Here is a 72,089-nt window from a genome sequence, read left to right on the forward strand (position 1 = left end):
AATAGCCAACATTACTACACTGTGACCGTAACCCTGTCCCTAACCCTCTAAACCAAACCCTAAACCTAGCCCACACCTGAGCCTGAACCCTACCTAGCCCAAAACCTTATCCTAACCCTAACCATGAACAGAGCCCCAATTCTCTAACCCTAATACCAGAACTAATCTCGATGACGTCATCACTCCCAGCTGGTCCCCTGGCCAAATCATTATCACCTGGGATCAATTAAGCCTGCCCACGTGGCCCCTCCCCCTTGGTGACGTCATCACATCCGGTTTAATGGCCTAACCAGGCTTCTTTCAAAATCGCCAACTCATTGTCCAGGAATAATAAATGTAACCAGTATCCAATTCGGTTCTATGTTCTTTGAACACGATTTCCTTGTCAGGAAACAATGTGTTACAGATATTAAGGCCCTTTATTCACGTATTTCTAGTGTTTGAAGCACTTTCTTAGATATTAACCTAGGTTATCATTGTGAATTTCCCGAGTTGGAGTCTCTCTCTTCCAGTGTCTCAAGCTTTTTCATTGTGAATTCTAATTTGGTAAAACAACCTATTTTACAAATATACCAGCACTTTCAACATTATTACCACTTGACAGTCTATCCTACCTTTCACAGCGCTTTGGATACAAATTCTCAGTATTTCAAAATTCAGTAGAGATGTTCGGGTTCTAAAACATATTCCAGGAGTTCTAGAGACACTCTGCCATTCCCCTGGTCTGTTGTTTTGAGCAATGAGACTTTTCAATTTAACACAGGTGTCATACCGGCTTTTTAAAGGCACAGTAAAACATTACTTGGAACCCTAGCCTGACTAACATTTTTATTTCATAGTGTTCTCAATACTTTCATACTGTTCGATAGCTCTAGGAAAATGAGTTTTTCAGTGTTTCACCAAAACCTTTTCCCGAAAACGCCAACTCCTTTTGACGGGAAAAATAAATGTAAACAGTGTCACACTCGCTTCTCAGCTGTTTGAACAAGATTTCCCAGTGACAAAATTGCTGTTCAGATATTCAGTCTATTGGAATATGTATTCCTATTGTGTGAAGCACATTTCTAAATATTTCCCTAGTCTGGAGTCGTAAGTTCTGAGTGCTACACACCAAATTGTCCAGTGATTGAAGCTCATTCATTGTGAATAGCCAACATTACTACACTGTGACCTTAACCCTGTCCCTAACCCTCTAAACCAAACCCTAAACCTAGCCCACACCTGAGCCTGAACCCTACCTAGCCCAAAACCTTATCCTAACCCTAACCATGAACAGAGCCCCAATTCTCTAACCCTAATACCAGAACTAATCTCGATGACCTCATCACTCCCAGCTGGTCCCCTGGCCAAATCATTATCACCTGGGATCAATTAAGCCTGCCCACGTGGCCCCTCCCCCTTGGTGACGTCATCACATCCGGTTTAATGGCCTAACCAGGCTTCTTTCAAAATCTCCAACTCATTGTCCAGGAATAATAAATGTAACCAGTATCCAACTCGGTTCTATGTTCTTTGAACACGATTTCCTTGTCAGGAAACAATGTGTTACAGATATTAAGGCCCTTTATTCACGTATTCCTAGTGTTTGAAGCACTTTCTTAGATATTAACCTAGGTTATCATTGTGAATTTCCTGAGTTGGAGTCTCTCTCTTCCAGTGTCTCAAGCTTTTTCATTGTGAATTCTAATTTGGTAAAACAACCTATTTTACAAATATACCAGCACTTTCAACATTATTACCACTTGACAGTCTATCCTACCTTTCACAGCGCTTTGGATACAAATTGTCAGTATTTCAAAATTCAGTAGAGATGTTCGGGTTCTAAAACGTATTCCAGGAGTTCTAGAGACACTCTGCCATTCCCCTGGTCTGTTGTTTTGAGCAATGAGACTTTTCAATTTAACACGGGTGTCATACCGGCTTTTTAAAGGCACAGTAAAAGATTACTTGGAACCCTAGCCTGACTAACATTTTTATTTCATAGTGTTCTCAATACTTTCATACTGTTCGATAGCTCTAGGAAAATGAGTTTTTCAGTGTTTCACCAAAACCTTTTCCCGAAAACGCCAACTCCTTTTGACGGGAAAAATAAATGTAAACAGTGTCACACTCGCATCTCAGCTGTTTGAACAAGATTTCCCAGTGACAAAATTGTGCTGTTCAGATATTCAGTCTATTGGAATATGTATTCCTATTGTGTGAAGCACATTTCTAAATATTTCCCTAGTCTGGAGTCGTAAGTTCTGAGTGCTAGACACCAAATTGTCCAGTGATTGAAGCTCATTCATTGTGAATAGCCAACATTACTACACTGTGACCTTAACCCTGTCCCTAACCCTCTAAACCAAACCCTAAACCTAGCCCACATCTGAGCCTGAACCCTACCTAGCCCAAAACCTTATCCTAACCCTAACCATGAACAGAGCCCCAATTCTCTAACCCTAATACCAGAACTAATCTCGATGACGTCATCACTCCCAGCTGGTCCCCTGGCCAAATCATTATCACCTGGGATCAAATAAGCCTGCCCACGTGGCCCCTCCCCCTTGGTGACGTCATCACATCTGGTTTAATGGCCTAACCAGGCCTCTTTCAAAATCGCCAACTCATTGTCCCGGAATAATAAATGTAACCAGTATCCAACTCGGTTCTATGTCCTTTGAACACGATTTCCTTGTCAGGAAACAATGTGTTACAGATATTTAGGCCCATTATTCACGTATTCCTAGTGTTTGAAGCACTTTCTTAGATATTAACCTAGGTTATCATTGTGAATTGCCCGAGTTGGAGTCTCTCTCTTCCAGTGTCTCAAGCTTTTTCATTGTGAATTCTAATTTGGTAAAACAACCTATTTTACAAATATACCAGCACTTTCAACATTATTACCACTTGACAGTCTATCCTACCTTTCACAGCGCTTTGGAGACAAATTCTCAGTATTTCAAAATTCAGTAGAGATGTTCGGGTTCTAAAACATATTCCAGGAGTTCTAGAGACACTCTGCCATTCCCCTGGTCTGTTGTTTTGAGCAATGAGACTTTTCAATTTAACACGGGTGTCATACCGGCTTTTTAAAGGCACAGTAAAAGATTACTTGGAACCCTAGCCTGACTAACATTTTTATTTCATAGTGTTCTCAATACTTTCATACTGTTCCATAGCTCTAGGAAAATGAGTTTTTCAGTGTTTCACCAAAACCTTTTCCCGAAAACGCCAACTCCTTTTGACGGGAAAAATAAATGTAAACAGTGTCACACTCGCATCTCAGCTGTTTGAACAAGATTTCCCAGTGACAAAATTGTGCTGTTCAGATATTCAGTCTAGTGGAATATGTATTCCTATTGTGTGAAGCACATTTCTAAATATTTCCCTAGTCTGGAGTCGTAAGTTCTGAGTGCTACACACCAAATTGTCCAGTGATTGAAGCTCATTCATTGTGAATAGCCAACATTACTACACTGTGACCGTAACCCTGTCCCTAACCCTCTAAACCAAACCCTAAACCTAGCCCACACCTGAGCCTGAACCCTACCTAGCCCAAAACCTTATCCTAACCCTAACCATGAACAGAGCCCCAATTCTCTAACCCTAATACCAGAACTAATCTCGATGATGTCATCACTCCCAGCTGGTCCCCTGGCCAAATCATTATCATCTGGGATCAACTAATCCTGCCCACGTGGCCCCTCCCCCTTGGTGACGTCATCACATCCTGTTTAATGGCCTAACCAGGCCTCTTTCAAAATCGCCAACTCATTGTCCCGGAATAATAAATGTAACCAGTATCCAACTCGGTTCTATGTCCTTTGAACACGATTTCCTTGTCAGGAAACAATGTGTTACAGATATTATGGCCCATTATTCACGTATTCCTAGTGTTTGAAGCACTTTCTTAGATATTAACCTAGGTTATCATTGTGAATTGCCCGAGTTGGAGTCTCTCTCTTCCAGTATCTCAAGCTTTTTCATTGTGAATTCTAATTTGGTAAAACAACCTTTTTTACAAATATACCAGCACTTTCAACATTATTACCACTTGACAGTCTATCCTACCTTTCACAGCACTTTGGATACAAATTCTCAGTATTTCAAAATTCAGTAGAGATGTTCGGGTTCTAAAACGTATTCCAGGAGTTCTAGAGACACTCTGCCATTCCCCTGGTCTGTTGTTTTGAGCAATGAGACTTTTCATTTTAACACAGGTGTCATACCGGCTTTTTAAAGGCACAGTAAAAGATTACTTGGAACCCTAGCCTGACTAACATTTTTATTTCATAGTGTTCTCAATACTATAATACTGTTCGATAGCTCTAGGAAAATGAGTTTTTCAGTGTTTCACCAAAACCTTTTCCCGAAAACGCCAACTCCTTTTGACGGGAAAAATAAATGTAAACAGTGTCACACTCGCTTCTCAGCTGTATGAACAAGATTTCCCAGTGACAAAATTGTGCTGTTCAGATATTCAGTCTATTGGAATATGTATTCCTATTGTGTGAAGCACATTTCTAAATATTTCCCTAGTCTGGAGTCGTAAGTTCTGAGTGCTACACACCAAATTGTCCAGTGATTGAAGCTCATTCATTGTGAATAGCCAACATTACTACACTGTGACCTTAACCCTGTCCCTAACCCTCTAAACCAAACCCTAAACCTAGCCCACACCTGAGCCTGAACCCTACCTAGCCATAAAACCTTATCCTAACCCTAACCATGAACAGAGCCCCAATTCTCTAACCCTAATACCAGAACTAATCTCGATGACGTCATCACTCCCAGCTGGTCCCCTGGCCAAAACATTATCACCTGGGATCAATTAAGCCTGCCCACGTGGCCCCTCCCCCTTGGTGACGTCATCACATCCGGTTTAATGGCCTAACCAGGCCTCTTTCAAAATCGCCAACTCATTGTCCCGGAATAATAAATGTAACCAGTATCCAACTCGGTTCTATGTCCTTTGAACACGATTTCCTTGTCAGAAAACAATGTGTTACAGATATTTAGGCCCATTATTCACGTATTCCTAGTGTTTGAAGCACTTTCTTAGATATTAACCTAGGTTATCATTGTGAATTTCCCGAGTTGGAGTCTCTCTCTTCCAGTGTCTCAAGCTTTTTCATTGTGAATTCTAATTTGGTAAAACAACCTTTTTTACAAATATACCAGCACTTTCAACATTATTACCACTTGACAGTCTATCCTACCTTTCACAGCGCTTTGGAGACAAATTCTCAGTATTTCAAAATTCAGTAGAGATGTTCGGGTTCTAAAACATATTCCAGGAGTTCTAGAGACACTCTGCCATTCCCCTGGTCTGTTGTTTTGAGCAATGAGACTTTTCATTTTAACACGGGTGTCATACCGGCTTTTTAAAGGCACAGTAAAACATTACTTGGAACCCTAGCCTGACTAACATTTTTATTTCATAGTGTTCTCAATACTTTCATACTGTTCAAAAGCTCTAGGAAAATGAGTTTTTCAGTGTTTCACCAAAACCTTTTCCCGAAAACGCCAACTCCTTTTGACGGGAAAAATAAATGTAAACAGTGTCACATTCGCTTCTCAGCTGTTTGAACAAGATTTCCCAGTGACAAAATTGTGCTGTTCAGATATTCAGTCTATTGGAATATGTATTCCTATTGTGGGAAGCACATTTCTAAATATTTCCCTAGTCTGGAGTCGTAAGTTCTGAGTGCTACACACCAAATTGTCCAGTGATTGAAGCTCATTCATTGTGAATAGCCAACATTACTACACTGTGACCGTAACCCTGTCCCTAACCCTCTAAACCAAACCCTAAACCTAGCCAACACCTGAGCCTGAACCCTACCTAGCCCAAAACCTTATCCTAACCCTAACCATGAACAGAGCCCCAATTCTCTAACCCTAATACCAGAACTAATCTCGATGATGTCATCACTCCCAGCTGGTCCCCTGGCCAAATCATTATCATCTGAGATCAACTAATCCTGCCCACGTGGCCCCTCCCCCTTGGTGACGTCATCACATCCTGTTTAATGGCCTAACCAGGCCTCTTTCAAAATCGCCAACTCATTGTCCAGGAATAATAAATGTAACCAGTATCCAACTCGGTTCTATGTTCTTTGAACACGATTTCCTTGTCAGGAAACAATGTGTTACAGATATTAAGGCCCTTTATTCACGTATTCCTAGTGTTTGAAGCACTTTCTTAGATATTAACCTAGGTTATCATTGTGAATTTCCCGAGTTGGAGTCTCTCTCTTCCAATGTCTCAAGCTTTTTCATTGTGAATTCTAATTTGGTAAAACAACCTATTTTACAAATATACCAGCACTTTCAACATTATTACCACTTGACAGTCTATCCTACCTTTCACAGGGCTTTGGATACAAATTCTCAGTATTTCAAAATTCAGTAGAGATGTTCGCGTTCTAAAACATATTCCAGGAATTCTAGAGACACTCTACCATTCCCCTGGTCTGTTGTTTTGAGCAATGAGACTTTTCAATTTAACACGGGTGTCATACCGGCTTTTTAAAGGCACAGTAAAACATTACTTGGAACCCTAGCCTGACTAACATTTTTATTTCATAGTGTTCTCAATACTTTCATACTGTTCGATAGCTCTAGGAAAATGAGTTTTTCAGTGTTTCACCAAAACCTTTTCCCGAAAACGCCAACTCCTTTTGACGGGAAAAATAAATGTAAACAGTGTCACACTCGCATCTCAGCTGTTTGAACAAGATTTCCCAGTGACAAAATTGTGCTGTTCAGATATTCAGTCTATTGGAATATGTATTCCTATTGTGGGAAGCACATTTCTAAATATTTCCCTAGTCTGGAGTCGTAAGTTCTGAGTGCTACACACCAAATTGTCCAGTGATTGAAGCTCATTCATTGTGAATAGCCAACATTACTACACTGTGACCGTAACCCTGTCCCTAACCCTCTAAACCAAACCCTAAACCTAGCCAACACCTGAGCCTGAACCCTACCTAGCCCAAAACCTTATCCTAACCCTAACCATGAACAGAGCCCCAATTCTCTAACCCTAATACCAGAACTAATCTCGATGATGTCATCACTCCCAGCTGGTCCCCTGGCCAAATCATTATCATCTGGGATCAACTAAGCCTGCCCACGTGGCCCCTCCCCCTTGGTGACGTCAACACATCCTGTTTAATGGCCTAACCAGGCCTCTTTCAAAATCGCCAACTCATTGTCCCGGAATAATAAATGTAACCAGTATCCAACTCGGTTCTATGTCCTTTGAACACGATTTCCTTGTCAGGAAACAATGTGTTACAGATATTATGGCCCATTATTCACGTATTCCCAGTGTTTGAAGCACTTTCTTAGATATTAACCTAGGTTATCATTGTGAATTGCCCGAGTTGGAGTCTCTCTCTTCCAGTATCTCAAGCTTTTTCATTGTGAATTCTAATTCGGTAAAACAACCTTTTTTACAAATATACCAGCACTTTCAACATTATTACCACTTGACAGTCTATCCTACCTTTCACAGCACTTTGGATACAAATTGTCAGTATTTCAAAATTCAGTAGAGATGTTCGGGTTCTAAAACGTATTCCAGGAGTTCTAGAGACACTCTGCCATTCCCCTGGTCTGTTGTTTTGAGCAATGAGACTTTTCATTTTAACACAGGTGTCATACCGGCTTTTTAAAGGCACAGTAAAAGATTACTTGGAACCCTAGCCTGACTAACATTTTTATTTCATAGTGTTCTCAATACTATCATACTGTTCGATAGCTCTAGGAAAATGAGTTTTTCAGTGTTTCACCAAAACCTTTTCCCGAAAACGCCAACTACTTTTGACGGGAAAAATAAATGTAAACAGTGTCACACTCGCTTCTCAGCTGTTTGAGCAAGATTTCCCAGTGACAAAATTGTGCAGTTCAGATATTCAGTCTATTGGAATATGTATTCCTATTGTGTGAAGCACATTTCTAAATATTTCCCTAGTCTGGAGTCATAAGTTCTGAGTGCTACACACCAAATTGTCCAGTGATTGAAGCTCATTCATTGTGAATAGCCAACATTACTACACTGTGACCGTAACCCTGTCCCTAACCCTCTAAACCAAACCCTAAACCTAGCCCACACCTGAGCCTGAACCCTACCTAGCCCAAAACCTTATCCTAACCCTAACCATGAACAGAGCCCCAATTCTCTAACCCTAATACCAGAACTAATCTCGATGATGTCATCACTCCCAGCTGGTCCCCTGGCCAAATCATTATCACCTGGGATCAATTAAGCCTGCCCACGTGGCCCCTCCCCCTTGGTGACGTCATCACATCCGGTTTAATGGCCTAACCAGGCTTCTTTCAAAATCGCCAACTCATTGTCCAGGAATAATAAATGTAACCAGTATCCAATTCGGTTCTATGTTCTTTGAACACGATTTCCTTGTCAGGAAACAATGTGTTACAGATATTAAGGCCCTTTATTCACGTATTCCTAGTGTTTGAAGCACTTTCTTAGATATTAACCTAGGTTATCATTGTGAATTTCCCGAGTTGGAGTCTCTCTCTTCCAGTGTCTCAAGCTTTTTCATTGTGAATTCTAATTTGGTAAAACAACCTATTTTACAAATATACCAGCACTTTCAACATTATTACCACTTGACAGTCTATCCTACCTTTCACAGCGCTTTGGATACAAATTCTCAGTATTTCAAAATTCAGTAGAGATGTTCGGGTTCTAAAACATATTCCAGGAGTTCTAGAGACACTCTGCCATTCCCCTGGTCTGTTGTTTTGAGCAATGAGACTTTTCAATTCAACACGGGTGTCATACCGGCTTTTTAAAGGCACAGTAAAACATTACTTGGAACCCTAGCCTGACTAACATTTTTATTTCATAGTGTTCTCAACACTTTCATACTGTTCGATAGCTCTAGGAAAATGAGTTTTTCAGTGTTTCACCAAAACCTTTTCCCGAAAACGCCAACTCCTTTTGACGGGAAAAATAAATGTAAACAGTGTCACACTCGCTTCTCAGCTGTTTGAACAAGATTTCCCAGTGACAAAATTGTGCTGTTCAGATATTCAGTCTATTGGAATATGTATTCCTATTGTGGGAAGCACATTTCTAAATATTTCCCTAGTCTGGAGTCGTAAGTTCTGAGTGCTACACACCAAATTGTCCAGTGATTGAAGCTCATTCATTGTGAATAGCCAACATTACTACACTGTGACCGTAACCCTGTCCCTAACCCTCTAAACCAAACCCTAAACCTAGCCAACACCTGAGCCTGAACCCTACCTAGCCCAAAACCTTATCCTAACCCTAACCATGAACAGAGCCCCAATTCTCTAACCCTAATACCAGAACTAATCTCGATGATGTCATCACTCCCAGCTGGTCCCCTGGCCAAATCATTATCATCTGGGATCAACTAAGCCTGCCCACGTGGCCCCTCCCCCTTGGTGACGTCAACACATCCTGTTTAATGGCCTAACCAGGCCTCTTTCAAAATCGCCAACTCATTGTCCCTGAATAATAAATGTAACCAGTATCCAACTCGGTTCTATGTCCTTTGAACACGATTTCCTTGTCAGGAAACAATGTGTTACAGATATTATGGCCCATTATTCACGTATTCCCAGTGTTTGAAGCACTTTCTTAGATATTAACCTAGGTTATCATTGTGAATTGCCCGAGTTGGAGTCTCTCTCTTCCAGTATCTCAAGCTTTTTCATTGTGAATTCTAATTCGGTAAAACAACCTTTTTTACAAATATACCAGCACTTTCAACATTATTACCACTTGACAGTCTATCCTACCTTTCACAGCACTTTGGATACAAATTGTCAGTATTTCAAAATTCAGTACAGATGTTCGGGTTCTAAAACGTATTCCAGGAGTTCTAGAGACACTCTGCCATTCCCCTGGTCTGTTGTTTTGAGCAATGAGACTTTTCATTTTAACACAGGTGTCATACCGGCTTTTTAAAGGCACAGTAAAAGATTACTTGGAACCCTAGCCTGACTAACATTTTTATTTCATAGTGTTCTCAATACTATCATACTGTTCGATAGCTCTAGGAAAATGAGTTTTTCAGTGTTTCACCAAAACCTTTTCCCGAAAACGCCAACTACTTTTGACGGGAAAAATAAATGTAAACAGTGTCACACTCGCTTCTCAGCTGTTTGAGCAAGATTTCCCAGTGACAAAATTGTGCAGTTCAGATATTCAGTCTATTGGAATATGTATTCCTATTGTGTGAAGCACATTTCTAAATATTTCCCTAGTCTGGAGTCGTAAGTTCTGAGTGCTACACACCAAATTGTCCAGTGATTGAAGCTCATTCATTGTGAATAGCCAACATTACTACACTGTGACCGTAACCCTGTCCCTAACCCTCTAAACCAAACCCTAAACCTAGCCCACACCTGAGCCTGAACCCTACCTAGCCCAAAACCTTATCCTAACCCTAACCATGAACAGAGCCCCAATTCTCTAACCCTAATACCAGAACTAATCTCGATGATGTCATCACTCCCAGCTGGTCCCCTGGCCAAATCATTATCACCTGGGATCAATTAAGCCTGCCCACGTGGCCCCTCCCCCTTGGTGACGTCATCACATCCGGTTTAATGGCCTAACCAGGCTTCTTTCAAAATCGCCAACTCATTGTCCAGGAATAATAAATGTAACCAGTATCCAATTCGGTTCTATGTTCTTTGAACACGATTTCCTTGTCAGGAAACAATGTGTTACAGATATTAAGGCCCTTTATTCACGTATTCCTAGTGTTTGAAGCACTTTCTTAGATATTAACCTAGGTTATCATTGTGAATTTCCCGAGTTGGAGTCTCTCTCTTCCAGTGTCTCAAGCTTTTTCATTGTGAATTCTAATTTGGTAAAACAACCTATTTTACAAATATACCAGCACTTTCAACATTATTACCACTTGACAGTCTATCCTACCTTTCACAGCGCTTTGGATACAAATTCTCAGTATTTCAAAATTCAGTAGAGATGTTCGGGTTCTAAAACATATTCCAGGAGTTCTAGAGACACTCTGCCATTCCCCTGGTCTGTTGTTTTGAGCAATGAGACTTTTCAATTCAACACGGGTGTCATACCGGCTTTTTAAAGGCACAGTAAAACATTACTTGGAACCCTAGCCTGACTAACATTTTTATTTCATAGTGTTCTCAACACTTTCATACTGTTCGATAGCTCTAGGAAAATGAGTTTTTCAGTGTTTCACCAAAACCTTTTCCCGAAAACGCCAACTCCTTTTGACGGGAAAAATAAATGTAAACAGTGTCACACTCGCTTCTCAGCTGTTTGAACAAGATTTCCCAGTGACAAAATTGTGCTGTTCAGATATTCAGTCTATTGGAATATGTATTCCTATTGTGGGAAGCACATTTCTAAATATTTCCCTAGTCTGGAGTCGTAAGTTCTGAGTGCTACACACCAAATTGTCCAGTGATTGAAGCTCATTCATTGTGAATAGCCAACATTACTACACTGTGACCGTAACCCTGTCCCTAACCCTCTAAACCAAACCCTAAACCTAGCCCACACCTGAGCCTGAACCCTACCTAGCCCAAAACCTTATCCTAACCCTAACCATGAACAGAGCCCCAATTCTCTAACCCTAATACCAGAACTAATCTCGATGACGTCATCACTCCCAGCTGGTCCCCTGGCCAAATCATTATCACCTGGGATCAATTAAGCCTGCCCACGTGGCCTCTCCCCCTTGGTGACGTCATCACATCCGGTTTAATGGCCTAACCAGGCCTCTTTCAAAATCGCCAACTCATTGTCCCGGAATAATAAATGTAACCAGTATCCAACTCGGTTCTATGTCCTTTGAACACGATTTCCTTGTCAGGAAACAATGTGTTACAGATATTAAGGCCCATTATTCACGTATTCCTAGTGTTTGAAGCACTTTCTTAGATATTAACCTAGGTTATCATTGTGAATTGCCCGAGTTGGAGTCTCTCTCTTCCAGTGTCTCAAGCTTTTTCATTGTGAATTCTAATTTGGTAAAACAACCTTTTTTACAAATATACCAGCACTTTCAACATTATTACCACTTGACAGTCTATCCTACCTTTCACAGCGCTTTGGATACAAATTCTCAGTATTTCAAAATTCAGTAGAGATGTTCGGGTTCTAAAACATATTCCAGGAGTTCTAGAGACACTCTGCCATTCCCCTGGTCTGTTGTTTTGAGCAATGAGACTTTTCAATTTAACACGGGTGTCATACCGGCTTTTTAAAGGCACAGTAAAACATTACTTGGAACCCTAGCCTGACTAACATTTTTATTTCATAGTGTTCTCAATACTTTCATACTGTTCGATAGCTCTAGGAAAATGAGTTTTTCAGTGTTTCACCAAAACCTTTTCCCGAAAACGCCAACTCCTTTTGACGGGAAAAATAAATGTAAACAGTGTCACACTCGCTTCTCAGCTGTTTGAACAAGATTTTCCAGTGACAAAATTGTGCTGTTCAGATATTCAGTCTATTGGAATATGTATTCCTATTGTGTGAAGCACATTTCTAAATATTTCCCTAGTCTGGAGTCGTAAGTTCTGAGTGCTACACACCAAATTGTCCAGTGATTGAAGCTCATTCATTGTGAATAGCCAACATTACTACACTGTGACCGTAACCCTTTCCCTAACCCTCTAAACCAAACCCTAAACCTAGCCAACACCTGAGCCTGAACCCTACCTAGCCCAAAACCTTATCCTAACCCTAACCATGAACAGAGCCCCAATTCTCTAACCCTAATACCAGAACTAATCTCGATGACGTCATCACTCCCAGCTGGTCCCCTGGCCAAATCATTATCACCTGGGATCAACTAAGCCTGCCCATGTGGCCTCTCCCCCTTGGTGACGTCATCACATCCGGTTTAGTGGCCTAACCAGGCCTCTTTCAAAATCGCCAACTCATTGTCCCGGAATAATAAATGTAACCAGTATCCAACTCGGTTCTATGTCCTTTGAACACGATTTCCTTGTCAGGAAACAATGTGTTACAGATATTAAGGCCCTTTATTCACGTATTCCTAGTGTTTGAAGCACTTTCTTAGATATTAACCTAGGTTATCATTGTGAATTTCCCGAGTTGGAGTCTCTCTCTTCCAGTGTCTCAAGCTTTTTCATTGTGAATTCTAATTTGGCAAAACAACCTATTTTACAAATATACCAGCACTTTCAACATAATTACCACTTGACAGTCTATCCTACCTTTCACAGCGCTTTGGATACAAATTCTCAGTATTTCAAAATTCAGTAGAGATGTTCGGGTTCTAAAACATATTCCAGGAGTTCTAGAGACACTCTGCCATTCCCCTGGTCTGTTGTTTTGAGAAATGAGACTTTTCTATTTAACACGGGTGTCATACCGGCTTTTTAAAGGCACAGTAAAACATTACTTGGAACCCTAGCCTGACTAACATTTTTATTTCATATTGTTCTCAATACTTTCATACTGTTCGATAGCTCTAGGAAAATGAGTTTTTCAGTGTTTCACCAAAACCTTTTCCCGAAAACGCCAACTCCTTTTGACGGGAAAAATAAATGTAAACAGTGTCACACTCGCTTCTCAGCTGTTTGAACAAGATTTCCCAGTGACAAAATTGTGCTGTTCAGATATTCAGTCTATTGGAATATGTATTCCTATTGTGTGAAGCACATTTCTAAATATTTCCCTAGTCTGGAGTCGTAAGTTCTGAGTGCTACACACCAAATTGTCCAGTGATTGAAGCTCATTCATTGTGAATAGCCAACATTACTACACTGTGACCGTAACCCTGTCCCTAACCCTCTAAACCAAACCCTAAACCTAGCCCACACCTGAGCCTGAACCCTACCTAGCCCAAAACCTTATCCTAACCCTAACCATGAACAGAGCCCCAATTCTCTAACCCTAATACCAAAACTAATCTCGATGACGTCATCACTCCCAGCTGGTCCCCTGGCCAAATCATTACCATCTGGGATCAACTAAGCCTGCCCACGTGGCCCCTCCCCCTTGGTGACTTCATCACATCCTGTTTAATGGCCTAACCAGGCCTCTTTCAAAATCGCCAACTCATTGTCCCGGAATAATAAATGTAACCAGTATCCAACTTGGTTCTACGTCCTTTGAACACGATTTCCTTGTCAGGAAACAATGTGTTACAGATATTATGGCCCATTATTCACGTATTCCTAGTGTTTGAAGCACTTTCTTAGATATTAACCTAGGTTATCATTGTGAATTTCCCGAGTTGGAGTCTCTCTCTTCCAGTGTCTCAAGCTTTTTCATTGTGAATTCTAATTTGGTAAAACAACCTTTTTTACAAATATACCAGCACTTTCAACATTATTACCACTTGACAGTCTATCCTACCTTTCACAGCGCTTTGGATACAAATTGTCAATATTTCAAAATTCAGTAGAGATGTTCGGGTTCTAAAACGTATTCCAGAAGTTCTAGAGACACTCTGCCATTCCCCTGGTCTGTTGTTTTGAGCAATGAGACTTTTCATTTTAACACATGTGTCATACCGGCTTTTTAAAGGCACAGTAAAAGATTACTTGGAACCCTAGCCTGACTAACATTTTTATTTCATAGTGTTCTCAATACTTTCATACTGTTCGATAGCTCTAGGAAAATGAGTTTTTCAGTGTTTCACCAAAACCTTTTCCCGAAAACGCCAACTCCTTTTGACGGGAAAAATAAATGTAAACAGTGTCACACTCGCTTCTCAGCTGTTTGAAAAAGATTTCCCAGTGACAAAATTGTGCTGTTCAGATATTCAGTCTATTGGAATATGTATTCCTATTGTGGGAAGCACATTTCTAAATATTTCCCTAGTCTGGAGTCGTAAGTTCTGAGTGCTACACACCAAATTGTCCAGTGATTGAAGCTCATTCATTGTGAATAGCCAACATTACTACACTGTGACCGTAACCCTGTCCCTAACCCTCTAAACCAAACCCTAAACCTAGCCCACACCTGAGCCTGAACCCTACCTAGCCCAAAACCTTATCCTAACCCTAACCATGAACAGAGCCCCAATTCTCTAACCCTAATACCAGAACTAATCTCGATGACGTCATCACTCCCAACTGGTCCCCTGGCCAAATCATTATCACCTGGGATCAATTAAGCCTGCCCACGTGGCCCCTCCCCCTTGGTGACGTCATCACATCCGGTTTAATGGCCTAACCAGACTTCTTTCAAAATCTCCAACTCATTGTCCAGGAATAATAAATGTAACCAGTATCCAATTGGGTTCTATGTTCTTTGAACACGATTTCCTTGTCAGGAAACAATGTGTTACAGATATTAAGGCCCTTTATTCACGTATTCCTAGTGTTTGAAGCACTTTTTTAGATATTAACCTAGGTTATCATTGTGAATTTCCCGAGTTGGAGTCTCTCTCTTCCAGTGTCTCAAGCTTTTCCATTGTGAATTCTAATTTGGCAAAACAACCTATTTTACAAATATACCAGCACTTTCAACATTATTACCACTTGACAGTCTATCCTACCTTTCACAGCGCTTTGGATACAAATTCTCAGTATTTCAAAATTCAGTAGAGATGTTCGGGTTCTAAAACATATTCCAGGAGTTCTAGAGACACTCTGCCATTCCCCTGGTCTGTTGTTTTGAGAAATGAGACTTTTCAATTTAACACGGGTGTCATACCGGCTTTTTAAAGGCACAGTAAAACATTACTTGGAACCCTAGCCTGACTAACATTTTTATTTCATAGTGTTCTCAATACTTTCATACTGTTCGATAGCTCTAGGAAAATGAGTTTTTCAGTGTTTCACCAAAACCTTTTCCCGAAAACGCCAACTCCTTTTGACGGGAAAAATAAATGTAAACAGTGTCACACTCGCTTCTCAGCTGTTTGAACAAGATTTCCCAGTGACAAAATTGTGCTGTTCAGATATTCAGTCTAGTGGAATATGTATTCCTATTGTGTGAAGCACATTTCTAAACATTTCCCTAGTATGGAGTCGTAAGTTCTGAGTGCTACAAACCAAATTGTCCAGTGATTGAAGCTCATTCATTGTGAATAGCCAACATTACTACACTGTGACCGTAACCCTGTCCCTAACCCTCTAACCCTCTAACCCAAACCCTAAACCTAGCCCACACCTGAGCCTGAACCCTACCTAGCCCAAAACCTTATCCTAACCCTAACCATGAACATAGCCCCAATTCTCTAACCCTAATACCAGAACTAATCTCGATGACGTCATCACTCCCAGCTGGTCCACTGGCCAAATCATTATCACCTGGGATCAACTAAGCCTGCCCACGTGGCCCCTCCCCCTTGGTGACGTCATCACATCCGGTTTAATGGCCTAACCAAGCCTCTTTCAAAATCGCCAACTCATTGTCCCGGAATAATAAATGTAACCAGAATCCAACTTGGTTCTATGTTCTTTGAACACGATTTCCTTGTCAGGAAACAATGTGTTACAGATATTAAGGCCCTTTATTCACGTATTCCTAGTGTTTGAAGCACTTTCTTAGATATTAACCTAGGTCATCATTGTGAATTTCCCGAGTTGGAGTCTCTCTCTTCCAGTGTCTCAAGCTTTTTCATTGTGAATTCTAATTTGGTAAAACCACCTTTTTTACAAATATACCAGCACTTTCAACATTATTACCACTTGACAGTCTATCCTACCTTTCACAGCGCTTTGGATACAAATTCTCAGTATTTCAAAATTCAGTAGAGATGTTCGGGTTCTAAAACGTATTCCAGGAGTTCTAGAGACACTCTGCCATTCCCCTGGTCTGTTGTTTTGAGCAATGATTCTTTTCATTTTAACACAGGTGTCATACCGTCTTTTTAAAGGCACAGTAAAACATTACTTGGAACCCTAGCCTGACTAACATTTTTATTTCATAGTGTTCTCAATACTTTCATACTGTTCCATAGCTATAGGAAAATGAGTTTTTCAGTGTTTCACCAAAACCTTTTCCCGAAAACGCCAACTCCTTTTCACGGGGAAAATAAATGTAAACAGTGTCACACTCGCTTCTCAGCTTTTTGAACAAGATTTCCCAGTGACAAAATTGTGCTGTTCAGATACTCAGTCTATTGGAATATGTATTCCTATTGTGGCAAGCACATTTCTAAATATTTCCCTAGTCTGGAGTCGTAAGTTCTGAGTGCTACACACCAAATTGTCCAGTGATTGAAGCTCATTCATTGTGAATAGCCAACATTACTACACTGTGACCGTAACCCTGTCCCTAACCCTCTAACCCTCTAACCCAAACCCTAAACCTAGCCCACACCTGAGCCTGAACCCTACCTAGCCCAAAACCTTATCCTAACCCTAACCATGAACATAGCCCCAATTCTCTAACCCTAATACCAGAACTAATCTCGATGACGTCATCACTCCCAGCTGGTCCACTGGCCAAATCATTATCACCTGGGATCAACTAAGCCTGCCCACGTGGCCCCTCCCCCTTGGTGACGTCATCACATCCGGTTTAATGGCCTAACCAGGCCTCTTTCAAAATCGCCAACTCATTGTCCCGGAATAATAAATGTAACCAGTATCCAACTCGGTTCTATGTCCTTTGAACACGATTTCCTTGTCAGGAAACAATGTGTTACAGATATTATGGCCCATTATTCACGTATTCCTAGTGTTTGAAGCACTTTCTTAGATATTAACCTAGGTTATCATTGTGAATTGCCCTAGTTGGAGTCTCTCTCTTCCAGTGTCTCAAGCTTTTTCATTGTGAATTCTAATTTGGTAAAACAACCTTTTTTACAAATATACCAGCACTTTCAACATTATTACCACTTGACAGTCTATCCTACCTTTCACAGCGCTTTGGATACAAATTCTCAGTATTTCAAAATTCAGTAGAGATGTTCGGGTTCTAAAACGTATTCCAGGAGTTCTAGAGACACTCTGCCATTCCCCTGGTCTGTTGTTTTGAGCAATGAGACTTTTCATTTTAACACAGGTGTCATACCGGCTTTTTAAAGGCACAATAAAAGATTACTTGGAACCCTAGCCTGACTAACATTTTTATTTCATAGTGTTCTCAATACTTTCATACTGTTCGATAGCTCTAGGAAAATGAGTTTTTCAGTGTTTCACCAAAACCTTTTCCCGAAAACGCCAACTCCTTTTGACGGGAAAAATAAATGTAAACAGTGTCACACTCGCTTCTCAGGTGTTTGAACAAGATTTCCCAGTGACTAAATTGTGCTGTTCAGATATTCAGTCTATTGGAATATGTATTCCTATTGTGTGAAGCACATTTTTAAATATTTCCCTAGTCTGGAGTCGTAAGTTCTGAGTGCTACACACCAAATTGTCCAGTGATTGAAGCTCATTCATTGTGAATAGCCAACATTACTACACTGTGACCTTAACCCTGTCCCTAACCCTCTAAACCAAACCCTAAACCTAGCCCACACCTGAGCCTGAACCCTACCTACCCCAAAACCTTATCCTAACCCTAACCATGAACAGAGCCCCAATTCTCTAACCCTAATACCAGAACTAATCTCGATGACGTCATCACTCCCAGCTGGTCCCCTGGCCAAATCATTATCACCTGGGATCAATTAAGCCTGCCCACGTGGCCCCTCCCCCTTGGTGACGTCATCACATCCGGTTTAATAGCCTAACCAGGCTTCTTTCAAAATCTCCAACTCATTGTCCAGGAATAATAAATGTAACCAGTATCCAACTCGGTTCTATGTTCTTTGAACACGATTTCCTTGTCAGGAAACAATGTGTTACAGATATTAAGGCCCTTTATTCACGTATTCCTAGTGTTTGAAGCACTTTCTTAGATATTAACCTAGGTTATCATTGTGAATTTCCCGAGTTGGAGTCTCTCTCTTCCAGTGTCTCAAGCTTTTTCATTGTGAATTCTAATTTGGTAAAACAACCTATTTTACAAATATACCAGCACTTTCAACATTATTACCACTTGACAGTCTATCCTTCCTTTCACAGCGCTTTGGATACAAATTCTCAGTATTTCAAAATTCAGTAGAGATGTTCGGGTTCTAAAACATATTCCAGGAGTTCTAGAGACACTCTGCCATTCCCCTGGTCTGTTGTTTTGAGCAATGAGACTTTTCAATTTAACATGGGTGTCATACCGGCTTTTTAAAGGCACAGTAAAACATTACTTGGAACCCTAGCCTGACTAACATTTTTATTTCATAGTGTTCTTAATACTTTCATACTGTTCGATAGCTCTAGGAAAATGAGTTTTTCAGTGTTTCACCAAAACCTTTTCCCGAAAACGCCAACTCCTTTTGACGGGAAAAATAAATGTAAACAGTGTCACACTCGCTTCTCAGCTGTTTGAACAAGATTTCCCAGTGACAAAATTGTGCTGTTCAGATATTCAGTCTATTGGAATATGTATTCCTATTGTGTGAAGCACATTTCTAAATATTTCCCTAGTCTGGAGTCGTAAGTTCTGAGTGCTACACACCAAATTGTCCAGTGATTGAAGCTCATTCATTGTGAATAGCCAACATTACTACACTGTGACCTTAACCCTGTCCCTAACCCTCTAAACCAAACCCTAAACCTAGCCCACACCTGAGCCTGAACCCTACCTAGCCCAAAACCTTATCCTAACCCTAACCATGAACAGAGCCCCAATTCTCTAACCCTAATACCAGAACTAATCTCGATGACGTCATCACTCCCAGCTGATCCCCTGGCCAAATCATTATCACCTGTGATCAATTAAGCCTGCCCACGTGGCCCCTCCCCCTTGGTGACGTCATCACATCCGGTTTAATGGCCTAACCAGGCTTCTTTCAAAATCTCCAACTCATTGTCCAGGAATAATAAATGTAACCAGTATCCAACTCGGTTCTATGTTCTTTGAACACGATTTCCTTGTCAGGAAACAATGTGTTACAGATATTAAGGCCCTTTATTCACGTATTCCTAGTGTTTGAAGCACTTTCTTAGATATTAACCTAGGTTATCATTGTGAATTTCCCGAGTTGGAGTCTCTCTCTTCCAGTGTCTCAAGCTTTTTCATTGTGAATTCTAATTTGGTAAAACAACCTATTTTACAAATATACCAGCACTTTCAACATTATTACCACTTGACAGTCTATCCTACCTTTCACAGCGCTTTGGATACAAATTCTCAGTATTTCAAAATTCAGTAGAGATGTTCGGGTTCTAAAACATATTCCAGGAGTTCTAGAGACACTCTGCCATTCCCCTGGTCTGTTGTTTTGAGCAATGAGACTTTTCAATTTAACACGGGTGTCATACCGGCTTTTTAAAGGCACAGTAAAACATTACTTGGAACCCTAGCCTGACTAACATTTTTATTTCATAGTGTTCTCAATACTTTCATACTGTTCGATAGCTCTAGGAAAATGAGTTTTTCAGTGTTTCACCAAAACCTTTTCCCGAAAACGCCAACTCCTTTTGACGGGAAAAATAAATGTAAACAGTGTCACACTCGCTTCTCAGCTGTTTGAACAAGATTTCCCAGTGAAAAAATTGTGCTGTTCAGATATTCAGTCTATTGGAATATGTATTCCTATTGTGGGAAGCACATTTCTAAATATTTCCCTAGTCTGGAGTCGTAAGTTCTGAGTGCTACACACCAAATTGTCCAGTGATTGAAGCTCATTCATTGTGAATAGCCAACATTACTACACTGTGACCGTAACCCTGTCCCTAACCCTCTAAACCAAACCCTAAACCTAGCCCACACCTGAGCCTGAACCCTACCTAGCCCAAAACCTTATCCTAACCCTAACCATGAACAGAGCCCCAATTCTCTAACCGTAATACCAGAACTAATCTCGATGACGTCATCACTCCCAGCTGGTCCACTGGCCAAATCATTATCACCTGGGATCAACTAAGCCTGCCCACGTGGCCCCTCCCCCTTGGTGACTTCATCACATCCTGTTTAATGGCCTAACCAGGCCTCTTTCAAAATCGCCAACTCATTGTCCCGGAATAATAAATGTAACCAGTATCCAACTCGGTTCTATGTCCTTTGAACACGATTTCCTTGTCAGGAAACAATGTGTTACAGATATTATGGCCCATTATTCACGTATTCCTAGTGTTTGAAGCACTTTCTTAGATATTAACCTAGGTTATCATTGTGAATTGCCCGAGTTGGAGTCTCTCTCTTCCAGTGTCTCAAGCTTTTTCATTGTGAATTCTAATTTGGTAAAACAACCTTTTTTACAAATATACCAGCACTTTCAACATTATTACCACTTGACAGTCTATCCTACCTTTCACAGCGCTTTGGATACAAATTGTCAATATTTCAAAATTCAGTAGAGTTGTTCGGGTTCTAAAACGTATTCCAGGAGTTCTAGAGACACTCTGCCATTCCCCTGGTCTGTTGTTTTGAGCAATGAGACTTTTCATTTTAACACATGTGTCATACCGGCTTTTTAAAGGCACAGTAAAAGATTACTTGGAACCCTAGCCTGACTAACATTTTTATTTCATAGTGTTCTCAATACTTTCATACTGTTCGATAGCTCTAGGAAAATGAGTTTTTCAGTGTTTCACCAAAACCTTTTCCCGAAAACGCCAACTCCTTTTGACGGGAAAAATAAATGTAAACAGTGTCACACTCGCTTCTCAGCTGTTTGAACAAGATTTCCCAGTGACAAAATTGTGCTGTTCAGATATTCAGTCTATTGGAATATGTATTCCTATTGTGGGAAGCACATTTCTAAATATTTCCCTAGTCTGGAGTCGTAAGTTCTGAGTGCTACACACCAAATTGTCCAGTGATTGAAGCTCATTCATTGTGAATAGCCAACATTACTACACTGTGACCGTAACCCTGTCCCTAACCCTCTAAAGCAAACCCTAAACCTAGCCCACACCTGAGCCTGAACCCTACCTAGCCCAAAACCTTATCCTAACCCTAACCATGAACAGAGCCCCAATTCTCTAACCCTAATACCAGAACTAATCTCGATGACGTCATCACTCCCAGCTGGTCCCCTGGCCAAATCATTATCACCTGGGATCAATTAAGCCTGCCCACGTGGCCCCTCCCCCTTGGTGACGTCATCACATCCGGTTTAATGGCCTAACCAGGCTTCTTTCAAAATCTCCAACTCATTGTCCAGGAATAATAAATGTAACCAGTATCCAACTCGGTTCTATGTTCTTTGAACACGATTTCCTTGTCAGGAAACAATGTGTTACAGATATTAAGGCCCTTTATTCACGTATTCCTAGTGTTTGAAGCACTTTCTTAGATATTAACCTAGGTTATCATTGTGAATTTCCCGAGTTGGAGTCTCTCTCTTCCAGTGTCTCAAGCTTTTTCATTGTGAATTCTAATTTGGTAAAACAACCTATTTTACAAATATACCAGCACTTTCAACATTATTACCACTTGACAGTCTATCCTACCTTTCACAGCGCTTTGGATACAAATTCTCAGTATTTCAAAATTCAGTAGAGATGTTCGGGTTCTAAAACATATTCCAGGAGTTCTAGAGACACTCTGCCATTCCCCTGGTCTGTTGTTTTGAGCAATGAGACTTTTCAATTTAACACGGGTGTCATACCGGCTTTTTAAAGGCACAGTAAAACATTACTTGGAACCCTAGCCTGACTAACATTTTTATTTCATAGTGTTCTCAATACTTTCATACTGTTCGATAGCTCTAGGAAAATGAGTTTTTCAGTGTTTCACCAAAACCTTTTCCCGAAAACGGCAACTCCTTTTGACGGGAAAAATAAATGTAAACAGTGTCACACTCGCTTCTCAGCTGTTTGAACAAGATTTCCCAGTGACAAAATTGTGCTGTTCAGATATTCAGTCTATTGGAATATGTATTCCTATTGTGGGAAGCACATTTCTAAATATTTCCCTAGTCTGGAGTCGTAAGTTCTGAGTGCTACACACCAAATTGTCCAGTGATTGAAGCTCATTCATTGTGAATAGCCAACATTACTACACTGTGACCGTAACCCTGTCCCTAACCCTCTAACCCTCTAACCCAAACCCTAAACCTAGCCCACACCTGAGCCTGAACCCTACCTAGCCCAAAACCTTATCCTAACCCTAACCATGAACATAGCCCCAATTCTCTAACCCTAATACCAGAACTAATCTCGATGACGTCATCACTCCCAGCTGGTCCACTGGCCAAATCTTTATCACCTGGGATCAACTAAGCCTGCCCACGTGGCCCCTCCCCCTTGGTGACGTCATCACATCCGGTTTAATGGCCTAACCAGGCCTCTTTCAAAATCGCCAACTCATTGTCCCGGAATAATAAATGTAACCAGAATCCAACTTGGTTCTATGTTCTTTGAACACCATTTCCTTGTCAGGAAACAATGTGTTACAGATATTAAGGCCCTTTATTCACGTATTCCTAGTGTTTGAAGCACTTTCTTAGATATTAACCTAGGTCATCATTGTGAATTTCCCGAGTTGGAGTCTCTCTCTTCCAGTGTCTCAAGCTTTTTCATTGTGAATTCTAATTTGGTAAAACCACCTTTTTTACAAATATACCAGCACTTTCAACATTATTACCACTTGACAGTCTATCCTACCTTTCACAGCGCTTTGGATACAAATTCTCAGTATCTCAAAATTCAGTAGAGATGTTCGGGTTCTAAAACGTATTCCAGGAGTTCTAGAGACACTCTGCCATTCCCCTGGTCTGTTGTTTTGAGCAATGAGACTTTTCATTTTAACACAGGTGTCATACCGGCTTTTTAAAGGCACAGTAAAACATTACTTGGAACCCTAGCCTGACTAACATTTTTATTTCATAGTGTTCTCAATACTTTCATACTGCTCGATAGCTCTAGGAAAATGAGTTTTTCAGTGTTTCACCAAAACCTTTTCCCGAAAACGCGAACTCCTTTTGACGGGAAAAATAAATGTAAACAGTGTCACACTCGCTTCTCAGCTGTTTGAACAAGATTTCCCAGTGACAAAATTGTGCTGTTCAGATATTCAGTCTATTGGAATATGTATTCCTATTGTGGGAAGCACATTTCTAAATATTTCCCTAGTCTGGAGTCGTAAGTTCTGAGTGCTACACACCAAATTGCCCAGTGATTGAAGCTCATTCATTGTGAATAGCATACATTACTACACTGTGACCGTAACCCTGTCCCTAACCCTCTAAACCAAACCCTAAACCTAGCCCACACCTGAGCCTGAACCCTACCTAGCCCAAAACCTTATCCTAACCCTAACCATGAACAGAGCCCCAATTCTCTAACCCTAATACCAGAACTAATCTCGATGACGTCATCACTCCCAGCTGGTCCACTGGCCAAATCATTATCACCTGGGATCAACTAAGCCTGCCCACGTGGCCCCTCCCCCTTGGTGACGTCATCACATCCGGTTTAATGGCCTAACCAGGCCTCTTTCAAAATCGCCAACTCATTGTCCCGGAATAATAAATGTAACCAGTATCCAACTCGGTTCTATGTTCTTTGAACGCGATTTCCTCGTCAGGAAACAATGTGTTACAGATATTAAGGCCCTTTATTCACGTATTCCTAGTGTTTGAAGCACTTTCTTAGATATTAACCTAGGTTATCATTGTGAATTGCCCGAGTTGGAGTCTCTCTCTTCCAGTGTCTCAAGCTTTTTCATTGTGAATTCTAATTTGGTAAAACAACCTATTTTACAAATATACCAGCACTTTCAACATTATTACCACTTGACAGTCTATCCTACCTTTAACAGGGCTTTGGATACAAATTCTCAGTATTTCAAAATTCAGTAGAGATGTTCGGGTTCTAAAACGTATTCCAGGAGTTCTAGAGACACTCTGCCATTCCCCTGGTCTGTTGTTTTGAGCAATGAGACTTTTCATTTTAACACAGGTGTCATACCGTCTTTTTAAAGGCACAGTAAAACATTACTTGGAACCCTAGCCTGACTAACATTTTTATTTCATAGTGTTCTCAATACTTTCATACTGTTCCATAGCTATAGGAAAATGAGTTTTTCAGTGTTTCACCAAAACCTTTTCCCGAAAACGCCAACTCCTTTTCACGGGGAAAATAAATGTAAACAGTGTCACACTCGCTTCTCAGCTGTTTGAACAAGATTTCCCAGTGACAAAATTGTGCTGTTCAGATACTCAGTCTATTGGAATATGTATTCCTATTGTGTCAAGCACATTTCTAAATATTTCCCTAGTCTGGAGTCGTAAGTTCTGAGTGCTACACACCAAATTGTCCAGTGATTGAAGCTCATTCATTGTGAATAGCCAACATTACTACACTGTGACCGTAACCCTGTCCCTAACCCTCTAACCCTCTAACCCAAACCCTAAACCTAGCCCACACCTGAGCCTGAACCCTACCTAGCCCAAAACCTTATCCTAACCCTAACCATGAACATAGCCCCAATTCTCTAACCCTAATACCAGAACTAATCTCGATGACGTCATCACTCCCAGCTGGTCCACTGGCCAAATCATTATCACCTGGGATCAACTAAGCCTGCCCACGTGGCCCCTCCCCCTTGGTGACGTCATCACATCCGGTTTAATGGCCTAACCAGGCCTCTTTCAAAATCGCCAACTCATTGTCCCGGAATAATAAATGTAACCAGAATCCAACTTGGTTCTATGTTCTTTGAACACGATTTCCTTGTCAGGAAACAATGTGTTACAGATATTAAGGCCCTTTATTCACGTATTCCTAGTGTTTGAAGCACTTTCTTAGATATTAACCTAGGTCATCATTGTGAATTTCCCGAGTTGGAGTCTCTCTCTTCCAGTGTCTCAAGCTTTTTCATTGTGAATTCTAATTTGGTAAAACCACCTTTTTTACAAATATACCAGCACTTTCAACATTATTACCACTTGACAGTCTATCCTACCTTTCACAGCGCTTTGGATACAAATTCTCAGTATTTCAAAATTCAGTAGAGATGTTCGGGTTCTAAAACGTATTCCAGGAGTTCTAGAGACACTCTGCCATTCCCCTGGTCTGTTGTTTTGAGCAATGATTCTTTTCATTTTAACACAGGTGTCATACCGTCTTTTTAAAGGCACAGTAAAACATTACTTGGAACCCTAGCCTGACTAACATTTTTATTTCATAGTGTTCTCAATACTTTCATACTGTTCCATAGCTATAGGAAAATGAGTTTTTCAGTGTTTCACCAAAACCTTTTCCCGAAAACGCCAACTCCTTTTCACGGGGAAAATAAATGTAAACAGTGTCACACTCGCTTCTCAGCTTTTTGAACAAGATTTCCCAGTGACAAAATTGTGCTGTTCAGATACTCAGTCTATTGGAATATGTATTCCTATTGTGGCAAGCACATTTCTAAATATTTCCCTAGTCTGGAGTCGTAAGTTCTGAGTGCTACACACCAAATTGTCCAGTGATTGAAGCTCATTCATTGTGAATAGCCAACATTACTACACTGTGACCGTAACCCTGTCCCTAACCCTCTAACCCTCTAACCCAAACCCTAAACCTAGCCCACACCTGAGCCTGAACCCTACCTAGCCCAAAACCTTATCCTAACCCTAACCATGAACATAGCCCCAATTCTCTAACCCTAATACCAGAACTAATCTCGATGACGTCATCACTCCCAGCTGGTCCACTGGCCAAATCATTATCACCTGGGATCAACTAAGCCTGCCCACGTGGCCCCTCCCCCTTGGTGACGTCATCACATCCGGTTTAATGGCCTAACCAGGCCTCTTTCAAAATCGCCAACTCATTGTCCCGGAATAATAAATGTAACCAGAATCCAACTTGGTTCTATGTTCTTTGAACACGATTTCCTTGTCAGGAAACAATGTGTTACAGATATTAAGGCCCTTTATTCACGTATTCCTAGTGTTTGAAGCACTTTCTTAGATATTAACCTAGGTCATCATTGTGAATTTCCCGAGTTGGAGTCTCTCTCTTCCAGTGTCTCAAGCTTTTTCATTGTGAATTCTAATTTGGTAAAACCACCTTTTTTACAAATATACCAGCACTTTCAACATTATTACCACTTGACAGTCTATCCTACCTTTCACAGCGCTTTGGATACAAATTCTCAGTATTTCAAAATTCAGTAGAGATGTTCGGGTTCTAAAACGTATTCCAGGAGTTCTAGAGACACTCTGCCATTCCCCTGGTCTGTTGTTTTGAGCAATGAGACTTTTCATTTTAACACAGGTGTCATACCGGCTTTTTAAAGGCACAGTAAAACATTACTTGGAACCCTAGCCTGACTAACATTTTTATTTCATAGTGTTCTCAATACTTTCATACTGTTCGATAGCTCTAGGAAAATGAGTTTTTCAGTGTTTCACCAAAACCTTTTCCCGAAAACGCGAACTCCTTTTGACGGGAAAAATAAATGTAAACAGTGTCACACTCGCTTCTCAGCTGTTTGAACAAGATTTCCCAGTGACAAAATTGTGCTGTTCAGATATTCAGTCTATTGGAATATGTATTCCTATTGTGGGAAGCACATTTCTACATATTTCCCTAGTCTGGAGTCGTAAGTTCTGAGTGCTACACACCAAATTGCCCAGTGATTGAAGCTCATTCATTGTGAATAGCATACATTACTACACTGTGACCGTAACCCAGTCCCTAACCCTCTAAACCAAACCCTAAACCTAGCCCACACCTGAGCCTGAACGCTACCTAGCCCAAAACCTTATCCTAACCCTAACCATGAACAGAGCCCCAATTCTCTAACACTAATACCAGAACTAATCTCGATGACGTCATCACTCCCAGCTGGTCCCCTGGCCAAATCATTATCACCTGGGATCAATTAAGCCTGCCCACGTGGCCTCTCCCCCTTGGTGACGTCATCACATCCGGTTTAATGGCCAAACCAGGCCTCTTTCAAAATCGCCAACTCATTGTCCCGGAATAATAAATGTAACCAGTATCCAACTCGGTTCTATGTTCTTTGAACACGATTTCCTTGTCAGGAAACAATGTGTTACAGATATTAAGGCCCCTTATTCACGTATTCCTAGTGTTTGAAGCACTTTCTTAGATATTAACCTAGGTTATCATTGTGAATTGCCCGAGTTGGAGTCTCTCTCTTCCAGTGTCTCAAGCTTTTTCATTGTGAATTCTAATTTGGTAAAACAACCTTTTTTACAAATATACCAGCACTTTCAACATTATTACCACTTGACAGTCTATCCTACCTTTCACAGCGCTTTGGATACAAATTGTCAGTATTTCAAAATTCAGTAGAGATGTTCGGGTTCTAAAACGTATTCCAGGAGTTCTAGGGACACTCTGCCATTCCCCTGGTCTGTTGTTTTGAGCAATGAGACTTTTCATTTTAACACAGGTGTCATACCGGCTTTTTAAAGGCACAGTAAAACATTACTTGGAACCCTAGCCTGACTAACATTTTTATTTCATAGTGTTCTCAATACTTTCATACTGTTCGATAGCTCTAGGAAAATGAGTTTTTCAGTGTTTCACCAAAACCTTTTCCCGAAAACGCGAACTCCTTTTGACGGGAAAAATAAATGTAAACAGTGTCACACTCGCTTCTCAGCTGTTTGAACAAGATTTCCCAGTGACAAAATTGTGCTGTTCAGATATTCAGTCTATTGGAATATGTATTCCTATTGTGTGAAGCACATTTTTAAATATTTCCCTAGTCTGGAGTCGTAAGTTCTGAGTGCTACACACCAAATTGTCCAGTGATTGAAGCTCATTCATTGTGAATAGCCAACATTACTACACTGTGACCTTAACCCTGTCCCTAACCCTCTAAACCAAACCCTAAACCTAGCCCACACCTGAGCCTGAACCCTACCTAGCCCAAAACCTTATCCTAACCCTAACCATGAACAGAGCCCCAATTCTCTAACCCTAATACCAGAACTAATCTCGATGACGTCATCACTCCCAGCTGGTCCCCTGGCCAAATCATTATCACCTGGGATCAATTAAGCCTGCCCACGTGGCCCCTCCCCCTTGGTGACATCATCACATCCGGTTTAATGGCCTAACCAGGCTTCTTTCAAAATCTCCAACTCATTGTCCAGGAATAATAAATGTAACCAGTATCCAACTCGGTTCTATGTTCTTTGAACACGATTTCCTTGTCAGGAAACAATGTGTTACAGATATTAAGGCCCTTTATTCACGTATTCCTAGTGTTTGAAGCACTTTCTTAGATATTAACCTAGGTTATCATTGTGAATTTCCCGAGTTGGAGTCTCTCTCTTCCAGTGTCTCAAGCTTTTTCATTGTGAATTCTAATTTGGTAAAACAACCTATTTTACAAATATACCAGCACTTTCAACATTATTACCACTTGACAGTCTATCCTACCTTTCACAGCGCTTTGGATACAAATTCTCAGTATTTCAAAATTCAGTAGAGATGTTCGGGTTCTAAAACATATTCCAGGAGTTCTAGAGACACTCTGCCATTCCCCTGGTCTGTTGTTTTGAGCAATGAGACTTTTCAATTTAACACGGGTGTCATACCGGCTTTTTAAAGGCACAGTAAAACATTACTTGGAACCCTAGCCTGACTAACATTTTTATTTCATAGTGTTCTCAATACTTTCATACTGTTCGATAGCTCTAGGAAAATGAGTTTTTCAGTGTTTCACCAAAACCTTTTCCCGAAAACGCCAACTCCTTTTGACGGGAAAAATAAATGTAAACAGTGTCACACTCGCTTCTCAGCTGTTTGAACAAGATTTCCCAGTGACAAAATTGTGCTGTTCAGATATTCAGTCTATTGGAATATGTATTCCTATTGTGGGAAGCACATTTCTAAATATTTCCCTAGTCTGGAGTCGTAAGTTCTGAGTGCTACACACCAAATTGTCCAGTGATTGAAGCTCATTCATTGTGAATAGCCAACGTTACTACACTGTGACCGTAACCCTGTCCCTAACCCTCTAAACCAAACCCTAAACCTAGCCCACACCTGAGCCTGAACTCTACCTAGCCCAAAACCTTATCCTAACCCTAACCATGAACAGAGCCCCAATTCTCTAACCCTAATACCAGAACTAATCTCGATGACGTCATCACTCCCAGCTGGTCCCCTGGCCAAATCATTATCACCTGGGATCAATTAAGCCTGCCCACGTGGCCTCTCCCCCTTGGTGACGTCATCACATCCGGTTTAATGGCCAAACCAGGCCTCTTTCAAAATCGCCAACTCATTGTCCCGGAATAATAAATGTAACCAGTATCCAACTCGGTTCTATGTTCTTTGAACACGATTTCCTTGTCAGGAAACAATGTGTTACAGATATTAAGGCCCTTTATTCACGTATTCCTAGTGTTTGAAGCACTTTCTTAGATATTAACCTAGGTTATCATTGTGAATTGCCCGAGTTGGAGTCTCTCTCTTCCAGTGTCTCAAGCTTTTTCATTGTGAATTCTAATTTGGTAAAACAACCTATTTTACAAATATACCAGCACTTTCAACATTATTACCACTTGACAGTCTATCCTACCTTTCACAGGGCTTTGGATACAAATTCTCAGTATTTCAAAATTCAGTAGAGATGTTCGGGTTCTAAAACGTATTCCAGGAGTTCTAGAGACACTCTGCCATTCCCCTGGTCTGTTGTTTTGAGCAATGAGACTTTTCATTTTAACACAGGTGTCATACCGTCTTTTTAAAGGCACAGTAAAACATTACTTGGAACCCTAGCCTGACTAACATTTTTATTTCATAGTGTTCTCAATACTTTCATACTGTTCGATAGCTCTAGGAAAATGAGTTTTTCAGTGTTTCACCAAAACCTTTTCCCGAAAACGCCAACTCCTTTTCACGGGGAAAATAAATGTAAACAGTGTCACACTCGCTTCTCAGCTGTTTGAACAAGATTTCCCAGTGACAAAATTGTGCTGTTCAGATATTCAGTCTATTGGAATATGTATTCCTATTGTGGGAAGCACATTTCTAAATATTTCCCTAGTCTGGAGTCGTAAGTTCTGAGTGCTACACACCAAATTGCCCAGTGATTGAAGCTCATTCATTGTGAATAGCATACATTACTACACTGTGACCGTAACCCTGTCCCTAACCCTCTAAACCAAACCCTAAACCTAGCCCACACCTGAGCCTGAACCCTACCTAGCCCAAAACCTTATCCTAACCCTAACCATGAACAGAGCCCCAATTCTCTAACCCTAATACCAGAACTAATCTCGATGACGTCATCACTCCCAGCTGGTCCACTGGCCAAATCATTATCACCTGGGATCAACTAAGCCTGCCCACGTGGCCCCTCCCCCTTGGTGACGTCATCACATCCGGTTTAATGGCCTAACCAGGCCTCTTTCAAAATCGCCAACTCATTGTCCAGGAATAATAAATGTAACCAGTATCCAACTCGGTTCTATGTTCTTTGAACACGATTTCCTTGTCAGGAAACAATGTGTTACAGATATTAAGGCCCTTTATTCACGTATTCCTAGTGTTTGAAGCACTTTCTTAGATATTAACCTAGGTTATCATTGTGAATTGCCCGAGTTGGAGTCTCTCTCTTCCAGTGTCTCAAGCTTTTTCATTGTGAATTCTAATTTGGTAAAACAACCTATTTTACAAATATACCAGCACTTTCAACATTATTACCACTTGACAGTCTATCCTACCTTTCACAGGGCTTTGGATACAAATTCTCAGTATTTCAAAATTCAGTAGAGATGTTCGGGTTCTAAAACGTATTCCAGGAGTTCTAGGGACACTCTGCCATTCCCCTGGTCTGTTGTTTTGAGCAATGAGACTTTTCATTTTAACACGGGTGTCATACCAGCTTTTTAAAGGCACAGTAAAACATTACTTGGAACCCTAGCCTGACTAACATTTTTATTTCATAGTGTTCTCAATACTTTCATACTGTTCGATAGCTCTAGGAAAATGAGTTTTTCAGTGTTTCACCAAAACCTTTTCCCGAAAACGCCAACTCCTTTTGACGGGAAAAATAAATGTAAACAGTGTCACACTCGCTTCTCAGCTGTTTGAACAAGATTTCCCAGTGACAAAATTGTGCTGTTCAGATATTCAGTCTAGTGGAATATGTATTCCTATTGTGTGAAGCACATTTCTAAATATTTCCCTAGTCTGGAGTCGTAAGTTCTGAGTGCTACACACCAAATTGTCCAGTGATTGAAGCTCATTCATTGTGAATAGCCAACATTACTACACTGTGACCGTAACCCTGTCCCTAACCCTCTAAACTAAACCCTAAACCTAGCCCACACCTGAGCCTGAACCCTACCTAGCCCAAAACCTTATCCTAACCCTAACCATGAACAGAGCCCCAATTCTCTAACACTAATACCAGAACTAATCTCGATGACGTCATCACTCCCAGCTGGTCCCCTGGCCAAATCATTATCACCTGGGATCAATTAAGCCTGCCCACGTGGCCTCTCCCCCTTGGTGACGTCATCACATCCGGTTTAATGGCCAAACCAGGCCTCTTTCAAAATCGCCAACTCATTGTCCAGGAATAATAAATGTAACCAGTATCCAACTCGGTTCTATGTTCTTTGAACACGATTTCCTTGTCAGGAAACAATGTGTTACAGATATTAAGGCCCTTTATTCACGTATTCCTAGTGTTTGAAGCACTTTCTTAGATATTAACCTAGGTTATCATTGTGAATTGCCCGAGTTGGAGTCTATCTCTTCCAGTGTCTCAAGCTTTTTCATTGTGAATTCTAATTTGGTAAAACAACCTTTTTTACAAATATACCAGCACTTTCAACATTATTACCACTTGACAGTCTATCCTACCTTTCACAGCGCTTTGGATACAAATTGTCAGTATTTCAAAATTCAGTAGAGATGTTCGGGTTCTAAAACATATTCCAGGAGTTCTAGAGACACTCTGCCATTCCCCTGGTCTGTTGTTTTGAGCAATGAGACTTTTCATTTTAACACAGGTGTCATACCGGCTTTTTAAAGGCACAGTAAAACATTACTTGGAACCCTAGCCTGACTAACATTTTTATTTCATAGTGTTCTCAATACTTTCATACTGTTCGATAGCTCTAGGAAAATGAGTTTTTCAGTGTTTCACCAAAACCTTTTCCCGAAAACGCGAACTCCTTTTGACGGGAAAAATAAATGTAAACAGTGTCACACTCACTTCTCAGCTGTTTGAACAAGATTTCCCAGTGACAAAATTGTGCTGTTCAGATATTCAGTCTATTGGAATATGTATTCCTATTGTGGGAAGCACATTTCTAAATATTTCCCTAGTCTGGAGTCGTAAGTTCTGAGTGCTACACACCAAATTGCCCAGTGATTGAAGCTCATTCATTGTGAATAGCATACATTACTACACTGTGACCGTAACCCTGTCCCTAACCCTCTAAACCAAACCCTAAACCTAGCCCACACCTGAGCCTGAACCCTACCTAGCCCAAAACCTTATCCTAACCCTAACCATGAACAGAGCCCCAATTCTCTAACCCTAATACCAGAACTAATCTCGATGACGTCATCACTCCCAGCTGGTCCACTGGCCAAATCATTATCACCTGGGATCAACTAAGCCTGCCCACGTGGCCCCTCCCCCTTGGTGACGTCATCACATCCGGTTTAATGGCCTAACCAGGCCTCTTTCAAAATCGCCAACTCATTGTCCCGGAATAATAAATGTAACCAGTATCCAACTCGGTTCTATGTTCTTTGAACACGATTTCCTTGTCAGGAAACAATGTGTTACAGATATTAAGGCCCTTTATTCACGTATTCCTAGTGTTTGAAGCACTTTCTTAGATATTAACCTAGGTCATCATTGTGAATTTCCCGAGTTGGAGTCTCTCTCTTCCAGTGTCTCAAGCTTTTTCATTGTGAATTCTAATTTGGTAAAACAACCTATTTTACAAATATACCAGCACTTTCAACATTATTACCACTTGACAGTCTATCCTACCTTTCACAGGGCTTTGGATACAAATTCTCAGTATTTCAAAATTCAGTAGAGATGTTCGGGTTCTAAAACGTATTCCAGGAGTTCTAGAGACACTCTGCCATTCCCCTGGTCTGTTGTTTTGAGCAATGAGACTTTTCATTTTAACACAGGTGTCATACCGGCTTTTTAAAGGCACAGTAAAACATTACTTGGAACCCTAGCCTGACTAACATTTTTATTTCATAGTGTTCTCAATACTTTCATACTGTTCCATAGCTATAGGAAAATGAGTTTTTCAGTGTTTCACCAAAACCTTTTCCCGAAAACGCCAACTCCTTTTTACGGGGAAAATAAATGTAAACAGTGTCACACTCGCTTCTCAGATGTTTGAACAAGATTTCCCAGTGACAAAATTGTGCTGTTCAGATACTCAGTCTCTTGGAATATCTATTCCTATTGTGGCAAGCATATTTCTAAATATTTCCCTAGTCTGGAGTCGTAAGTTCTGAGTGCTACACACCAAATTGTCCAGTGATTGAAGCTCATTCATTGTGAATAGCCAACATTACTACACTGTGACCGTAACCCTGTCCCTAAACCTCTAACCCTCTAACCCAAACCGTAAACCTAGCCCACACCTGAGCCTGAACCCTACCTAGCCCAAAACCTTATCCTAACCCTAACCATGAACAGAGCCCCAATTCTCTAACACTAATACCAGAACTAATCTCGATGACGTCATCACTCCCAGCTGGTCCCCTGGCCAAATCATTATCACCTGGGATCAATTATGCCTGCCCACGTGGCCTCTCCCCCTTGGTGACGTCATCACATCCGGTTTAATGGCCAAACCAGGCCTCTTTCAAAATCGCCAACTCATTGTCCCGGAATAATAAATGTAACCAGTATCCAACTCGGTTCTATGTTCTTTGAACACGATTTCCTTGTCAGGAAACAATGTGTTACAGATATTAAGGCCCTTTATTCACGTATTCCTAGTGTTTGAAGCACTTTCTTAGATATTAACCTAGGTTATCATTGTGAATTGCCGGAGTTGGAGTCTCTCTCTTCCAGTGTCTCAAGCTTTTTCATTGTGAATTCTAATTTGGTAAAACAACCTTTTTTACAAATATACCAGCACTTTCAACATTATTACCACTTGACAGTCTATCCTACCTTTCACAGCGCTTTGGATACAAATTCTCAGTATTTCAAAATTCAGTAGAGATGTTCGGGTTCTAAAACGTATTCCAGGAGTTCTAGAGACACTCTGCCATTCCCCTGGTCTGTTGTTTTGAGCAATGAGACTTTTCATTTTAACACAGGTGTCATACCGGCTTTTTAAAGGCACAGTAAAACATTACTTGGAACCCTAGCCTGACTAACATTTTTATTTCATAGTGTTCTCAATACTTTCATACTGTTCCATAGCTATAGGAAAATGAGTTTTTCAGTGTTTCACCAAAACCTTTTCCCGAAAACGCCAACTCCTTTTCACGGGGAAAATAAATGTAAACAGTGTCACACTCGCTTCTCAGCTGTTTGAACAAGATTTCCCAGTGACAAAATTGTTCTGTTCAGATACTCAGTCTCTTGGAATATCTATTCCTATTGTGGCAAGCACATTTCTAAATATTTCCCTAGTCTGGAGTCGTAAGTTCTGAGTGCTACACACCAAATTGTCCAGTGATTGAAGCTCATTCATTGTGAATAGCCAACATTACTACACTGTGACCGTAACCCTGTCCCTAACCCTCTAACCCTCTAACCCAAACCCTAAACCTAGCCCACACCTGAGCCTGAACCCTACCTAGCCCAAAACCTTATCCTAACCCTAACCATGAACAGAGCCCCAATTCTCTAACCCTAATACCAGAACTAATCTCGATGACGTCATCACTCCCAGCTGGTCCCCTGGCCAAATCATTATCACCTGGGATCAATTAAGCCTGCCCACGTGGCCTCTCCCCCTTGGTGACGTCATCACATCCGGTTTAATGGCCTAACCAGGCCTCTTTCAAAATCGCCAACTCATTGTCCCGGATTAATAAATGTAACCAGTATCTAACTCGGTTCTATGTTCTTTGAACACGATTTCCTTGTCAGGAAACAATGTGTTACAGATATTAAGGCCCTTTATTCACGTATTCCTAGTGTTTGAAGCACTTTCTTAGATATTAACCTAGGTTATCATTGTGAATTGCCCGAGTTGGAGTCTCTCTCTTCCAGTGTCTCAAGCTTTTTCATTGTGAATTCTAATTTGGTAAAACAACCTTTTTTACAAATATACCAGCACTTTCAACATTATTACCACTTGACAGTCTATCCTACCTTTCACAGCGCTTTGGATACAAATTGTCAGTATTTCAAAATTCAGTAGAGATGTTCGGGTTCTAAAACGTATTCCAGGAGTTCTAGAGACACTCTGCCATTCCCCTGGTCTGTTGTTTTGAGCAATGAGACTTTTCATTTTAACACATGTGTCATACCGGCTTTTTAAAGGCACAGTAAAAGATTACTTGGAACCCTAGCCTGACTAACATTTTTATTTCATAGTGTTCTCAATACTTTCATACTGTTCGATAGCTCTAGGAAAATGAGTTTTTCAGTGTTTCACCAAAACCTTTTCCCGAAAACGCCAAATCCTTTTGACGGGAAAAATAAATGTAAACAGTGTCACACTCGCTTCTCAGCTGTTTGAACAAGATTTCCCAGTGACAAAATTGTGCTGTTCAGATACTCAGTCTCTTGGAATATCTATTCCTATTGTGGCAAGCACATTTCTAAATATTTCCCTAGTCTGGAGTCGTAAGTTCTGAGTGCTACACACCAAATTGTCCAGTGATTGAAGCTCATTCATTGTGAATAGCCAACATTACTACACTGTGACCGTAACCCTGTCCCTAACCCTCTAACCCTCTAACCCAAACCCTAAACCTAGCCCACACCTGAGCCTGAACCCTACCTAGCCCAAAACCTTATCCTAACCCTAACCATGAACAGAGCCCCAATTCTCTAACACTAATACCAGAACTAATCTCGATGACGTCATCACTCCCAGCTGGTCCCCTGGCCAAATCATTATCACCTGGGATCAATTAAGCCTGCCCACGTGGCCTCTCCCCCTTGGTGACGTCATCACATCCGGTTTAATGACCAAACCAGGCCTCTTTCAAAATCGCCAACTCATTGTCCCGGAATAATAAATGTAACCAGTATCCAACTCGGTTCTATGTTCTTTGAACACGATTTCCTTGTCAGGAAACAATGTGTTACAGATATTAAGGCCCTTTATTCACGTATTCCTAGTGTTTGAAGCACTTTCTTAGATATTAACCTAGGTTATCATTGTGAATTGCCCGAGTTGGAGTCTCTCTCTTCCAGTGTCTCAAGCTTTTTCATTGTGAATTCTAATTTGGTAAAACAACCTATTTTACAAATATACCAGCACTTTCAACATTATTACCACTTGACAGTCTATCCTACCTTTCACAGCGCTTTGGATACAAATTGTCAGTATTTCAAAATTCAGTAGAGATGTTCGGGTTCTAAAACGTATTCCAGGAGTTCTAGAGACACTCTGCCATTCCCCTGGTCTGTTGTTTTGAGCAATGAGACTTTTCATTTTAACACAGGTGTCATACCGGCTTTTTAAAGGCACAGTAAAACATTACTTGGAACCCTAGCCTGACTAACATTTTTATTTCATAGTGTTCTCAATACTTTCATACTGTTCGATAGCTCTAGGAAAATGAGTTTTTCAGTGTTTCACCAAAACCTTTTCCCGAAAACGCGAACTCCTTTTGACGGGAAAAATAAATGTAAACAGTGTCACACTCGCTTCTCAGCTGTTTGAACAAGATTTCCCAGTGACAAAATTGTGCTGTTCAGATATTCAGTCTATTGGAATATATATTCCTATTGTGGGAAGCACATTTCTAAATATTTCCCTAGTCTGGAGTCGTAAGTTCTGAGTGCTACACACCAAATTGTCCAGTGATTGAAGCTCATTCATTGTGAATAGCATACATTACTACACTGTGACCGTAACCCTGTCCCTAACCCTCTAAACCAAACCCTAAACCTAGCCCACACCTGAGCCTGAACCCTACCTAGCCCAAAACCTTATCCTAACCCTAACCATGAACAGAGCCCCAATTCTCTAACCCTAATACCAGAACTAATCTCGATGACGTCATCACTCCCAGCTGATCCACTGGCCAAATCATTATCACCTGGGATAAACTAAGCCTGCCCACGTGGCCCCTCCCCCTTGGTGACGTCATCACATCCGGTTTAATGGCCTAACCAGGCCTCTTTCAAAATCGCCAACTCATTGTCCCGGAATAATAAATGTAACCAGTATCCAACTCGGTTCTATGTTCTTTGAACACGATTTCCTTGTCAGGAAACAATGTGTTACAGATATTATGGCCCTTTATTCACGTATTCCTAGTGTTTGAAGCACTTTCTTAGATATTAACCTACGTTATCATTGTGAATTGCCCGAGTTGGAGTCTCTCTCTTCCAGTGTCTCAAGCTTTTTCATTGTGAATTCTAATTTGGTAAAACAACCTATTTTACAAATATACCAGCACTTTCAACATTATTACCACTTGACAGTCTATCCTACCTTTCACAGCGCTTTGGATACAAATTGTCAGTATTTCAAAATTCAGTAGAGATGTTCGGGTTCTAAAACGTATTCCAGGAGTTCTAGAGACACTCTGCCATTCCCCTGGTCTGTTGTTTTGAGCAATGAGACTTTTCATTTTAACACAGGTGTCATACCGGCTTTTTAAAGGCACAGTAAAACATTACTTGAAACCCTAGCCTGACTAACATTTTTATTTCATAGTGTTCTCAATACTTTCATACTGTTCGATAGCTCTAGGAAAATGAGTTTTTCAGTGTTTCACCAAAACCTTTTCCCGAAAACGCGAACTCCTTTTGACGGGAAAAATAAATGTAAACAGTGTCACACTCGCTTCTCAGCTGTTTGAACAAGATTTCCCAGTGACAAAATTGTGCTGTTCAGATACTCAGTCTCTTGGAATATCTATTCCTATTGTGGCAAGCACATTTCTAAATATTTCCCTAGTCTGGAGTCGTAAGTTCTGAGTGCTACACACCAAATTGTCCAGTGATTGAAGCTCATTCATTGTGAATAGCATACATTACTACACTGTGACCGTAACCCTGTCCCTAACCCTCTAACCCTCTAACCCAAACCCTAAACCTAGCCCACACCTGAGCCTGAACCCTACCTAGCCCAAAACCTTATCCTAACCCTAACCATGAACAGAGCCCCAATTCTCTAACCCTAATACCAGAACTAATCTCGATGACGTCATCACTCCCAGCTGGTCCCCTGGCCAAATCATTATCACCTGGGATCAATTAAGCCTGCCCACGTGGCCTCTCCCCCTTGGTGACGTCATCACATCCGGTTTAATGGCCAAACCAGGCCTCTTTCAAAATCGCCAACTCATTGTCCCGGAATAATAAATGTAACCAGTATCCAACTCGGTTCTATGTTCTTTGAACACGATTTCCTTGTCAGGAAACAATGTGTTACAGATATTAAGGCCCTTTATTCACGTATTCCTAGTGTTTGAAGCACTTTCTTAGATATTAACCTAGGTTATCATTGTGAATTGCCCGAGTTGGAGTCTCTCTCTTCCAGTGTCTCAAGCTTTTTCATTGTGAATTCTAATTTGGTAAAACAACCTTTTTTACAAATATACCAGCACTTTCAACATTATTACCACTTGACAGTCTATCCTACCTTTCACAGCGCTTTGGATACAAATTGTCAGTATTTCAAAATTCAGTAGAGATGTTCGGGTTCTAAAACGTATTCCAGGAGTTCTAGAGACACTCCGCCATTCCCCTGGTCTGTTGTTTTGAGCAATGAGACTTTTCATTTTAACACAGGTGTCATACCGGCTTTTTAAAGGCACAGTAAAACATTACTTGGAACCCTAGCCTGACTAACATTTTTATTTCATAGTGTTCTCAATACTTTCATACTGTTCGATAGCTCTAGGAAAATGAGTTTTTCAGTGTTTCACCAAAACCTTTTCCCGAAAACGCCAACTCCTTTTGACTGGGAAAATAAATGTAAACAGTGTCACACTCGCTTCTCAGCTGTTTGAACAAGATTTCCCAGTGACAAAATTGTGCTGTTCAGATATTTAGTCTCTTGGAATATCTATTCCTATTGTGGCAAGCACATTTCTAAATATTTCCCTAGTCTGGAGTCGTAAGTTCTGAGTGCTACACACCAAATTGTCCAGTGATTGAAGCTCATTCATTGTGAATAGCCAACATTACTACACTGTGACCGTAACCCTGTCCCTAACCCTCTAACCCTCTAACCCAAACCCTAAACCTAGCCCACACCTGAGCCTGAACCCTACCTAGCCCAAAACCTTATCCTAACCCTAACCATGAACAGAGCCCCAATTCTCTAACACTAATACCAGAACTAATCTCGATGACGTCATCACTCCCAGCTGGTCCCCTGGCCAAATCATTATCACCTGGGATCAATTAAGCCTGCCCACGTGGCCTCTCCCCCTTGGTGACGTCATCACATCCGGTTTAATGGCCAAACCAGGCCTCTTTCAAAATCGCCAACTCATTGTCCCGGAATAATAAATGTAACCAGTATCCAACTCGGTTCTATGTTCTTTGAACACGATTTCCTTGTCAGGAAACAATGTGTTACAGATATTAAGGCCCTTTATTCACGTATTCCTAGTGTTTGAAGCACTTTCTTAGATATTAACCTAGGTTATCATTGTGAATTTCCCGAGTTGGAGTCTCTCTCTTCCAGTGTCTCAAGCTTTTTCATTGTGAATTCTAATTTGGTAAAACAACCTATTTTACAAATATACCAGCACTTTCAACATTATTACCACTTGACAGTCTATCCTACCTTTCACAGCGCTTTGGATACAAATTGTCAGTATTTCAAAATTCAGTAGAGATGTTCGGGTTCTAAAACGTATTCCAGGAGTTCTAGAGACACTCTGCCATTCCCCTGGTCTGTTGTTTTGAGCAATGAGACTTTTCATTTTAACACAGGTGTCATACCGGCTTTTTAAAGGCACAGTAAAACATTACTTGGAACCCTAGTCTGACTAACATTTTTATTTCATAGTGTTCTCAATACTTTCATACTGTTCGATAGCTCTAGGAAAATGAGTTTTTCAGTGTTTCACCAAAACCTTTTCCCGAAAACGCGAACTCCTTTTGACGGGAAAAATAAATGTAAACAGTGTCACACTCGCTTCTCAGCTGTTTGAACAAGATTTCCCAGTGACAAAATTGTGCTGTTCAGATATTCAGTCTATTGGAATATATATTCCTATTGTGGGAAGCACATTTCTAAATATTTCCCTAGTCTGGAGTCGTAAGTTCTGAGTGCTACACACCAAATTGTCCAGTGATTGAAGCTCATTCATTGTGAATAGCATACATTACTACACTGTGACCGTAACCCTGTCCCTAACCCTCTAAACCAAACCCTAAACCTAGCCCACACCTGAGCCTGAACCCTACCTAGCCCAAAACCTTATCCTAACCCTAACCATGAACAGAGCCCCAATTCTCTAACCCTAATACCAGAACTAATCTCGATGACGTCATCACTCCCAGCTGATCCACTGGCCAAATCATTATCACCTGGGATAAACTAAGCCTGCCCACGTGGCCCCTCCCCCTTGGTGACGTCATCACATCCGGTTTAATGGCCTAACCAGGCCTCTTTCAAAATCGCCAACTCATTGTCCTGGAATAATAAATGTAACCAGTATCCAACTCGGTTCTATGTTCTTTGAACACGATTTCCTTGTCAGGAAACAATGTGTTACAGATATTATGGCCCTTTATTCACGTATTCCTAGTGTTTGAAGCACTTTCTTAGATATTAACCTAAGTTATCATTGTGAATTGCCCGAGTTGGAGTCTCTCTCTTCCAGTGTCTCAAGCTTTTTCATTGTGAATTCTAATTTGGTAAAACAACCTATTTTACAAATATACCAGCACTTTCAACATTATTACCACTTGACAGTCTATCCTACCTTTCACAGCGCTTTGGATACAAATTGTCAGTATTTCAAAATTCAGTAGAGATGTTCGGGTTCTAAAACGTATTCCAGGAGTTCTAGAGACACTCTGCCATTCCCCTGGTCTGTTGTTTTGAGCAATGAGACTTTTCATTTTAACACAGGTGTCATACCGGCTTTTTAAAGGCACAGTAAAACATTACTTGAAACCCTAGCCTGACTAACATTTTTATTTCATAGTGTTCTCAATACTTTCATACTGTTCGATAGCTCTAGGAAAATGAGTTTTTCAGTGTTTCACCAAAACCTTTTCCCGAAAACGCGAACTCCTTTTGACGGGAAAAATAAATGTAAACAGTGTCACACTCGCTTCTCAGCTGTTTGAACAAGATTTCCCAGTGACAAAATTGTGCTGTTCAGATACTCAGTCTCTTGGAATATCTATTCCTATTGTGGCAAGCACATTTCTAAATATTTCCCTAGTCTGGAGTCGTAAGTTCTGAGTGCTACACACCAAATTGTCCAGTGATTGAAGCTCATTCATTGTGAATAGCATACATTACTACACTGTGACCGTAACCCTGTCCCTAACCCTCTAACCCTCTAACCCAAACCCTAAACCTAGCCCACACCTGAGCCTGAACCCTACCTAGCCCAAAACCTTATCCTAACCCTAACCATGAACAGAGCCCCAATTCTCTAACCCTAATACCAGAACTAATCTCGATGACGTCATCACTCCCAGCTGGTCCACTGGCCAAATCATTATCACCTGGGATCAACTAAGCCTGCCCACGTGGCCCCTCCCCCTTGGTGACGTCATCACATCCGGTTTAATGGCCTAACCAGGCCTCTTTCAAAATCGCCAACTCATTGTCCCGGAATAATAAATGTAACCAGTATCCAACTTGGTTCTATGTTCTTTGAACACGATTTCCTTGTCAGGAAACAATGTGTTACAGATATTAAGGCCCTTTATTCACGTATTCCTAGTGTTTGAAGCACTTTCTTAGATATTAACCTAGGTCATCATTGTGAATTTCCCGAGTTGGAGTCTCTCTCTTCCTGTGTCTCAAGCTTTTTCATTGTGAATTCTAATTTGGTAAAACCACCTTTTTTACAAATATACCAGCACTTTCAACATTATTACCACTTGACAGTCTATCCTACCTTTCACAGCGCTTTGGATACAAATTCTCAGTATTTCAAAATTCAGTAGAGATGTTCGGGTTCTAAAACGTATTCCAGGAGTTCTAGAGACACTCTGCCATTCCCCTGGTCTGTTGTTTTGAGCAATGAGACTTTTCATTTTAACACGGGTGTCATACCAGCTTTTTAAAGGCACAGTAAAACATTACTTGGAACCCTAGCCTGACTAACATTTTTATTTCATAGTGTTCTCAATACTTTCATACTGTTCCATAGCTATAGGAAAATGAGTTTTTCAGTGTTACACCAAAACCTTTTCCCGAAAACGCCAACTCCTTTTCACGGGGAAAATAAATGTAAACAGTGTCACACTCGCTTCTCAGCTGTTTGAACAAGATTTCCCAGTGACAAAATTGTGCTGTTCAGATACTCAGTCTCTTGGAATATCTATTCCATTTGTGGCAAGCATATTTCTAAATATTTCCCTAGTCTGGAGTCGTAAGTTCTGAGTGCTACACACCAAATTGTCCAGTGATTGAAGCTCATTCATTGTGAATAGCCAACATTACTACACTGTGACCGTAACCCTGTCCCTAAACCTCTAACCCTCTAACCCAAACCCTAAACCTAGCCCACACCTGAGCCTGAACCCTACCTAGCCCAAAACCTTATCCTAACCCTAACCATGAACAGAGCCCCAATTCTCTAACACTAATACCAGAACTAATCTCGATGACGTCATCACTCCCAGCTGGTCCCCTGGCCAAATCATTATCACCTGGGATCAATTAAGCCTGCCCACGTGGCCTCTCCCCCTTGGTGACGTCATCACATCCGGTTTAATGGCCAAACCAGGCCTCTTTCAAAATCGCCAACTCATTGTCCCGGAATAATAAATGTAACCAGTATCCAACTCGGTTCTATGTTCTTTGAACACGATTTCCTTGTCAGGAAACAATGTGTTACAGATATTAAGGCCCTTTATTCACGTATTCCTAGTGTTTGAAGCACTTTCTTAGATATTAACCTAGGTTATCATTGTGAATTGCCGGAGTTGGAGTCTCTCTCTTCCAGTGTCTCAAGCTTTTTCATTGTGAATTCTAATTTGGTAAAACAACCTTTTTTACAAATATACCAGCACTTTCAACATTATTACCACTTGACAGTCTATCCTACCTTTCACAGCGCTTTGGATACAAATTGTCAGTATTTCAAAATTCAGTAGATATGTTCGGGTTCTAAAACGTATTCCAGGAGTTCTAGAGACACTCTGCCATTCCCCTGGTCTGTTGTTTTGAGCAATGAGACTTTTCATTTTAACACATGTGTCATACCGGCTTTTTAAAGGCACAGTAAAAGATTACTTGGAACCCTAGCCTGACTAACATTTTTATTTCATAGTGTTCTCAATACTTTCATACTGTTCGATAGCTCTAGGAAAATGAGTTTTTCAGTGTTTCACCAAAACCTTTTCCCGAAAACGCCAACTCCTTTTGACGGGAAAAATAAATGTAAACAGTGTCACACTCGCTTCTCAGCTGTTTGAACAAGATTTCCCAGTGACAAAATTGTGCTGTTCAGATATTCAGTCTAGTGGAATATGTATTCCTATTGTGGGAAGCACATTTCTAAATATTTCCCTAGTCTGGAGTCGTAAGTTCTGAGTGCTACACACCAAATTGTCCAGTGATTGAAGCTCATTCATTGTGAATAGCCAACATTACTACACTGTGACCATAACCCTGTCCCTAACCCTCTAAACCAAACCCTAAACCTAGCCCACACCTGAGCCTGAACCCTACCTAGCACAAAACCTTATCCTAACCCTAACCATGAACAGAGCCCCAATTCTCTAACCCTAATACCAGAACTAATCTCGATGACGTCATCACTCCCAGCTGGTCCCCTGGCCAAATCATTATCACCTGGGATCAATTAAGCCTGCCCACGTGGCCCCTCCCCCTTGGTGACGTCATCACATCCGGTTTAATGGCCTAACCAGGCCTCTTTCAAAATCGCCAACTCATTGTCCCGGATTAATAAATGTAACCAGTATCCAACTCGGTTCTATGTTCTTTGAACACGATTTCCTTGTCAGGAAACAATGTGTTACAGATATTAAGGCCCTTTATTCACGTATTCCTAGTGTTTGAAGCACTTTCTTAGATATTAACCTAGGTTATCATTGTGAATTGCCCGAGTTGGAGTCTCTCTCTTCCAGTGTCTCAAGCTTTTTCATTGTGAATTCTAATTTGGTAAAACAACCTATTTTACAAATATACCAGCACTATCAACATTATTACCACTTGACAGTCTATCCTACCTTTCACAGGGCTTTGGATACAAATTCTCAGTATTTCAAAATTCAGTAGAGATGTTCGGGTTCTAAAACGTATTCCAGGAGTTCTAGAGACACTCTGCCATTCCCCTGGTCTGTTGTTTTGAGCAATGAGACTTTTCATTTTAACACAGGTGTCATACCGGCTTTTTAAAGGCACAGTAAAACATTACTTGGAACCCTAGCCTGACTAACATTTTTATTTCATAGTGTTCTCAATACTTTCATACTGTTCCATAGCTATAGGAAAATGAGTTTTTCAGTGTTTCACCAAAACCTTTTCCCGAAAACGCCAACTCCTTTTCACGGGGAAAATAAATGTAAACAGTGTCACACTCGCTTCTCAGCTGTTTGAACAAGATTTCCCAGTGACAAAATTGTTCTGTTCAGATACTCAGTCTCTTGGAATATCTATTCCTATTGTGGCAAGCACATTTCTAAATATTTCCCTAGTCTGGAGTCGTAAGTTCTGAGTGCTACACACCAAATTGTCCAGTGATTGAAGCTCATTCATTGTGAATAGCCAACATTACTACACTGTGACCGTAACCCTGTCCCTAACCCTCTAACCCTCTAACCCAAACCCTAAACCTAGCCCACACCTGAGCCTGAACCCTACCTAGCCCAAAACCTTATCCTAACCCTAACCATGAACAGAGCCCCAATTCTCTAACCCTAATACCAGAACTAATCTCGATGACGTCATCACTCCCAGCTGGTCCCCTGGCCAAATCATTATCACCTGGGATCAATTAAGCCTGCCCACGTGGCCTCTCCCCCTTGGTGACGTCATCACATCCGGTTTAATGGCCAAACCAGGCCTCTTTCAAAATCGCCAACTCATTGTCCCGGAATAATAAATGTAACCAGTATCCAACTCGGTTCTATGTTCTTTGAACACGATTTCCTTGTCAGGAAACAATGTGTTACAGATATTAAGGCCCTTTATTCACGTATTCCTAGTGTTTGAAGCACTTTCTTAGATATTAACCTAGGTTATCATTGTGAATTGCCCGAGTTGGAGTCTCTCTCTTCCAGTGTCTCAAGCTTTTTCATTGTGAATTCTAATTTGGTAAAACAACCTTTTTTACAAATATACCAGCACTTTCAACATTATTACCACTTGACAGTCTATCCTACCTTTCACAGCGCTTTGGATACAAATTGTCAGTATTTCAAAATTCAGTAGATATGTTCGGGTTCTAAAACGTATTCCAGGAGTTCTAGAGACACTCTGCCATTCCCCTGGTCTGTTGTTTTGAGCAATGAGACTTTTCATTTTAACACATGTGTCATACCGGCTTTTTAAAGGCACAGTAAAAGATTACTTGGAACCCTAGCCTGACTAACATTTTTATTTCATAGTGTTCTCAATACTTTCATACTGTTCGATAGCTCTAGGAAAATGAGTTTTTCAGTGTTTCACCAAAACCTTTTCCCGAAAACGCCAACTCCTTTTGACGGGAAAAATAAATGTAAACAGTGTCACACTCGCTTCTCAGCTGTTTGAACAAGATTTCCCAGTGACAAAATTGTGCTGTTCAGATATTCAGTCTAGTGGAATATGTATTCCTATTGTGGGAAGCACATTTCTAAATATTTCCCTAGTCTGGAGTCGTAAGTTCTGAGTGCTACACACCAAATTGTCCAGTGATTGAAGCTCATTCATTGTGAATAGCCAACATTACTACACTGTGACCATAACCCTGTCCCTAACCCTCTAAACCAAACCCTAAACCTAGCCCACACCTGAGCCTGAACCCTACCTAGCACAAAACCTTATCCTAACCCTAACCATGAACAGAGCCCCAATTCTCTAACCCTAATACCAGAACTAATCTCGATGACGTCATCACTCCCAGCTGGTCCCCTGGCCAAATCATTATCACCTGGGATCAATTAAGCCTGCCCACGTGGCCCCTCCCCCTTGGTGACGTCATCACATCCGGTTTAATGGCCTAACCAGGCCTCTTTCAAAATCGCCAACTCATTGTCCCGGATTAATAAATGTAACCAGTATCCAACTCGGTTCTATGTTCTTTGAACACGATTTCCTTGTCAGGAAACAATGTGTTACAGATATTAAGGCCCTTTATTCACGTATTCCTAGTGTTTGAAGCACTTTCTTAGATATTAACCTAGGTTATCATTGTGAATTGCCCGAGTTGGAGTCTCTCTCTTCCAGTGTCTCAAGCTTTTTCATTGTGAATTCTAATTTGGTAAAACAACCTATTTTACAAATATACCAGCACTTTCAACATTATTACCACTTGACAGTCTATCCTACCTTTCACAGGGCTTTGGATACAAATTCTCAGTATTTCAAAATTCAGTAGAGATGTTCGGGTTCTAAAACGTATTCCAGGAGTTCTAGAGACACTCTGCCATTCCCCTGGTCTGTTGTTTTGAGCAATGAGACTTTTCATTTTAACACAGGTGTCATACCGGCTTTTTAAAGGCACAGTAAAACATTACTTGGAACCCTAGCCTGACTAACATTTTTATTTCATAGTGTTCTCAATACTTTCATACTGTTCCATAGCTATAGGAAAATGAGTTTTTCAGTGTTTCACCAAAACCTTTTCCCGAAAACGCCAACTCCTTTTCACGGGGAAAATAAATGTAAACAGTGTCACACTCGCTTCTCAGCTGTTTGAACAAGATTTCCCAGTGACAAAATTGTTCTGTTCAGATACTCAGTCTCTTGGAATATCTATTCCTATTGTGGCAAGCACATTTCTAAATATTTCCCTAGTCTGGAGTCGTAAGTTCTGAGTGCTACACACCAAATTGTCCAGTGATTGAAGCTCATTCATTGTGAATAGCCAACATTACTACACTGTGACCGTAACCCTGTCCCTAACCCTCTAACCCTCTAACCCAAACCCTAAACCTAGCCCACACCTGAGCCTGAACCCTACCTAGCCCAAAACCTTATCCTAACCCTAACCATGAACAGAGCCCCAATTCTCTAACCCTAATACCAGAACTAATCTCGATGACGTCATCACTCCCAGCTGGTCCCCTGGCCAAATCATTATCACCTGGGATCAATTAAGCCTGCCCACGTGGCCTCTCCCCCTTGGTGACGTCATCACATCCGGTTTAATGGCCAAACCAGGCCTCTTTCAAAATCGCCAACTCATTGTCCCGGAATAATAAATGTAACCAGTATCCAACTCGGTTCTATGTTCTTTGAACACGATTTCCTTGTCAGGAAACAATGTGTTACAGATATTAAGGCCCTTTATTCACGTATTCCTAGTGTTTGAAGCACTTTCTTAGATATTAACCTAGGTTATCATTGTGAATTGCCCGAGTTGGAGTCTCTCTCTTCCAGTGTCTCAAGCTTTTTCATTGTGAATTCTAATTTGGTAAAACAACCTTTTTTACAAATATACCAGCACTTTCAACATTATTACCACTTGACAGTCTATCCTACCTTTCACAGCGCTTTGGATACAAATTGTCAGTATTTCAAAATTCAGTAGAGATGTTCGGGTTCTAAAACGTATTCCAGGAGTTCTAGAGACACTCTGCCATTCCCCTGGTCTGTTGTTTTGAGCAATGAGACTTTTCATTTTAACACATGTGTCATACCGGCTTTTTAAAGGCACAGTAAAAGATTACTTGGAACCCTAGCCTGACTAACATTTTTATTTCATAGTGTTCTCAATACTTTCATACTGTTCGATAGCTCTAGGAAAATGAGTTTTTCAGTGTTTCACCAAAACCTTTTCCCGAAAACGCCAAATCCTTTTGACGGGAAAAATAAATGTAAACAGTGTCACACTCGCTTCTCAGCTGTTTGAACAAGATTTCCCAGTGACAAAATTGTGCTGTTCAGATACTCAGTCTCTTGGAATATCTATTCCTATTGTGGCAAGCACATTTCTAAATATTTCCCTAGTCTGGAGTCGTAAGTTCTGAGTGCTACACACCAAATTGTCCAGTGATTGAAGCTCATTCATTGTGAATAGCCAACATTACTACACTGTGACCGTAACCCTGTCCCTAACCCTCTTACCCTCTAACCCAAACCCTAAACCTAGCCCACACCTGAGCCTGAACCCTACCTAGCCCAAAACCTTATCCTAACCCTAACCATGAACAGAGCCCCAATTCTCTAACACTAATACCAGAACTAATCTCGATGACGTCATCACTCCCAGCTGGTCCCCTGGCCAAATCATTATCACCTGGGATCAATTAAGCCTGCCCACGTGGCCTCTCCCCCTTGGTGACGTCATCACATCCGGTTTAATGGCCAAACCAGGCCTCTTTCAAAATCGCCAACTCATTGTCCCGGAATAATAAATGTAACCAGTATCCAACTCGGTTCTATGTTCTTTGAACACGATTTCCTTGTCAGGAAACAATGTGTTACAGATATTAAGGCCCTTTATTCACGTATTCCTAGTGTTTGAAGCACTTTCTTAGATATTAACCTAGGTTATCATTGTGAATTGCCCGAGTTGGAGTCTCTCTCTTCCAGTGTCTCAAGCTTTTTCATTGTGAATTCTAATTTGGTAAAACAACCTTTTTTACAAATATACCAGCACTTTCAACATTATTACCACTTGACAGTCTATCCTACCTTTCACAGCGCTTTGGATACAAATTGTCAGTATTTCAAAATTCAGTAGAGATGTTCGGGTTCTAAAACGTATTCCAGGAGTTCTAGAGACACTCCGCCATTCCCCTGGTCTGTTGTTTTGAGCAATGAGACTTTTCATTTTAACACAGGTGTCATACCGGCTTTTTAAAGGCACAGTAAAACATTACTTGAAACCCTAGCCTGACTAACATTTTTATTTCATAGTGTTCTCAATACTTTCATACTGTTCGATAGCTCTAGGAAAATGAGTTTTTCAGTGTTTCACCAAAACCTTTTCCCGAAAACGCGAACTCCTTTTGACGGGAAAAATAAATGTAAACAGTGTCACACTCGCTTCTCAGCTGTTTGAACAAGATTTCCCAGTGACAAAATTGTGCTGTTCAGATACTCAGTCTCTTGGAATATCTATTCCTATTGTGGCAAGCACATTTCTAAATATTTCCCTAGTCTGGAGTCGTAAGTTCTGAGTGCTACACACCAAATGGTCCAGTGATTGAAGCTCATTCATTGTGAATAGCATACATTACTACACTGTGACCGTAACCCTGTCCCTAACCCTCTAACCCTCTAACCCAAACCCTAAACCTAGCCCACACCTGAGCCTGAACCCTACCTAGCCCAAAACCTTATCCTAACCCTAACCATGAACAGAGCCCCAATTCTCTAACCCTAATACCAGAACTAATCTCGATGACGTCATCACTCCCAGCTGGTCCACTGGCCAAATCATTATCACCTGGGATCAACTAAGCCTGCCCACGTGGCCCCTCCCCCTTGGTGACGTCATCACATCCGGTTTAATGGCCTAACCAGGCCTCTTTCAAAATCGCCAACTCATTGTCCCGGAATAATAAATGTAACCAGTATCCAACTTGGTTCTATGTTCTTTGAACACGATTTCCTTGTCAGGAAACAATGTGTTACAGATATTAAGGCCCTTTATTCACGTATTCCTAGTGTTTGAAGCACTTTCTTAGATATTATCCTAGGTCATCATTGTGAATTTCCCGAGTTGGAGTCTCTCTCTTCCTGTGTCTCAAGCTTTTTCATTGTGAATTCTAATTTGGTAAAACCACCTTTTTTACAAATATACCAGCACTTTCAACATTATTACCACTTGACAGTCTATCCTACCTTTCACAGCGCTTTGGATACAAATTCTCAGTATTTCAAAATTCAGTAGAGATGTTCGGGTTCTAAAACGTATTCCAGGAGTTCTAGGGACACTCTGCCATTCCCCTGGTCTGTTGTTTTGAGCAATGAGACTTTTCATTTTAACACGGGTGTCATACCAGCTTTTTAAAGGCACAGTAAAACATTACTTGGAACCCTAGCCTGACTAACATTTTTATTTCATAGTGTTCTCAATACTTTCATACTGTTCCATAGCTATAGGAAAATGAGTTTTTCAGTGTTACACCAAAACCTTTTCCCGAAAACGCCAACTCCTTTTCACGGGGAAAATAAATGTAAACAGTGTCACACTCGCTTCTCAGCTGTTTGAACAAGATTTCCCAGTGACAAAATTGTGCTGTTCAGATACTCAGTCTCTTGGAATATCTATTCCTATTGTGGCAAGCATATTTCTAAATATTTCCCTAGTCTGGAGTCGTAAGTTCTGAGTGCTACACACCAAATTGTCCAGTGATTGAAGCTCATTCATTGTGAATAGCCAACATTACTACACTGTGACCGTAACCCTGTCCCTAAACCTCTAACCCTCTAACCCAAACCCTAAACCTAGCCCACACCTGAGCCTGAACCCTACCTAGCCCAAAACCTTATCCTAACCCTAACCATGAACAGAGCCCCAATTCTCTAACACTAATACCAGAACTAATCTCGATGACGTCATCACTCCCAGCTGGTCCCCTGGCAAAATCATTATCACCTGGGATCAATTAAGCCTGCCCACGTGGCCTCTCCCCCTTGGTGACGTCATCACATCCGGTTTAATGGCCAAACCAGGCCTCTTTCAAAATCGCCAACTCATTGTCCCGGAATAATAAATGTAACCAGTATCCAACTCGGTTCTATGTTCTTTGAACACGATTTCCTTGTCAGGAAACAATGTGTTACAGATATTAAGGCCCTTTATTCACGTATTCCTAGTGTTTGAAGCACTCTCTTAGATATTAACCTAGGTTATCATTGTGAATTGCCCGAGTTGGAGTCTCTCTCTTCCAGTGTCTCAAGCTTTTTCATTGTGAATTCTAATTTGGTAAAACAACCTTTTTTACAAATATACCAGCACTTTCAACATTATTACCACTTGACAGTCTATCCTACCTTTCACAGCGCTTTGGATACAAATTGTCAGTATTTCAAAATTCAGTAGAGATGTTCGGGTTCTAAAACGTATTCCAGGAGTTCTAGAGACACTCCGCCATTCCCCTGGTCTGTTGTTTTGAGCAATGAGACTTTTCATTTTAACACAGGTGTCATACCGGCTTTTTAAAGGCACAGTAAAACATTACTTGGAACCCTAGCCTGACTAACATTTTTATTTCATAGTGTTCTCAATACTTTCATACTGTTCGATAGCTCTAGGAAAATGAGTTTTTCAGTGTTTCACCAAAACCTTTTCCCGAAAACGCCAACTCCTTTTGACGGGGAAAATAAATGTAAACAGTGTCACACTCGCTTCTCAGCTGTTTGAACAAGATTTCCCAGTGACAAAATTGTGCTGTTCAGATATTTAGTCTCTTGGAATATCTATTCCTATTGTGGCAAGCACATTTCTAAATATTTCCCTAGTCTGGAGTCGTAAGTTCTGAGTGCTACACACCAAATTGTCCAGTGATTGAAGCTCATTCATTGTGAATAGCCAACATTACTACACTGTGACCGTAACCCTGTCCCTAACCCTCTAACCCTCTAACCCAAACCCTAAACCTAGCCCACACCTGAGCCTGAACCCTACCTAGCCCAAAACCTTATCCTAACCCTAACCATGAACAGAGCCCCAATTCTCTAACACTAATACCAGAACTAATCTCGATGACGTCATCACTCCCAGCTGGTCCCCTGGCCAAATCATTATCACCTGGGATCAATTAAGCCTGCCCACGTGGCCCCTCCCCCTTGGTGACGTCATCACATCCGGTTTAATGGCCTAACCAGGCCTCTTTCAAAATCGCCAACTCATTGTCCCGGAATAATAAATGTAACCAGTATCCAACTCGGTTCTATGTTCTTTGAACACGATTTCCTTGTCAGGAAACAATGTGTTACAGATATTATGGCCCTTTATTCACGTATTCCTAGTGTTTGAAGCACTTTCTTAGATATTAACCTACGTTATCATTGTGAATTGCCCGAGTTGGAGTCTCTCTCTTCCAGTGTCTCAAGCTTTTTCATTGTGAATTCTAATTTGGTAAAACAACCTATTTTACAAATATACCAGCACTTTCAACATTATTACCACTTGACAGTCTATCCTACCTTTCACAGCGCTTTGGATACAAATTGTCAGTATTTCAAAATTCAGTAGAGATGTTCGGGTTCTAAAACGTATTCCAGGAGTTCTAGAGACACTCTGCCATTCCCCTGGTCTGTTGTTTTGAGCAATGAGACTTTTCATTTTAACACAGGTGTCATACCGGCTTTTTAAAGGCACAGTAAAACATTACTTGAAACCCTAGCCTGACTAACATTTTTATTTCATAGTGTTCTCAATACTTTCATACTGTTCGATAGCTCTAGGAAAATGAGTTTTTCAGTGTTTCACCAAAACCTTTTCCCGAAAACGCGAACTCCTTTTGACGGGAAAAATAAATGTAAACAGTGTCACACTCGCTTCTCAGCTGTTTGAACAAGATTTCCCAGTGACAAAATTGTGCTGTTCAGATACTCAGTCTCTTGGAATATCTATTCCTATTGTGGCAAGCACATTTCTAAATATTTCCCTAGTCTGGAGTCGTAAGTTCTGAGTGCTACACACCAAATTGGCCAGTGATTGAAGCTCATTCATTGTGAATAGCCAACATTACTACACTGTGACCGTAACCCTGTCCCTAACCCTCTAACCCTCTAACCCAAACCCTAAACCTAGCCCACACCTGAGCCTGAACCCTACCTAGCCCAAAACCTTATCCTAACCCTAACCATGAACAGAGCCCCAATTCTCTAACACTAATACCAGAACTAATCTCGATGACGTCATCACTCCCAGCTGGTCCCCTGGCCAAATCATTATCACCTGGGATCAATTAAGCCTGCCCACGTGGCCTCTCCCCCTTGGTGACGTCATCACATCCGGTTTAATGGCCAAACCAGGCCTCTTTCAAAATCGCCAACTCATTGTCCCGGAATAATAAATGTAACCAGTATCCAACTCGGTTCTATGTTCTTTGAACACGATTTCCTTGTCAGGAAACAATGTGTTACAGATATTAAGGCCCTTTATTCACGTATTCCTAGTGTTTGAAGCACTTTCTTAGATATTAACCTAGGTTATCATTGTGAATTGCCCGAGTTGGAGTCTCTCTCTTCCAGTGTCTCAAGCTTTTTCATTGTGAATTCTAATTTGGTAAAACAACCTATTTTACAAATATACCAGCACTTTCAACATTATTACCACTTGACAGTCTATCCTACCTTTCACAGCGCTTTGGATACAAATTGTCAGTATTTCAAAATTCAGTAGAGATGTTCGGGTTCTAAAACGTATTCCAGGAGTTCTAGAGACACTCTGCCATTCCCCTGGTCTGTTGTTTTGAGCAATGAGACTTTTCATTTTAACACAGGTGTCATACCGGCTTTTTAAAGGCACAGTAAAACATTACTTGGAACCCTAGCCTGACTAACATTTTTATTTCATAGTGTTCTCAATACTTTCATACTGTTCGATAGCTCTAGGAAAATGAGTTTTTCAGTGTTTCACCAAAACCTTTTCCCGAAAACGCGAACTCCTTTTGACTGGAAAAATAAATGTAAACAGTGTCACACTCGCTTCTCAGCTGTTTGAACAAGATTTCCCAGTGACAAAATTGTGCTGTTCAGATATTCAGTCTATTGGAATATATATTCCTATTGTGGGAAGCACATTTCTAAATATTTCCCTAGTCTGGAGTCGTAAGTTCTGAGTGCTACACACCAAATTGTCCAGTGATTGAAGCTCATTCATTGTGAATAGCATACATTACTACACTGTGACCGTAACCCTGTCCCTAACCCTCTAAACCAAACCCTAAACCTAGCCCACACCTGAGCCTGAACCCTACCTAGCCCAAAACCTTATCCTAACCCTAACCATGAACAGAGCCCCAATTCTCTAACCCTAATACCAGAACTAATCTCGATGACGTCATCACTCCCAGCTGATCCACTGGCCAAATCATTATCACCTGGGATAAACTAAGCCTGCCCACGTGGCCCCTCCCCCTTGGTGACGTCATCACATCCGGTTTAATGGCCTAACCAGGCCTCTTTCAAAATCGCCAACTCATTGTCCCGGAATAATAAATGTAACCAGTATCCAACTCGGTTCTATGTTCTTTGAACACGATTTCCTTGTCAGGAAACAATGTGTTACAGATATTATGGCCCTTTATTCACGTATTCCTAGTGTTTGAAGCACTTTCTTAGATATTAACCTACGTTATCATTGTGAATTGCCCGAGTTGGAGTCTCTCTCTTCCAGTGTCTCAAGCTTTTTCATTGTGAATTCTAATTTGGTAAAACAACCTATTTTACAAATATACCAGCACTTTCAACATTATTACCACTTGACAGTCTATCCTACCTTTCACAGCGCTTTGGATACAAATTGTCAGTATTTCAAAATTCAGTAGAGATGTTCGGGTTCTAAAACGTATTCCAGGAGTTCTAGAGACACTCTGCCATTCCCCTGGTCTGTTGTTTTGAGCAATGAGACTTTTCATTTTAACACAGGTGTCATACCGGCTTTTTAAAGGCACAGTAAAACATTACTTGAAACCCTAGCCTGACTAACATTTTTATTTCATAGTGTTCTCAATACTTTCATACTGTTCGATAGCTCTAGGAAAATGAGTTTTTCAGTGTTTCACCAAAACCTTTTCCCGAAAACGCGAACTCCTTTTGACGGGAAAAATAAATGTAAACAGTGTCACACTCGCTTCTCAGCTGTTTGAACAAGATTTCCCAGTGACAAAATTGTGCTGTTCAGATACTCAGTCTCTTGGAATATCTATTCCTATTGTGGCAAGCACATTTCTAAATATTTCCCTAGTCTGGAGTCGTAAGTTCTGAGTGCTACACACCAAATTGTCCAGTGATTGAAGCTCATTCATTGTGAATAGCATACATTACTACACTGTGACCGTAACCCTGTCCCTAACCCTCTAACCCTCTAACCCAAACCCTAAACCTAGCCCACACCTGAGCCTGAACCCTACCTAGCCCAAAACCTTATCCTAACCCTAACCATGAACAGAGCCCCAATTCTCTAACCCTAATACCAGAACTAATCTCGATGACGTCATCACTCCCAGCTGGTCCACTGGCCAAATCATTATCACCTGGGATCAACTAAGCCTGCCCACGTGGCCCCTCCCCCTTGGTGACGTCATCACATCCGGTTTAATGGCCTAACCAGGCCTCTTTCAAAATCGCCAACTCATTGTCCCGGAATAATAAATGTAACCAGTATCCAACTTGGTTCTATGTTCTTTGAACACGATTTCCTTGTCAGGAAACAATGTGTTACAGATATTAAGGCCCTTTATTCACGTATTCCTAGTGTTTGAAGCACTTTCTTAGATATTAACCTAGGTCATCATTGTGAATTTCCCGAGTTGGAGTCTCTCTCTTCCTGTGTCTCAAGCTTTTTCATTGTGAATTCTAATTTGGTAAAACCACCTTTTTTACAAATATACCAGCACTTTCAACATTATTACCACTTGACAGTCTATCCTACCTTTCACAGCGCTTTGGATACAAATTCTCAGTATTTCAAAATTCAGTAGAGATGTTCGGGTTCTAAAACGTATTCCAGGAGTTCTAGGGACACTCTGCCATTCCCCTGGTCTGTTGTTTTGAGCAATGAGACTTTTCATTTTAACACGGGTGTCATACCAGCTTTTTAAAGGCACAGTAAAACATTACTTGGAACCCTAGCCTGACTAACATTTTTATTTCATAGTGTTCTCAATACTTTCATACTGTTCAATAGCTCTAGGAAAATGAGTTTTTCAGTGTTTCACCAAAATCTTTTCCCGAAAACGCCAACTCCTTTTGACGGGAAAAATAAATGTAAACAGTGTCACACTATCTTCTCAGCTGTTTGAACAAGATTTCCCAGTGACAAAATTGTGCTGTTCAGATATTCAGTCTATTGGAATATGTATTCCTATTGTGGGAAGCACATTTGTAAATATTTCCCTAGTCTGGAGTCGTAAGTTCTGAGTGCTACACACCAACTTGTCCAGTGATTGAAGCTCATTCATTGTGAATAGCCAACATTACTACACTGTGACCGTAACCCTGTCCCTAACCCTCTAACCCAAACCCTAAACCTAGCCCACACCTGAGCCTGAACCCTACCTAGCCCAAAACCTTATCCTAACCCTAACCATGAACAGAGCCCCAATTCTCTAATCCTAATACCAGAACTTATCTCGATGACTTCATCACTCCCAGCTGGTCCCCTGGCCAAATCATTATCACCTGGGATCAATTAAGCCTGCCCACATGGCCCCTCCTCCTTGGTGATGTCATCACATCCGGTTTAATGGCCTAACCAGGCCTCTTTGAAAATCGCCAACTCATTGTCCCGGAATAATAAATGTAACCAGTATCCAACTGGATTCTATGTTCTTTGAAGACGATTTCCTTGTCAGGAAACAATGTGTTACAGATATTAAGGCCCTTTATTCAAGAATTCCTAGTGTTTGAAGCACTTTCTTACATATTAACCTAGGTTATCATGGTGAATTTCCCGAGTTGGAGTCTCTCTCTTCCAGTGTCTCAAGGTTTTTCATTGTGAATTCTAATTTGGTAAAACAACCTTTTTTACAAATATACCAGCACTTTCAACATTATTACCACTTGACAGTCTATCCTACCTTTCACAGCGCTTTGGATACAAATTCTCAGTATTTCAAAATTCAGTAGAGATGTTCGGGTTCTAAAACATATTGCAGGAGTTCTAGAGACACTCTGCCATTCCCCTGGTCTGTTGTTTTGAGAAATGAGACTTTTCATTTTAACACCGGTGTCATAACGGCTTTTTAAAGGCATAGTAAAACATTACTTGGAACCCTAGCCTAACTAACATTTTTATTTCGTAGTGTTCTCAATACTTTCATACTGTTCGATAGCTCTAGGAAAATGAGTTTTTCAGTGTTTCACCAAAACCTTTTCCCGAAAACGCCAACTCCTTTTGACGGGAAAAATAAATGTAAACAGTGTCACACTCGCTTCTCAGCTGTTTGAACAAGATTTCCCAGTGACAAAATTGTGCTGTTCAGATATTCAGTCTATTGGAATATGTATTCCTATTGTGGGAAGCACATTTCTAAATATTTCCCTAGTCTGGAGTCGTAAGTTCTGAGTGCTACACACCAAATTGTCCAGTGATTGAAGCTCATTCATTGTGAATAGCCAACATTACTACACTGTGACCGTAACCCTGTCCCTAACCCTCTAACCCAAACCCTAAACCTAGCCCACACCTGAGCCTGAACCCTACCTAGCCCAAAACCTTATCCTAACCCTAACCATGAACAGAGCCCCAATTCTCTAACCCTAATACCAGAACTAATCTCGATGACGTCATCACTCCCAGCTGGTCCCCTGGCCAAATCATTATCACCTGGGATCAATTAAGCCTGCCCACGTGGCCCCTCCCTCTTGGTGACGTCATCACATCCGGTTTAATGGCCTAACCAGGCCTCTTTCAAAATCGCCAACTCATTGTCCCGGAATAATAAATGTAACCAGTATCCAACTCGGTTCTATGTTCTTTGAACACGATTTCCTTGTCAGGAAACAATGTATTACAGATATTATGGCCCTTTATTCACGTATTCCTAGTGTTTGAAGCACTTTCTTCGATATTAACATACGTTATCATTGTGAATTGCCCGAGTTGAAGTCTCTCTCTTCCAGTGTCTCAAGCTTTTTCATTGTGAATTCTAATTTGGTAAAACAACCTATTTTACAAATATACCAGCACTTTCAACATTATTACCACTTGACAGTCTATCCTACCTTTCACAGCGCTTTGGATACAAATTGTCAGTATTTCAAAATTCAGTAGAGATGTTCGGGTTCTAAAACGTATTCCAGGAGTTCTAGAGACACTCTGCCATTCCCCTGGTCTGTTGTTTTGAGCAATGAGACTTTTCATTTTAACACAGGTGTCATACCGGCTTTTTAAAGGCACAGTAAAACATTACTTGAAACCCTAGCCTGACTAACATTTTTATTTCATAGTGTTCTCAATACTTTCATACTGTTCGATAGCTCTAGGAAAATGAGTTTTTCAGTGTTTCACCAAAACCTTTTCCCGAAAACGCCAACTCCTTTTGACGGGGAAAATAAATGTAAACAGTGTCACACTCGCTTCTCAGCTGTTTGAACAAGATTTCCCAGTGACAAAATTGTGCTGTTCAGATATTTAGTCTCTTGGAATATCTATTCCTATTGTGGCAAGCACATTTCTAAATATTTCCCTAGTCTGGAGTCGTAAGTTCTGAGTGCTACACACCAAATTGTCCAGTGATTGAAGCTCATTCATTGTGAATAGCCAACATTACTACACTGTGACCGTAACCCTGTCCCTAACCCTCTAACCCTCTAACCCAAACCCTAAACCTAGCCCACACCTGAGCCTGAACCCTACCTAGCCCAAAACCTTATCCTAACCCTAACCATGAACAGAGCCCCAATTCTCTAACACTAATACCAGAACTAATCTCGATGACGTCATCACTCCCAGCTGGTCCCCTGGCCAAATCATTATCACCTGGGATCAATTAAGCCTGCCCACGTGGCCTCTCCCCCTTGGTGACGTCATCACATCCGGTTTAATGGCCAAACCAGGCCTCTTTCAAAATCGCCAACTCATTGTCCCGGAATAATAAATGTAACCAGTATCCAACTCGGTTCTATGTTCTTTGAACACGATTTCCTTGTCAGGAAACAATGTGTTACAGATATTAAGGCCCTTTATTCACGTATTCCTAGTGTTTGAAGCACTTTCTTAGATATTAACCTAGGTTATCATTGTGAATTGCCCGAGTTGGAGTCTCTCTCTTCCAGTGTCTCAAGCTTTTTCATTGTGAATTCTAATTTGGTAAAACAACCTATTTTACAAATATACCAGCACTTTCAACATTATTACCACTTGACAGTCTATCCTACCTTTCACAGCGCTTTGGATACAAATTGTCAGTATTTCAAAATTCAGTAGAGATGTTCGGGTTCTAAAACGTATTCCAGGAGTTCTAGAGACACTCTGCCATTCCCCTGGTCTGTTGTTTTGAGCAATGAGACTTTTCATTTTAACACAGGTGTCATACCGGCTTTTTAAAGGCACAGTAAAACATTACTTGGAACCCTAGCCTGACTAACATTTTTATTTCATAGTGTTCTCAATACTTTCATACTGTTCGATAGCTCTAGGAAAATGAGTTTTTCAGTGTTTCACCAAAACCTTTTCCCGAAAACGCGAACTCCTTTTGACTGGAAAAATAAATGTAAACAGTGTCACACTCGCTTCTCAGCTGTTTGAACAAGATTTCCCAGTGACAAAATTGTGCTGTTCAGATATTCAGTCTATTGGAATATATATTCCTATTGTGGGAAGCACATTTCTAAATATTTCCCTAGTCTGGAGTCGTAAGTTCTGAGTGCTACACACCAAATTGTCCAGTGATTGAAGCTCATTCATTGTGAATAGCATACATTACTACACTGTGACCGTAACCCTGTCCCTAACCCTCTAAACCAAACCCTAAACCTAGCCCACACCTGAGCCTGAACCCTACCTAGCCCAAAACCTTATCCTAACCCTAACCATGAACAGAGCCCCAATTCTCTAACCCTAATACCAGAACTAATCTCGATGACGTCATCACTCCCAGCTGATCCACTGGCCAAATCATTATCACCTGGGATAAACTAAGCCTGCCCACGTGGCCCCTCCCCCTTGGTGACGTCATCACATCCGGTTTAATGGCCTAACCAGGCCTCTTTCAAAATCGCCAACTCATTGTCCCGGAATAATAAATGTAACCAGTATCCAACTCGGTTCTATGTTCTTTGAACACGATTTCCTTGTCAGGAAACAATGTGTTACAGATATTATGGCCCTTTATTCACGTATTCCTAGTGTTTGAAGCACTTTCTTAGATATTAACCTACGTTATCATTGTGAATTGCCCGAGTTGGAGTCTCTCTCTTCCAGTGTCTCAAGCTTTTTCATTGTGAATTCTAATTTGGTAAAACAACCTATTTTACAAATATACCAGCACTTTCAACATTATTACCACTTGACAGTCTATCCTACCTTTCACAGCGCTTTGGATACAAATTGTCAGTATTTCAAAATTCAGTAGAGATGTTCGGGTTCTAAAACGTATTCCAGGAGTTCTAGAGACACTCTGCCATTCCCCTGGTCTGTTGTTTTGAGCAATGAGACTTTTCATTTTAACACAGGTGTCATACCGGCTTTTTAAAGGCACAGTAAAACATTACTTGAAACCCTAGCCTGACTAACATTTTTATTTCATAGTGTTCTCAATACTTTCATACTGTTCGATAGCTCTAGGAAAATGAGTTTTTCAGTGTTTCACCAAAACCTTTTCCCGAAAACGCGAACTCCTTTTGACGGGAAAAATAAATGTAAACAGTGTCACACTCGCTTCTCAGCTGTTTGAACAAGATTTCCCAGTGACAAAATTGTGCTGTTCAGATACTCAGTCTCTTGGAATATCTATTCCTATTGTGGCAAGCACATTTCTAAATATTTCCCTAGTCTGGAGTCGTAAGTTCTGAGTGCTACACACCAAATTGTCCAGTGATTGAAGCTCATTCATTGTGAATAGCATACATTACTACACTGTGACCGTAACCCTGTCCCTAACCCTCTAACCCTCTAACCCAAACCCTAAACCTAGCCCACACCTGAGCCTGAACCCTACCTAGCCCAAAACCTTATCCTAACCCTAACCATGAACAGAGCCCCAATTCTCTAACCCTAATACCAGAACTAATCTCGATGACGTCATCACTCCCAGCTGGTCCACTGGCCAAATCATTATCACCTGGGATCAACTAAGCCTGCCCACGTGGCCCCTCCCCCTTGGTGACGTCATCACATCCGGTTTAATGGCCTAACCAGGCCTCTTTCAAAATCGCCAACTCATTGTCCCGGAATAATAAATGTAACCAGTATCCAACTTGGTTCTATGTTCTTTGAACACGATTTCCTTGTCAGGAAACAATGTGTTACAGATATTAAGGCCCTTTATTCACGTATTCCTAGTGTTTGAAGCACTTTCTTAGATATTAACCTAGGTCATCATTGTGAATTTCCCGAGTTGGAGTCTCTCTCTTCCTGTGTCTCAAGCTTTTTCATTGTGAATTCTAATTTGGTAAAACCACCTTTTTTACAAATATACCAGCACTTTCAACATTATTACCACTTGACAGTCTATCCTACCTTTCACAGCGGTTTGGATACAAATTCTCAGTATTTCAAAATTCAGTAGAGATGTTCGGGTTCTAAAACGTATTCCAGGAGTTCTAGGGACACTCTGCCATTCCCCTGGTCTGTTGTTTTGAGCAATGAGACTTTTCATTTTAACACGGGTGTCATACCAGCTTTTTAAAGGCACAGTAAAACATTACTTGGAACCCTAGCCTGACTAACATTTTTATTTCATAGTGTTCTCAATACTTTCATACTGTTCAATAGCTCTAGGAAAATGAGTTTTTCAGTGTTTCACCAAAATCTTTTCCCGAAAACGCCAACTCTTTTTGACGGGAAAAATAAATGTAAACAGTGTCACACTATCTTCTCAGCTGTTTGAACAAGATTTCCCAGTGACAAAATTGTGCTGTTCAGATATTCAGTCTATTGGAATATGTATTCCTATTGTGGGAAGCACATTTGTAAATATTTCCCTAGTCTGGAGTCGTAAGTTCTGAGTGCTACACACCAACTTGTCCAGTGATTGAAGCTCATTCATTGTGAATAGCCAACATTACTACACTGTGACCGTAACCCTGTCCCTAACCCTCTAACCCAAACCCTAAACCTAGCCCACACCTGAGCCTGAACCCTACCTAGCCCAAAACCTTATCCTAACCCTAACCATGAACAGAGCCCCAATTCTCTAATCCTAATACCAGAACTTATCTCGATGACTTCATCACTCCCAGCTGGTCCCCTGGCCAAATCATTATCACCTGGGATCAATTAAGCCTGCCCACATGGCCCCTCCTCCTTGGTGATGTCATCACATCCGGTTTAATGGCCTAACCAGGCCTCTTTCAAAATCGCCAACTCATTGTCCCGGAATAATAAATGTAACCAGTATCCAACTGGATTCTATGTTCTTTGAAGACGATTTCCTTGTCAGGAAACAATGTGTTACAGATATTAAGGCCCTTTATTCAAGAATTCCTAGTGTTTGAAGCACTTTCTTACATATTAACCTAGGTTATCATGGTGAATTTCCCGAGTTGGAGTCTCTCTCTTCCAGTGTCTCAAGGTTTTTCATTGTGAATTCTAATTTGGTAAAACAACCTTTTTTACAAATATACCAGCACTTTCAACATTATTACCACTTGACAGTCTATCCTACCTTTCACAGCGCTTTGGATACAAATTCTCAGTATTTCAAAATTCAGTAGAGATGTTCGGGTTCTAAAACATATTGCAGGAGTTCTAGAGACACTCTGCCATTCCCCTGGTCTGTTGTTTTGAGAAATGAGACTTTTCATTTTAACACCGGTGTCATAACGGCTTTTTAAAGGCATAGTAAAACATTACTTAGAACCCTAGCCTAACTAACATTTTTATTTCGTAGTGTTCTCAATACTTTCATACTGTTCGATAGCTCTAGGAAAATGAGTTTTTCAGTGTTTCACCAAAACCTTTTCCCGAAAACGCCAACTCCTTTTGACGGGAAAAATAAATGTAAACAGTGTCACACTCGCTTCTCAGCTGTTTGAACAAGATTTCCCAGTGACAAAATTGTGCTGTTCAGATATTCAGTCTATTGGAATATGTATTCCTATTGTGGGAAGCACATTTCTAAATATTTCCCTAGTCTGGAGTCGTAAGTTCTGAGTGCTACACACCAAATTGTCCAGTGATTGAAGCTCATTCATTGTGAATAGCCAACATTACTACACTGTGACCGTAACCCTGTCCCTAACCCTCTAACCCAAACCCTAAACCTAGCCCACACCTGAGCCTGAACCCTACCTAGCCCAAAACCTTATCCTAACCCTAACCATGAACAGAGCCCCAATTCTCTAACCCTAATACCAGAACTAATCTCGATGACGTCATCACTCCCAGCTGGTCCCCTGGCCAAATCATTATCACCTGGGATCAATTAAGCCTGCCCACGTGGCCCCTCCCTCTTGGTGACGTCATCACATCCGGTTTAATGGCCTAACCAGGCCTCTTTCAAAATCGCCAACTCATTGTCCCGGAATAATAAATGTAACCAGTATCCAACTCGGTTCTATGTTCTTTGAACACGATTTCCTTGTCAGGAAACAATGTGTTACAGATATTATGGCCCTTTATTCACGTATTCCTAGTGTTTGAAGCACTTTCTTCGATATTAACATACGTTATCATTGTGAATTGCCCGAGTTGAAGTCTCTCTCTTCCAGTGTCTCAAGCTTTTTCATTGTGAATTCTAATTTGGTAAAACAACCTATTTTACAAATATACCAGCACTTTCAACATTATTACCACTTGACAGTCTATCCTACCTTTCACAGCGCTTTGGATACAAATTGTCAGTATTTCAAAATTCAGTAGAGATGTTCGGGTTCTAAAACGTATTCCAGGAGTTCTAGAGACACTCTGCCATTCCCCTGGTCTGTTGTTTTGAGCAATGAGACTTTTCATTTTAACACAGGTGTCATACCGGCTTTTTAAAGGCACAGTAAAACATTACTTGAAACCCTAGCCTGACTAACATTTTTATTTCATAGTGTTCTCAATACTTTCATACTGTTCGATAGCTCTAGGAAAATGAGTTTTTCAGTGTTTCACCAAAACCTTTTCCCGAAAACGCGAACTCCTTTTGACGGGAAAAATAAATGTAAACAGTGTCACACTCGCTTCTCAGCTGTTTGAACAAGATTTCCCAGTGACAAAATTGTGCTGTTCAGATACTCAGTCTCTTGGAATATCTATTCCTATTGTGGCAAGCACATTTCTAAATATTTCCCTAGTCTGGAGTCGTAAGTTCTGAGTGCTACACACCAAATTGTCCAGTGATTGAAGCTCATTCATTGTGAATAGCCAACATTACTACACTGTGACCGTAACCCTGTCCCTAACCTTCTAACCCTCTAACCCAAACCCTAAACCTAGCCCACACCTGAGCCTGAACCCTACCTAGCCCAAAACCTTATCCTAACCCTAACCATGAACAGAGCCCCAATTCTCTAACCCTAATACCAGAACTAATCTCGATGACGTCATCACTCCCAGCTGGTCCACTGGCCAAATCATTATCACCGGGGATCAACTAAGCCTGCCCACGTGGCCCCTCCCCCTTGGTGACGTCATCACATCCGGTTTAATGGCCTAACCAGGCCTCTTTCAAAATCGCCAACTCATTGTCCTGGAATAATAAATGTAACCAGTATCCAACTTGGTTCTATGTTCTTTGAACACGATTTCCTTGTCAGGAAACAATGTGTTACAGATATTAAGGCCCTTTATTCACGTATTCCTAGTGTTTGAAGCACTTTCTTAGATATTAACCTAGGTCATCATTGTGAATTTCCCGAGTTGGAGTCTCTCTCTTCCAGTGTCTCAAGCTTTTTCATTGTGAATTCTAATTTGGTAAAACCACCTTTTTTACAAATATACCAGCACTTTCAACATTATTACCACTTGACAGTCTATCCTACCTTTCACAGCGCTTTGGATACAAATTCTCAGTATTTCAAAATTCAGTAGAGATGTTCGGGTTCTAAAACGTATTCCAGGAGTTCTAGGGACACTCTGCCATTCCCCTGGTCTGTTGTTTTGAGCAATGAGACTTTTCATTTTAACACGGGTGTCATACCAGCTTTTTAAAGGCACAGTAAAACATTACTTGGAACCCTAGCCTGACTAACATTTTTATTTCATAGTGTTCTCAATACTTTCATACTGTTCAATAGCTCTAGGAAAATGAGTTTTTCAGTGTTTCACCAAAATCTTTTCCCGAAAACGCCAACTCCTTTTGACGGGAAAAATAAATGTAAACAGTGTCACACTCGCTTCTCAGCTGTTTGAACAAGATTTCCCAGTGACAAAATTGTGCTGTTCAGATATTCAGTCTATTGGAATATGTATTCCTATTGTGGGAAGCACATTTCTAAATATTTCCCTAGTCTGGAGTCGTAAGTTCTGAGTGCTACACACCAAATTGTCCAGTGATTGAAGCTCATTCATTGTGAATAGCCAACATTACTACACTGTGACCGTAACCCTGTCCCTAACCCTCTAACCCAAACCCTAAACCTAGCCCACACCTGAGCCTGAACCCTACCTAGCCCAAAACCTTATCCTAACCCTAACCATGAACAGAGCCCCAATTCTCTAACCCTAATACCAGAACTAATCTCGATGACGTCATCACTCCCAGCTGGTCCCCTGGCCAAATCATTATCACCTGGGATCAATTAAGCCTGCCCACGTGGCCCCTCCCTCTTGGTGACGTCATCACATCCGGTTTAATGGCCTAACCAGACTTCTTTCAAAATCGCCAACTCATTGTCCAGGAATAATAAATGTAACCAGTATCCAACTGGATTCTATGTTCTTTGAAGACGATTTCCTTGTCAGGAAACAATGTGTTACAGATATTAAGGCCCTTTATTCAAGAATTCCTAGTGTTTGAAGCACTTTCTTACATATTAACCTAGGTTATCATGGTGAATTTCCCGAGTTGGAGTCTCTCTCTTCCAGTGTCTCAAGGTTTTTCATTGTGAATTCTAATTTGGTAAAACAACCTTTTTTACAAATATACCAGCACTTTCAACATTATTACCACTTGACAGTCTATCCTACCTTTCACAGCGCTTTGGATACAAATTCTCAGTATTTCAAAATTCAGTAGAGATGTTCGGGTTCTAAAACATATTGCAGGAGTTCTAGAGACACTCTGCCATTCCCCTGGTCTGTTGTTTTGAGAAATGAGACTTTTCATTTTAACACCGGTGTCATAACGGCTTTTTAAAGGCATAGTAAAACATTACTTGGAACCCTAGCCTAACTAACATTTTTATTTCGTAGTGTTCTCAATACTTTCATACTGTTCGATAGCTCTAGGAAAATGAGTTTTTCAGTGTTTCACCAAAACCTTTTCCCGAAAACGCCAACTCCTTTTGACGGGAAAAATAAATGTAAACAGTGTCACACTCGCTTCTCAGCTGTTTGAACAAGATTTCCCAGTGACAAAATTGTGCTGTTCAGATATTCAGTCTATTGGAATATGTATTCCTATTGTGGGAAGCACATTTCTAAATATTTCCCTAGTCTGGAGTCGTAAGTTCTGAGTGCTACACACCAAATTGTCCAGTGATTGAAGCTCATTCATTGTGAATAGCCAACATTACTACACTGTGACCGTAACCCTGTCCCTAACCCTCTAACCCAAACCCTAAACCTAGCCCACACCTGAGCCTGAACCCTACCTAGCCCAAAACCTTATCCTAACCCTAACCATGAACAGAGCCCCAGTTCTCTAACCCTAATACCAGAACTAATCTCGATGACGTCATCACTCCCAGCTGGTCCCCTGGCCAAATCATTATCACCTGGGATCAATTAAGCCTGCCCACGTGGCCCCTCCCCCTTGGTGACGTCATCACATCCGGTTTAATGGCCTAACCAGACTTCTTTCAAAATCGCCAACTCATTGTCCAGGAATAATAAATGTAACCAGTATCCAACTCGGTTCTATGTTCTTTGAACAGGATTTCCTTGTCAAGAAACAATGTGTTACATATATTAAGGCCCTTTATTCACGTATTCCTAGTGTTTGAAGCACTTTCTTAGATATTAACCTAGGTTATCATTGTGAATTTCCCGAATTGGAGTCTCTCTCTTCCAGTGTCTCAAGCTTTTTCATTGTGAATTCTAATTTGGTAAAACAACCTATTTTACAAATATACCAGCACTTTCAACATTATTACCACTTGACAGTCTATCCTACCTTTCACAGGGCTTTGGATACAAATTCTCAGTATTTCAAAATTCAGTAGAGATGTTCGGGTTCTAAAACGTATTCCAGGAGTTCTAGAGACACTCTCCCATTCCCCTGGTCTGTTGTTTTGAGCAATGAGACTTTTCATTTTAACACAGGTGTCATACCGGCTTTTTAAAGGCACAGTAATACATTACTTGGAACCCTAGCCTGACTAACATTTTTATTTCATAGTGTTCTCAATACTTTCATACTGTTCCATAGCTCTAGGAAAATGAGTTTTTCAGTCTTTCACCAAAACCTTTTCCCGAAAACGCCAACTCCTTTTGACGGGAAAAATAAATGTAAACAGTGTCACACTCGCTTCTCAGCTGTTTGAACAAGATTTCCCAGTGACAAAATTGTGCTGTTCAGATACTCAGTCTCTTGGAATATGTATTCCTATTGTGGCAAGCACATTTCTAAATATTTCCCTAGTCTGGAGTCGTAAGTTCTGAGTGCTACACACCAAATTGTCCAGTGATTGAAGCTCATTCATTGTGAATAGCCAAGATTACTACACTGTGACCGTAACCCTGTCCCTAACCCTCTAACCCTCTAACCCAAACCCTAAACCTAGCCCACACCTGAGCCTGAACCCTACCTAGCCCAAAACCTTATCCTAACCCTAACCATGAACAGAGCCCCAATTCTCTAACCCTAATACCAGAACTAATCTCGATGACGTCATCACTCCCAGCTGGTCCCCTGGCCAAATCATTATCACCTGGGATCAACTAAGCCTGCCCACGTGGCCCCTCCCCCTTGGTGACGTCATCACATCCTGTTTAATGGCCTAACCAGGCCTCTTTCAAAATCGCCAACTCATTGTCCCGGAATAATAAATGTAACCAGTATCCAACTCGGTTCTATGTTCTTTGAACACGATTTCCTTGTCAGGAAACAATGTGTTACAGATATTAATGCCCTTTATTCACGTATTCCTAGTGTTTGAAGCACTTTCTTAGATATTAACCTAGGTTATCATTGTGAATTTCCCGAGATGGAGTCTCTCTCTTCCAGTATCTCAATCTTTTTCATTGTGAATTCTAATTTGGTAAAACAACCTATTTTACAAATATACCAGCACTTTCAACATTATTACCACTTGACAGTCTATCCTACCTTTCACAGGGCTTTGGATACAAATTCTCAGTATTTCAAAATTCAGTAGAGATGTTCGGTTTCTAAAACGTATTCCAGGAGTTCTAGAGACACTCTGCCATTCCCCTGGTCTGTTGTTTTGAGCAATGAGACTTTTCATTTTAACACAGGTGTCATACCGGCTTTTTAAAGGCACAGTAAAACATTACTTGGAACCCTAGCCTGACTAACATTTTTATTTCATAGTGTTCTCAATACTTTCATACTGTTCCATAGCTCTAGGAAAATGAGTTTTTCAGTCTTTCACCAAAACCTTTTCCCGAAAACGCCAACTCCTTTTGACGGGAAAAATAAATGTAAACAGTGTCACACTCGCTTCTCAGCTGTTTGAACAAGATTTCCCAGTGACAAAATTGTGCTGTTCAGATACTCAGTCTCTTGGAATATGTATTCCTATTGTGGCAAGCACATTTCTAAATATTTCCCTAGTCTGGAGTCGTAAGTTCTGAGTGCTACACACCAAATTGTCCAGTGATTGAAGCTCATTCATTGTGAATAGCCAACATTACTACACTGTGACCGTAACCCTGTCCCTAACCCTCTAACCCTCTAACCCAAACCCTAAACCTAGCCCACACCTGAGCCTGAACCCTACCTAGCCCAAAACCTTATCCTAACCCTAACCATGAACAGAGCCCCAATTCTCTAACCCTAATACCAGAACTAATCTCGATGACGTCATCACTCCCAGCTGGTCCCCTGGCAAAATCATTATCACCTGGGATCAATTAAGCCTGCCCACGTGGCCCCTCCCCCTTGGTGACGTCATCACATCCGGTTTAATGGCCTAACCAGGCTTCTTTCAAAATCGCCAACTCATTGTCCAGGAATAATAAATGTAACCAGTATCCAACTCGGTTCTATGTTCTTTGAACACGATTTCCTTGTCAGGAAACAATGTGTTACAGATATTAAGGCCCTTTATTCACGTATTCCTAGTGTTTGAAGCACTTTCTTAGATATTAACCTAGGTTATCATTGTGAATTTCCCGAGTTGGAGTCTCTCTCTTCCAGTGTCTCAAGCTTTTTCATTGTGAATTCTAATTTGGTAAAACAACCTATTTTACAAATATACCAGCACTTTCAACATTATTACCACTTGACAGTCTATCCTACCTTTCACAGGGCTTTGGATACAAATTCTCAGTATTTCAAAATTCAGTAGAGATGTTCGGGTTCTAAAACGTATTCCAGGAGTTCTAGAGACACTCTGAGACATCCCCCTGTTCTGTTGTTTTGAGCAATGAGACTTTTCATTTTAACACAGGTGTCATACCGGCTTTTTAAAGGCACAGTAAAACATTACTTGGAACCCTAGCCTGACTAACATTTTTATTTCATAGTGTTCTCAATACTTTCATACTGTTCTATAGCTCTAGGAAAATGAATTTTTCAGTGTTTCACCAACTCCTTTTCCCGAAAACGCCAACTGCTTTTGACGGGAAAAATAAATGTAAACAGTGTCACACTTGGTTCTCAGAGGTATGAACAAGATTTCCCAGTGACAAAATTGTACTGTTCAGATATTCAGTCTATTGGAATATGTATTCCTAGTGTGTGAAGCACATTTCTAAATATTTCCCTAGTCTGGCATTGTAAATTCTCAGTGCTACACTCCAATTTGTCCAGTGGTTGAAGCTCATTCATTGTGAATACCCAACCTTACTGCACTGTGACCGTAACGCTGTCCCTAACCCTCTAAACCTAACCCTAAACCTAGCCCTAACCTGAGCCAGAACCCTACCTAGCCCAAACCCTTATCCTATCCCTAACCCTAGCCAGAACCCCAATTCTCTAACCCTAACACCAGAACTAACCTCAATGATATCATCACTCCCAGCTGGGCCCAAGGCTAAATCATTATCTCCTGGTATCAATTAAACCTGCCCTCGTGGCCCCTCCCCCTTGGTGACTTCATCATCCTGTTTAATGGCCTAACCAGGCCTCTTTCAAAAACGCCAACTCATTGTCTCTTAATTATAAATGTAAACAGCATCCAACTGGGTTCTATGTTCTTTGAACACTATTTGTTTGTCAGGAAACAATGTGTGACAGATATTAAGGCCCTTTATTCACGTATTTCTAGTGTTTGAAACACTTTCTTAGATATTAACCTAGGTTTTCTTTGTGAATTGCCCGAGTTGGAGTCTCCTTCTTCCAGTGTCTCAAGCTTCTTCATGGTGAATTCCAATTTGGTGAAACAGTATTTTTTACAAATATACCAGTACTTTATCCATTATTACCACTTGAAAGTCTACCCTACTTTTCACAGCGCTTTGGATACAAATTCTCAGTATTTCAAAATTCAGTAGAGATGTTCGTGTTCTAAAACGTATTCCAAGAGTTCTAGAGACACTGTGAGACATCCCCCTGTTCTGTTGTTTTGAGCTCTGAGAGTTTTCATTGTAACACGGGTGTCATAACA

The sequence above is a fragment of the Cnephaeus nilssonii genome, assembly GCF_951640355.1.
Source record: "Cnephaeus nilssonii genome assembly, chromosome: 7".
Classification (NCBI taxonomy): Eukaryota; Metazoa; Chordata; class Mammalia; order Chiroptera; family Vespertilionidae; genus Cnephaeus; species Cnephaeus nilssonii.